The 55774-nt window shown below is 44.4% G+C and overlaps 1 protein-coding gene across 1 annotated transcript; it reads left to right on the forward strand.

Moving 5' to 3' along the window:
• The first annotated feature begins 1935 nt into the window (after window positions 1–1935).
• On the forward strand, window positions 1936–53521 carry KIZ (kizuna centrosomal protein). Its single transcript, XM_086460377.1, has 14 exons — window positions 1936–2018; window positions 7531–7593; window positions 9097–9253; window positions 14336–14428; window positions 18836–19202; window positions 21792–22041; window positions 26371–26505; window positions 27616–27783; window positions 29156–29306; window positions 32903–33062; window positions 34067–34132; window positions 43495–43594; window positions 51431–51474; window positions 53281–53521. Exons 1-14 carry the CDS (start codon window positions 1936–1938, stop codon window positions 53382–53384), a joined length of 1941 nt encoding a protein of 646 aa, XP_086316503.1. The 3' UTR covers window positions 53385–53521.
• Window positions 53522–55774: the final 2253 nt, after the last annotated feature.

Raw genomic sequence — 55774 nt, forward strand, 5'->3', positions numbered from 1 at the left:
TAAAAGGCTCCCAACTCTGCAAATCCTTTGCCTATGCATTTTCTTGAGTAGGTAAGCTCTTTCGTGAGCTAAACCTGTCTGTATCTTACTGAGCCATTTATGAGCAGATATGTGAAGGCTAAGCCAGGCGGCAGCTATGGTTATTCAAGTGACAGAAGCTAATTTGGGGACTGTTAAGTACCACTACATCAATTCAGCAAAGCTTTTTACTTTACATTTAAATTTGGTTTATCCGGGTTTGAGGCTGTGGGTGTTGAAAACCACAAGGAATCATGACACGCAGGATGGGGCCACCCTATGGGAGTCCAAAACCTCATCCTGGTGTTCTCCAGCCTCCCGAACCCCCCAGCACTGGCACGTGGCTGCAGCCATGCCCTCAGCCATGCCGTTACTTCCTCGCAACGACAGCTGGTGCTTTCATGTGGCGGTTGTCGGACAGAAGTTCTAATGAAGGGTAATTACGATGATGATCTCGTACTAATTGTATACTGATTGCTGCTTTAATTACGCTTAAGCATTTCATAGCTATCTGCAATTTTGTCTCTTGATGTAGCATTTCTTCTCCTTAAATTCAAACACTCTCATGGTATTTGAACTTTCTTTATTGGGGCCCTGGAATCTAAGCGCTAATTTGGCAACTTCCCTTTCAAAGGGATCTAAGTTTTTATCTGAAAATGAAAAATAATGTGTGTTTCTTTTCTACTATGTTTAGCAGCTGGAGATGTAAATGCAGGGTTTGTCAGAGATGGTCCAGTGCTCACTCAAAGTGGTGTGGCTTTTTCCACTGACCAATGGATTTCAGTGAGAGGACATCAAGAAGCCCTGCCAGATAGACAAAGTGGCAATTCAGAGGAGGAGGAATCGGGACTTTGATTGGGATATTTGACTTCTATGTAAGTGGAAAGAGGCCATTTGCATTTTCTGGTTAGTTTTTTCCAGATAAACATGCTGAACAATAAACTCAGTAAACCAGACTATTAAAGGGGTGGCCCATTACTCTAACTGTTCAGCAGCTCTCAATTATTTCTGGAATTAATGTCCTAGCACCTCGCAAAGTCACCTTTTGCCCCGCTTTTCCAGAGACACAGAGATTACTGCCTTGCCCCAGGTTACCGAACCGGCTGGGGCGCAGTGCTCCTCAACACCACTCTGGAGACTTGACTGGGTGCCACAGCCATTTTAACTGCCGTAGTCATGCCTAAACTAACACATGTAATAATATTGTATTAACAGATGAAATAGTAGTTTAGGAATAAATGCTTTAAACCCAAACAATTCCCAAATTTACGCCACAGATTCCCAATGCAACAGCGTGCAGCCCTCTCGCAGCTCCTGCCACGCTCGCCTGCGCTGGCAACGCTCTCATTAGCCCCCTGCCGTGGTTTAAACCATTACAGGCTTAAAAATGCTTTAAAGGCTTCAAAACGCCATCAACGCCGCTCCGGGGTGGCCTCCGAGAAGGCCCGAAGCCCTGCCCGGTGCCTGGAGGAGGGGAGCAGGCCCGCACCCACCCCTCCTGCCCAGCCCCTCGCCCGTTTTGGGTCCCCCCGTGCTCGCTGCGTACAGACGGGCCGCCTTCGTCCCGCTACGCCTGCGGAGGGGACTCAAACCCGCCCCGTCACCGCGGGCCCGTGGTCAGGTCAGCGGCCAGGGGCGCGGTCCCCGCCCTGGCCCCGCGGGTGCGCACCTATACGTGCGTGTACGGATCTGTGCGGTCAGGCACCTGCAGAGCCGCCGGGCGAGAGCATGGCCAGCGCCGGCCCCGCCCGCCCCTCAGGGAGGCGAGGGACTGTTCCCGCCCCGCCCCGCCCCGCCCCGCCCCGTCCCGCCCCGTCCCGTGGCAACACGCGCGCGCGGGGCGGTGCTTCCGGGGCGGGGTCGCCCGCGGTGCACGGTGGGAGCCGTCGCTTTGGCCACCGGCGTAAACAGGGCGGCATGAGCCGGCCCGGCCCAGCCGCTGCCGCCGCCGCCTCCCCCCGGCCCGGGCTCGGCAGCCTCCTACGGCGCCTCCATGACAGGTGAGGAGACCGCACGGCCCTCTGCCGAGCTCCGCTCTTCCCGCCGGTGGCGGCCGCGCCGGGCACGGCCCGCTCTGCCCGCCCACCAGGCCCCTGCGGGCCTCCGGTGGGACACCTCCCCGCCCCCCCCCCCCCCGGCCCAGCCCGCGCCCCGGGCAGGCGGCACCCGCGGGCTTCCGTGTCAGCTTCTCCCCGCTTCTGCTGTCGCGGCTGGCTCTCCCTCGGGGGAAACGCCGCCGTCTGCCCTGGGGAGCGGCTCCTGGGTGTCCCCCGGGGGCCGGCAGCCGCGGCGGGGGAGGCGGAGTCTCGCCGTGCCGGGATGCGGCAGGGCTGCACTCCGGGGAAAAGGAACTGGCGTCGGTGGGTGCCTTTGGGGTGTTACAGCCTGGGGCATTCTCCGGCACGGGGAGGCGGGGCGGGAAATAGGCTGGGGGCCCCAGCAGTGCCTCAGGCGGGGCCCTTCTGTCACCTGTTCCTTCTCCATCAGCTCTTCTTGGCAGATAGTGTTGGGGGGAGGACACTGAAAGGGAGCTGATCGTAACACCGGGTTCCGGTGTGTTCACTCGTTGTGCTGTGGAACTTCTGCATTGGCGTGTTGGGTGGTGTCGGTCAGCGCTGTAGACCTGCTGCTGCTTCTCTGGGAACTTTTCCTGAAGCGCTTCGGGCAATATTTACAAAATTACTTGTTACTTTAAGCAAACAAGCGAATAATACAGATGCTGGTATTTCAGAGCTGGCTAGTTGGTGGATGGATGTGTACAGGTGTTTCTCCTACAGACTTCTTCTTAATCTTTAAAGTTATTTTTGGTGTCTTGGTTTGTGGGTGCTTCAGGGGGATCAGACTTCAGGAAAAAAGCTTGTGTACTTGGTGATGGAGTTTTCGGCAGGGGCTTTGGCCTGAGGGATCTCCATCACCGGTCAGTTCCTCTGAAGCTGGGCGCAATTAGTGATGCTCCTGGCCCGTTACTCACTGCAATAACCACAGTAATTGGTGTCAATTAGCACTTTTTGTCTGGCCAGAGGAAGCCTCTTGAGATCACTTATGGTATGTTGTTAGGAGATTGCTTTTTAAGCAGTACCTGTTTTCTGTCTAATACAGAAGCCTTTGATTTCTGGGTCTCGTGCTAGGATCTTGAGCATACAGAATTAGCAGAAATAATAACACCATGGCCGTGACAATCTACACTTGCATTTAGATCCTGCTTTGACAAAAATGCTCTGTAAATCATCACTAATATCCTGCTCTGGTCTGGAAGACTGCTGGCAAACAAAACAGGAGTAATTTGCTGTTTAAAAGACTGGATAAGAATATCTGTGGTATATTTTTATTGTATAGAAATGATTAAAGATGTGAGCCCTAGATAGGGAAGACATTGTATCTAAACTGTGGCATTAGAAAATGAAGGGAGAGGGCAGATGAAAATCTTGAGTGTTTTAGACTGCGTGCTGCTTTAAACTACGTCTTTGTGTGCCAATATCCCTCACGTTAGGAGTAGAGATGTCTTGTGCTTCCTGAGAGCCCATTCTACGTGAAGTCGGATCACCTCTTTTGTAGTTTCGCTGGTGTCTGAGCGAGGGCTGAGCTTGCACTGCACGGGTGGACTACCCCTCTTCAGCTCCTCTGAAACCTCTGGGAGCATAGTACATATCGTACATCAGCTCCTATGTCTAATTCAGTTGCACCGAAAGATTCAGGAGTTAGATGGGGCAGGGGAATTGCAGGTGGGCAGGCAGTGTCGTTGCAAAAGCTGTGCTTCCTTTGGAGACCCAGCTTAATGGGTCTTGTGATGATAAACAGACCTTTTCTGCCTGGCACACTGCTGTAGTGTGCACTTAAAAATATAAAATAAAAGATGTGTTTGTAGTTGGTGGTATTGACAAACAAGGAGTCATCTTTATGCCAGAGTGTGAGTTGTATGCTGCTGTTGCCTCTGGGAGTGGTGCTGCAGAGGCAGTTGCCTCTTCAGAATTTCTCAGAGCAATACCTTTTATGTAAACTTCTTAAAGTGTAAAATATAATCGCTGGAGCATTTCAGCGTTTTAAGTCCCACTTTCAAATTCTGCACTGCTCTGATTTCAAGGTGTCTGTTCTAAGGCCTGAAGTACCTGACAGCTGTTTTGCTCCTGACTGTGGTCCTGCCTTCAGTTCACTGTTGTGCTTGAGCAAACAATGAGCTGCTGCTAAGAAGCCGCATGTGCAGGAGCTTGCATGTGGTGAGGAAACTGCTGCTTGGTTATGGCCCCCATCTGACTCCTGGTGAACTAGAAGGGAGTTCTCATGAAAATTTCTTTTCCACCTGTTCTCATAGATCTCTTTGCTTTCTTTAAATACCAAAGTTTTGAAGTGCTTGAGAAATTAGCCACCAGATACTAAGCTTCTGATAAATTGCCAGCATAGGCTGCCTTGAGACTTGTGCAGAAAACAATAACTGTACCTTAAATTACATGTTAGACTTTATTTCCCATGTTTTATTTCCTAACGCTGGTACTTTGTGTGATCTAAATATAAAAAATTAGCGTGTGCATAGGTCTCTGTACACAGGTCAGTGGTATCTGTGGTGTGCAAAGTTATAGAGAATTAGGTTTCAATTGTCTAAGATAATAAGTGAAATGGGGCAGAGAGTTTGCCTTCTGTGTTTTATACAGAGCTGACCATGTTGTGGTTACTCAGCACTTAATCTTCGGTGGTTGTTGGTGAGAAAGGCAGTGTGGGTGATGAAGTAAATAAATTATATAGTTAAGTGCTGTACTTAACACTGTGACTAATGTTGCAATTAGCTTCGCTTTTCAGGCAGCGAAGCCAGATGTGTCACGCTAAGGGCGATTTGCAGTAAACATGTACAAATACTGAGATGTTCTGAACAGAGAATGTAAACCAGGTAGGGTTTTTACTTTCAGAAATATCCACTGGTATCAGTTGTGTGTAGAAGATGGTGCTAAACAGGCCCCCTCCAGCCCACCCAGGGGACCAGCACAGTTGGCTATGTCTTGAGCAGGCTCTGGCCAGGCTCCTGGCTAGTGAGGTGGATGCAGCTCAGTGCTCATCAGCTGATTTAATGTCAGGTTGGTGTAGAAAAACAGCTGTAAAAATAACATTTCTTACTTTTATGGAAAGATTGCATTGTGCCCAAGTGTTGCACAATTTTCTATGTATTTATCTCAACAGGGCACCCTGACGGGAGTACTGTTACTCCTACATTATGGATGCGAAACTGAAGCACAGAGGGACTAAGGCCTGGTATTTCAAAAAATATTGAGGCATCTTAGTCCTGCTGCTTTAAATGGGAGGTGAAGGATCAAATATCACTACAGATCGATGCCTGGTGAAATGCCAGAGATTAGAGAGAGCTTGCGGCTGACCAAGGAATTTAATTCTGCTCTCAAATCCCAAACTAACACTCTTTCTCTGTAGACAGAAGATTCAGGCTTGTTTGAAAATGAGCCGTGTGGATCCTTAAAAAGTTTTGCCCATTTAAGAAAAAAATTGATAACCATTTTAATCTGATGCAAAACTACATGAACAAATACAGTTTTCAGGCAGAGCGCTTTGTTTTTTCATGTGAAAAAGGAGGTGGTGATGCAAGGGAGCAGCCAGAGTGATCCGTGTACTGCTTTAAGCTCTACTTCTGTCATTGACACAAAGAAACTCTGCTGGAACCTTGCCAGAATCTGGGCACTCAAATGTATGAGTAAAGTCTCAATTGCCTCCGATTCCGGTCTCGGCCAGAGCTGTGTTGCAGACCCCCACGAGCTGTGCAGTAACCTGCCTTAGGCACCCAGAATGAAGATACTCAAATGCTGAGAGGCTCTTACCTGATGTGTTTTGTACTGCTTTGTCTTGCCTTGAAGACCTTACTTCTGTATTCGTGTGCTGTCTAAAGAGCTGTAGGAGAGGCTAATGAATGGGATACTGAAAAACCAGCTGGTAGGAAGGAAACAATCTCTCGGGAGCTAAGGAATGTGATGTGCTATCTGTGGTACTGGAGAATGAGAAACAGGATTGGAGCCAAGGGCTGTTTGCATCCATTGGCTTTTACATCCATCAGGATATCAGTGTTCTTCAATGAGTCATGAAAATTACTTCTAGAAGTGTAAAAACAAGATCTTGAAATCTGCTTTTGCTTAGCTGTCCATCATGTAAAAGGAAATTGAAAGGATGAGATCCCAGATCAAGCGTGGCTTTTAAATTGCATACATGACATGAAAACCTAATCTTGTTTCAGACAGTGGCAGGATCAGATGGATAAAATGGATGCCTTGATCTCGCAGAATAAGGACCAGAAAGGGTTTGGTGGTTTGGTTTTTTTTTTTTTCCTTTCTGTCCTCTGTGCAGGGCACTGGGAGGAGGCAAATGTGCGCGGCTGTGACATGGCCACGTTTGTGAGGGAGTGCACAAATCCATGGGTAAGCATGCCTAGCCAAAAGGGTGCGTGCAGTCTCATGTGTCTGCCCATATCACTCGTGAACATGCAGCCTTCCTGGCTAATAAGGATTTGAGATTACTTTTTAATAAGCAACTTGGGGTACTTGCTTTGGTTTGTAATGTGAGTTTACTGGAAGTCTCCCTCTTACCGATTTTTTCTTTTTTTTTGCTTATGGAGTGGTTGCTCATCTTCATATGCAATTTGTAATTATTAAATAATACCAGCTTTACTCCTCTTCCTGAAAATAGATTCTCTCTGAAATAGACTGTAGGTGAGGGATGGAGTTTGTTCTTAAGCACTCTGACCATCCCCATGGGCCCAGACCCTTGCATTGCTTTTAGTAGATACAGAGGGCCCCATAGCATATTCATAACCATAAATATTTTTCGTGGTTACTAATATCTGTTACCCTTTAGTAAGTTCTGCCAGGCAGTGCTAGCATGTCTCTAGATGTACTTGGCTTTAGTGCTTAAGTGTGAAATATGTACTTGATTTTAAGTTCAAATTGTTAAAGAAAGTACTTGGATAGCACGTTGGGTCTGTAAGCTGGGGAAGAGTTGGGATTCTCCGCAAATCGGTTTTTATGTTGTTGGTTTGCTGTGGGAAGTTCTGGGGAGCTGTCCGTTTGAATGAGTCCAGCTAAGCATTTCCTGTGTTGGAAGTGCTCTGCTGTGCGACTTGGGAGTGGGGAAGAAGGGGAGGGGTGAGCCCATGAGCTGCCAGTCTCAGGGCTTTGAGCCCTTCCTGGGGCTGCTGGAGAAGGGACTGGAAGCAGCAGCTTCAGCTGGGCAGAAGCCTCTGGCTTTTTGGTGGGTTGTGTGTGGCTATATACACCTTCAAGCATCTTTTCCCTTTAAAGCAACCTAGCTCTTGTTCCAATGAGGAACAAAAAGAAGTAAAAGCTTTGAGGTTTTGGGATTTGTTTTTTTTTTGTGATAAACTCGGCTGGCAGATCATCTGTCAGACTACCAATCTAGCAAAAATGCACTCTCTGCTCTGAAAAGTTTATGCTCTGTAAAACGCTTGCTATCTTGCATTTTGAGACTTTAAATTGTGAAATAGTTTTATCTGATGTTGTTTTCTTCCAGTGAAGCCAAAAGACTGGAATTAGAAAGAAAACTGATGGAGTACAGAAAGTCTGATGCATACGTGTAAGCCTACTTAAAAGCTTCTTATGGATTACTTTATTTTACTTATGAAGACTTAATATCATGCAGTGCTTTTAGAATGTTATCTTGAAGCTTTTTGTAATAAATTTATATTCATATGTTAAGTATAATGTAAGATTCATGTCTGTTAGTTATTGATGAAATAACTTCAGCAGTAATGTAACTACCTTCTTCTGTTAATACTGAAATGTTATCTTAGTAATAACTGACATGCAAGTTGGATTTATGCAACTTTTACAAAATCACTGTAGCGTAGTTCATGCCCAAAAGTCCTAGGGTCTCAGAAAGTGTGAAAGTTTTAGGAAGTCCTAGAGGATATTCTAGGTTCTGGTCCTGCTCCTTGGATTGTTTCTGCGTTATCTCTTTAGTGTAAATTGCGTATACAGCCTGGAAAAACAAACAAACAAAAACCCCAAACAACAAACCAAACAAAAAAAAATCCCAAACCAACAACACGAGAGGGCTGAAAAAAACCAAAAGAGGGCTGAAAAGTGTCTTATTCAGTATTCTTTTCCTCAGATGTCTTTTGTAAAACTCATAGAGGTGACTTTTCTGTCTTGGTTCAGGACTAAGTGCAATAATGGCCAATCCCTTAGGAGCCCCTCTTCTAAAAGAGAGCCTTTAGATTAGAACATGAAGATGTAAATTAAAGAAAAGAAATTCCTGAACAGGTGGAGAAACATCACATGTGCTTGGTTTTCTGGTTTTATCTGATTTATTTTAATCTAACCAGTTTTGAACGAAAGTTTCTCTGAATATATTGGCAGCTTGGGGGGATTTAGGTTGCAATTTCACTGCTGATTTAAGCAGACCTCTAGGCAGACTGAGACCGAAAGATGCTCCTGACTGCCTCCAGTTCACACTTTCCCTTTGTTGGCACTAACGCTTGTGTGGCTGCCCTGTAATCAGTTAAGAAAATAGGTCTGCATGAAAAGTGAATATGTTTTTTGGGTGGGTGAGAACTGGTTTAGGTGGCTTTTCAGTTGGGTTACTCTTGGCCTAATTTGACATGTGGCCGTATAGCAGATGATATTGACACGAAAAAGAAAGGCTTGGAGAGGGATGCTCCTTTTGGTGGCAGCATGGGTTTAGGTTGGCTTAAAGCAGCTGTGAAACCACAGCCTTAACATCGAAATTTGTGTGACTTTCGGAGCACGCGCTTCTAAATACAGTTTTTGTTTTGATTTAAGATGATATAAGTGACTGAACCATAATCTATTTAAAACAAATTTACAAGTGTGTTGTAATATCCTTTTGAATACCAAACCCCCTATTTAAGTCTGAAGTTGTATAGCAGACAGCCTGTCAGTTGTATAACGTAGCTTTGGACAGCTATGCAGGAAAATGTGACTATTCCTGTTTGGGGGCTGGGGGGACAACTCCTGCATATGTGTTAGTATGTATGTGTCTGAAGAAAAGTGATTGTAATAGATGTCTTTGTTTTATTTTCATACTCTTTAAGTACAGTTTCTTTTTCCCCCGTAGAGTGAAACTGAAATACATGAAGCTGAAAAAATACTTGAAAGAAATAGATGAACGACAAAAAGGAGCCCTTCTGCGAAACCAGACCTTTTTAAAGGAATTGGACCAATTTGAAGCTCAGATGAAAACTTCAAGTTTAGCGATGATTCAGAAGATGGAAGTAACTTTCTATAAGACTTAATACGTTAGTGTTTACTGTTATTACAGGGTTGCTAAATTGGTTCTGTCTATTATGCACATCAAGACTCCAGATGTTAGTGAAACCTCATCATATGTTTTAGACTGCTTGGTCATCTTTGGGAATTAGAAATGAACCCAAACTCTGCTAATGTATGATGTAATAGACCCTACTGTGGCTGCAGAGGGAGTCAGCAACACTTCACAGAACTCTGTTTGGTCTACAGTCTCCTGAGTTTCTTGAAAGCAAGGGAGAACTGACATCAAAAGAAATGTGGAAATGGATCATGTGTTAGTGACAAGATAATAAACCAGCAGTACACGGGTTAGGACAAAAATAAAAGTTGAGTCGTAACAGTTTCATAAAGACTTTATTATAAAACTATTTCAGTAAGGCTTTTATTACTTAAAAGTATATATTTCATGGAAGTTGTTTCGGGACATTTTAAATTTTGCTGGTGTGAATGTCCTGTATAGCCATGGTTAGTCTTGCTCCTGCTTATTGCTCTGTCTTCATCAGCAGAGGAAGTATAAGGGTAAATAGTTCAAACAGTAATTTGTTGTAACAGAAGTTATCTGGACTAAAGCTGAGCTCAAATGAGGTCACACTTAGTTCTGTTACTAAACAGCCAACTAGCAATACTTGAGCAGTGGTAAGAGAAAAAGCTGTCTTCTCCACTGTCATATTGCATCACTCAGGGCTTTACTTTGGGTAACGTTTTTGCATGTACTCAGAGAGGTTCAATTCATGGGCCTTCAGAGTTGTAAACTTTGAACTTTCCCTCTGGGCTGGTAAAGTAAAGCCCAAGGGGTGTTTTGTCACCTTGTATATTGTTGTGTGTCATAACTGACACGGTAGGAGTGCAGTAGCACCAAATGACCACTTTGAAAAAAGCCCATATGCGAATGTACTACTTGCTGTTGTCTTTGTTACCAAAGATGACTGCAAACGTGCTGCTTTTCCTTTCTCTGCTCATAGCCTTGGCTGCCATCAGCTTGGAGGTCTGCATTAGCAAAAGGGGTCTTACTACTGGCTTCACAGAATGTCATCAGTTTGAGAACTCATGCAGGGGTGAATTATCCTTATGAAAGAGGCTGTCAAACTAACACGTGCATGTTCTGGTTTTAAATGCCTAATTTCTCAAAAATTACCGTAACCGGTAGAAAACATGTACGGTCATTTTAGAAGAAAGAATAAAAGCTCTCGTGAGGACAAATGAACGTGACCACTCAACATCTGCATTAGCCACCCTCTGCTAGTTGTTCTGCCTGTTTCTGTTTTGGTCTAAGAGTTCTGCAGTGAGAACTCAGCAAAAACAGTTGTCAAAAGTCACCTTGACTCTGCAGTGTTTTCTGTTTGGAGAAAAGCATTTGTCTTCTGGCAAGCCCCTACGGGAATCTCTCTGCCCGTGGTGGCTAGAACGGGTAACGAAATGAGAATTTCTGTACCTCCAGTGTGTAGTCAGTCTCCCTTAATATCTTAAAATAGTATGGGAGAAAAAGAAGGTGTGGAAGTAAAAAAAGCATTTGTAGTAGTTTCATTTGTGTTGAGATAAAAAGATTAGTTACCACTGAATTGCTATGACTTTGTTTTCATGCTGAAGTAAAATTTGGTGATTCTTAATTTTCCAGTCCCAAACCCTCATTTGCAAATATGAACAGACTCTTTGCTTTTTCTGTTTAGCCATATGTTTTCTTGCTATTCACTGAAGAACAATTTGGGATGTTGCAAAGTGATATAGTTTGGTAGTATTTTTTTGGATTTAAAAAAATCAAGTTGTGATGTGCTCATGCCACTAATACATGGGGTCAGATTTTTTGCGAGGTACAATCTGGGAAGGAAGTGTGTTTATACCTGCTTTCTAAGAGCAGTAGCGTTCTTCAGAAATACTTGGCAGGGTCTATTTCTGTCCATCTGCCACTCCTCTTTTTTAACTTGCTGAAAGAAAGGAGGGAAGGAAGCAAATTAATTGAGGTGTTTTAAGCCCCTATGATGTGGATCTGACACATAGCACTTTTGTGTGGCTCTCTAGAACTCAGTTGTGATTGGTTTTTTATTTCTCTGAGATGCAGTTTGAATTAAAACAGGAACAGTATTCTCAGTGTACTGTTCTCGTCCCTCACTCTGCTGTTCAGGAGCACACAGAGCTTGATCTGAGCCAGCATAACTTAGACCATGGTCCTCTTAAAAGGTGTCTAAAAAGCCTGGGTCCAGAAAAGGTCAAAGTGCAGCAGCACCCATGGATGACAGTGGTACAGGACTGAAAGAAAACTGTGGGGTGGCTGAGGTCCTAAAGACAGCAAGTATGTGGTGACAAGTCCATAAGCACTCCTGAAAAAAAACTAAGAGGAGGAAAGAATCAGACTGCAATATAAAAACAGGGCAAGGGAAAAGAGTAAAATGGAAGGGGAAAAAGTATAAAATTATGTAGAAGTTAGAAAACAAATGAGCAAGCATTACTTTAAAATATGTTTTTAAACTTTTCTCTTAATATGCTCTGGAAACACTGCACTAGGCAGCTTTGTTAGAGCTTAGCCTGAAGTAGGGGTGTAGAAGCAGCAATGTACTTTGTGTTGTTTTTTTTTTTTCTTATGGTCTGGTTTGGCTTTCACTAGGTGCATTGCCATAAAGGGCAAGAAAACCTTTGTGTCCAGTTCTTATGTTAGAAAAATTCTTTTCTTTCAGTAGATAAATATACAACCCGAAGTGTGACCCTTTGTCCTTTCTAAAAATCTTTAGTCCTTTCAACTATGGATGTTAATGTCCATGCAGTGTCTAGTCCTTTTTGAATCCTCATAAGCTTTTAGTCAAATCAGTATAATATGACAATGAGCCCTATACGGTGATTTTGTACTGTGGCAAACAAAACCAAGCAAACAAAGAAAAAAAACCAACCCAGACTTTATTGCTTTAAAATTAGTTGTCTTCGAGTTCACTGAAAATCTCCTTGCTTTTTTATTAGGAACACCAGCAACTAGCTGGCCCAAGAGAACTCTCCCCCTGCTAGCCATAACTTGCCAGGTATTAACCCTGCCTTCCATTGTTCAGCTGAAAGTAAATAGCCCCAATCTCTGCTTTTCACTGCTTGTGTGGAAGGTTTTTGTGTACGGTATTTATGATGGGGTGATGAGACCCATTCGTGTTGGTTAACGCTCCCCCTGAAACGCTGGTAGGTTTGCAGGTCTGTTCCCTATTTGGAAGGTGCTGTCCTTGAGCTGGGCGCACAGAATGGGTGACTTGGGGGCTGATAACCCATCTCCCTTTGGAAGATGGGAAGTAAGGCCTTTGAAAGTAAGGAAGCTCTCTAGAAAAGATGTAGCGATCTCTCACGGTGGCAGTTGGTTTCTGCTTTAATAAACCAATGGGTTGGCTAATGTCCCCTGGTTGCACACTCATGTTACTAAATGCCTAGCACAACTGTAGTCCAGCCAGTGCCTGGTAATTCTTTTAAGCTCGTTGGGTCTGGTGACATTCACAGAGCATCTTTGCCTTGCTTCACCTTAGTAGCGTACAGTTAGAGACTGTCCCTGAGGGGGAGTGTGATTTTCTTCCCCCTTTTTTTTTTATTTTTTTTTTTTTATTTTGACTTAAAGGAGGGCAGGACCAGGGGGTATGTTGTGATGCTGGGTTTCCTCTGTTGTTTTTAAGGATTTATTTTTTTTTCTGAGCGGCCCTAATGCACACCAGTTTGACTAGTAGTAAGTTGTTGCAACATACTGGTGTGAGTCACAGTTCTGTCATGGGTTGGTCTGCATGCAGGGTTTTCATTCATTGCTTCCATTTTGATGATTGTGCCATCCATTTTATTTTTGCCAGGTTAGACTTATTTTCTGAGCTGTTGAACAAAGCACAGGTTACATATCCTCTATACAACAGTTATGAAAAGCCCCCTTGTTGTAGATTGCATAAGAATTATGGAGCATGTAATCATTTAATCTATCATGGAAGTACATAGAAAGAAATTATTACTAGTTTCTCTTTTTTTTTTTCATAGAGAAGAGAATGCCCTTTAGGAGTGCTTTATCATAACTATGTGCACAGTTTATTATGGGGCTGTAGCTGACAAAACTTCTTTTGTTTCTGAAAGATTCACTTTTTTTTCCCCCTGTGTTTGCAATTTTTTCAGTAATTTTTAGGAGTATAAGTAAATTCACTTAAGCTTTTGGGAAAATCCAGTAGTTAATTTGAGTTTATTTTGAGCACTTTAATTCTCACACGGTTAGTTTTTGTTTCTTAAAACTTAACATTTACAGTTTTATGAACAGCTTCTATTACCTGGGAAACAGCAGACTTGCTGAATGCACCACTGGCGTGAAGTGCAGAGCTGGTTTAAGTGAATTGTTTTAAAGACTTCTTGTCATGCATGTTACCTGATGCAGAATAGGTATTGAAGTGCTTTCATTCAGGGCCGATGTAACTTGTTATTGGGGTTTACAATTACTAACAAACAGGATTAATTATAGGTGCTGCGTGTGCTTGGCTTGTAAGTGGTGGTGCTGCTATGAATGCATTACATTTGGTCAATTAAACAATGTAGTGGAGGTGAAGACGGTTTATGCAGTTGTTTGTTAGTAACACTACAGCACGTTGCCTTTCATGCTGGGTTGCTCTTTATACATCTGCCATAGATTTTTCCTTATAATAGCTCAGTGAGTTGCAAGATAATGTATGCAAAACAAAACCGAACTCTAAAGCTTGTTTCATCCCAAAGCAGCGGAGTCGTTGCCTGGGTACAGCAGAAATAATTTGTCATTACAAATAATGGTTAGGATGAAATAAATTTGAGTCAACAGGTTATTACTGTTTTGTAGGATTCTAAATTATGTGAATGAATAAATGTATATTAAAAACCTGCAGAAGATAGTGTATAGGCCATGTTGTTTGTTCAGGGGAGTGGAAAAACTAGGAGAAAATGGGATATCTGGCTTTTTAAATATAGCCCGAGTTAAAAACGCTGCTGGGACATTACAGTTAAAAGTGCACAATTTGCAAAGTCATATTTATTGATTTGTGGTGCGTTTTTTTGGGCCTTCAATTTTATGTAATGGATTTGTTCACATTTAGGCGTGGTATGGAAGAGAAATTAAAAGCGTCTTACCACTTCAAGAGGGTAACCTGTCGGCAGAAGGTGACAAGGAAGAAGAGTACAGCGAGCAGGTAATGCAAACGAGGTAGGGGGAAATGTGTTCTATTACACTGATGTGCTCTACTCTGAGCTGCTGTGTGAAGAGGCAGGCATTGCGTGGGGATTTTTGCTGTGGCATTTGTAATGTGAAATACTGTTTAGTGCCTGAGTGAAGCAGAATAACCTGGGTAAAACATGCAATTATTTCAACCACAGAACTAGAATTAAAAAGGGGAGAGCTCTAACTGTTTGTATTCATCTTCGTGTTGGTTTTTATAATTCTTATGCCAAGTAGTGTGAAAGTGGTCTTGACTGAGGAGGAAATGTTCTTAATGAACAATATTTTTAAAAATGCAGCGGTCGATTCAAATGGTGCATTTATAATTTTGTGCGTTTTGACCTTTTCTCAGAAGAAGCAAAAAGAGATTGCATATCGAAATAACAGACAAAAAGACTGACAAGGAATACTTAAATATATTCTGCTATATATCTGCAGTAATGCAGGCTTCTAATCCCTCCTCCTATCTCCATATAAATGATACAGTTCAAGACCATAGCTGTTTTCTTCACTAAAAGCGGTAAAGCTCTTTTAGATGAAATGTCTAAAAACATCTTGTAATAACTTGGAGCATGCTGGCAAGAGTAGTCACTTGTGACTATGTGTGAAACCCCCTCAGCTAGTCGATATTGTAATAAGCAAAAATGGTAGCATCACTCCATTATTCAGAAAAGCCAACAGCATGCTTGTCCCTTAGGCTACAGCATTCATTAAGGAAAGCTTACTGGGCTGAAAGCTGGAAACAGATGATAACGGGATATGATTTTCATATTTAATGCATTCCTTGGAAGAGTATGTGTGCTGCAGATTGATAGAAGAATCAACTGCTACTTTACTAAAAGACTTTCTAGTTTGCCCTATAGCTACCGATGGAATCATTCAGCCAAGAAATTAACTTTTTCTCCTTTTACCTGCTTTATATATCTGCTAAGCAGGCTGCCTGGCTGCCAGTAAATGTTATTATGCAGTTAAATGTTTGGTATTTAAGACTCTTATCAGAAAAGAAACAGAGGCCACACTATTTTGTTTTTATAGTAGGAGGAAGGTTTTCGGTTTTCTTTCTTCAGTGCATTAGCAGTCGTTAATCTGAGTTTATAGGAAGTTTTCCCCATAGATTAAAAAGTTAAAAACCTTGAATTTAGAGCATTCTTTAAACTGTAATACACAAAGCAATGAACCCCAGCAACCTTGACCTATATAAGCAGGCCTCCAGCAGTTTGCAAATTACATGTTTAGTTCAGACATATGTGAAAAGGTGAGTTTATTTTTGAATGCTAGATTCTTCAACTAAAAGCAGTTGATATAGGAGACATGGAAAAGTTTACATAAATACTAGAACATCAAAGGCTCACGGTGTGGCTTAGGTTTTTAAAAATGGTTAGCAGGTTTTGGGCAGCACAAGAACTTGGCACGTACCCAAATATGTCACTTTTTGTTGGATTACAGTTAATCACTTGATTATGGACTCTTTCATCCCCTGTCCCCTTCTTTCTCATTCTCATTTCCCTCCTTAAAGGTAACTGCAACTAAATTGTGCATCCTTTTGACCTGTCTGTGTACTGTGTCTCAGATTTTGCTCTGTAGCTCCATTTTTTTCAGACTGATTGTACGCGTTTCTCACCACCTTCACTGCGCTTAAAATCTGCTTGTTCTTATGTCCGAAATACAAGAGTTTGTTCTTGGCCATGTGCACTGAGGCAGTCATAGTGAGCACGTGCAGTTAGCAAGTGGTATATCTAGGATGCAAATCATCACAGCTTGGAACTGGTTTTATTTACCAGCAACTGGTATCGTGATGGTTTCCTTCAGGCTGGTCAGGATGCCAGTGATTGTGTGATAACCTTGTCAGTGATGCATCTTGGAGACCAAGAAGGACGATCACAGAACTGATCTTCTAGAGACAGGCAGTATCCCAATGCCCCTAAAACACCAGTGTGCATACCTAATACTTCTCTGAGCCATGGGATATTCACCTTTTTGGACTCCAAATTTTTACAGGAGTCCTTAAGCTCAGAAATCACGTACCCAAACAGTGTTTGTCTAGAAAAGCATGATTCTCTGTGGAAAGGGCTTGAGCACCAGCCTTTTGAAGCCCAGTGTAATGGCCATCTGGTGTTACATGTTGGAGGAGAGGTCCCATGCTGAAGAGGCCCTTTTCAACTGCCAGAGCTGTATAACTGGGGCTTCTGAAACCTTTGTGCAATGAAATATGGCTTCTTCAACTTTGAAGCACTTTCTTGAAGATTTTTGGACTTGCACATCTTGGCACTACCACGTCTGTCAGATGTTGGGTGTAGGGCATCTCTCAGGCACACCTCTGGGTGGCAGAGCATCCTTCCCTCAGGAGGGGGTGTCACGAGGTGAGGGTTAACGCCTGGTGCCTGGAAGAGACCAGCCTCTGGCTTGACTTCACCTTCCTAGCTTTCATGTGGTCCTCTCCTGCTCAGGGAGACTGGACCCTTTCGCAAGTCCTCATGGAAGGGATTTTTTTTCTTATCTTTGTCATCTTCAAAACACTTTAATGATAATAAGAAAAGATTGTATTTGTTATTGGAGGAAGAACTGGGTAACCTGCACTCCACAACCAAAAAGAGGGTTGTAAGTGTGCTTTGTGTGCAGAGACTTCATTTAACTCACAGCTGGAGTGACATGAAGTTCAGCAATTTTGTTGACTAGTTTATGTAAGTCATCTACACTTTTTTACTGCTTTGTTTTTGGTGGTAAATATAGTACCTAGACCAATGTTATCTGTCATACTTTTGCTTTGAGATTGCAAAGGCGGTGAAGAGATTTTTCTTTCTGGGGTCAAAGAGGGGCTTGTTAGATGTGCATCTGCTATGACTCTGGCAAGCACTGGTACCTGTTTGAATCGCATTTGTTTTGGAACGCTAAATCCGTAAAGTACTTGCTAGATGCATTTTAAAGCAGCAAATCCGAGACCAGAAAAGTAATTAGGAGGAACCCGAGTGCAGTGGTGATGGAATAAGGTGTGAACTTAATCTGAGTAGAAAAACTTTACTCCTTAAAATAACTTCATGGCTTTTTGTTCCGCTTCTTGTTATGCGGAATTTGAGCTTTTTTAATGAAACTTGGTCACAGACTAGACAAGATGCCTTTCTTTCCTTTAAGCTGGGCTTGGCATCTGACTTTGTATGGTAGGAAGAGGTCAGGCAATGAAAGAGAGGAGAGAGGTGTGGAGGTGACTGTAAATTGTCCTGCTGTGATTTGTGGCTGAAGAGTAAGCCCTGCTTAGTATGAGCAATGGTATTACGATGGCTAATTTTGGTTTTGCATAAACTGGTGATGACCTTTTAGTAGTAGTGTTGGCAGTAGCCACTCCTCCTAAATTGTTCTGATTGAATAGGTTTACAAAGAAAAAAAGGCAAATATTAAAACACAAGGATTTAGCAGCAGATTAGTTATACTGTTGGAACTATTTTTATGTGAGTTTAACGGTTCTTGGAGGAAAGTGCCATTTAAAATGTTTCTGCTCAGTGCCTAAAGTTGCCTTGTGGAAAATGCGGTTTCATCTTCGTGGTGTTAGCTGAGGAGTAGTTCTTTCTCTTTGTGATTTAACAAACAGGAAAGAGCACATGGAAGACAATAAATACGGTGATTTTTGCCTCATTCTTACTTGCTTTGTTGACGTGCTGTGAGCAAAGCTGTATATATAGACCAGTAAGTGATGCCAGATATGTTTTAGACTCTCTGGAGACCCTTCTTCATCCCGTTGCCTTCTAGAGAAGACCATGAGAGGAGTGGCAGGAGGAGGTTGCTCAGAGCACCTGCTGCAGGTGGCTGTTGTGTCATGTTGTGGCCATGTTGTGTCATGGACACTGCAACGGGGTCCTGATGATCATGTCTTGGCTTCAGGATGCTGCGGTACTTAAACCACAGGCTACCAGCAGCTGTACAGTGTCACATACCAGTAGAGCACAGTGGCTCCTCTACAGTCAGTAACTTCAAGGCGTTTTCAGTGACATCGGTGGGTAGCTCTAAATGTCGTGCTTTGATCCAGGGTCTTAAAAGCCTTTGCAGGAATCTAAAGGTTTGCCTGTTTGTTACAGTTGCCTGTCAGCTACCCTTTAGATTAGTTTGAGTCCTTCATGTATTTCAGTCCCTTTTAGTCAGGTTGGGGGTACAGTGTGCTTTTGGCAGCAGTTGTTTTGGCTCACGGAACTTCAGCTGAGGTTCAGACCCTCATTTTCACACTAAGATGCAAGAAATGTGTGCCAAATGTCTATGTAATAATACTATAAAAATACTTAAATTCTGTGACACTTTTTTCTCCCCAGAAACCAACATGCCATCCTGTAGAAGCTCCATGTGCAATGCGTTGCTTGTTTGTTTCCTTAAGCCACCTCCCACCTGTGTTTTTCAGATACCGCAGGTTGGAAGACAAGCAGGAATTGGCACCAAGACAGCCATGCCAAGAGGACTGTATCATCCAGCAATAGTCTTTATGGGCCACTGCACATCAGCCACCTCTGCTGCCGGAGGTTCAGGCGTGGAGCAGAAGCCCCCCCAGCCCACAGAGTCACCGGACCCACCTTCATGCTCCCTGTCACTGGAAGGACTTGGTCCAGAGAGCAGAAGCACTGATTTAGAGAGTGATGCATCAGTGGAGGAAGCAGCAAGACGTGGGGACCTGGCTGCCAGTGAGGAAGAATCTGAGCAGCTCAACTCTTCAGCATCTGAGCCCAAACCAGCCACCCCTGAGGAGGAAAAGCTGCAAGGAAGTGTCCCAGGTATGGTGGGATGTGTGCCTGTCTGCCTCTGCCTGGTGCTGGAGCACATTCATCCTAACCAGAGCGATGCCCGCGGCTGCTGGCTTCTCCTATGCCTGTTGCACTGTGCTTGAAACATGGTGGCATTCTTTGGTTTTTATTTTTTTTTTGACTCTGTTTTCTCCCAGGCCACTCATCTGGACAGGCAAGGGCTTTCTGGAGGCTGATCCTGTTCAGGTTCTCTATTAGAAAGTGAAGATTTCCTCACTGATGTTCCCACAGTTGTCTTGAAGTAGCCTGAGCCTCATATTAAGAGGTTTAATGTGAACCTACTTCACTGGAAGAGTGTGTCATTTCTGCTTCGGGTTGATTTCCTTCTCCCTCAGATGCTTGTGCACAGTAGTTCATCCATTTCCAAAAGCATTGGACTACATTGGCAACATAGCCTGAGAATCAGTGTGTCCTCTGTGTGGCACGATTAACTCCTACTTGGTGGTGGGTCTCTGCCTTGTTCTGGACTTTCCTGAGAAAGGCAGTGCAGACCGTCCCAGCTGAGATGCTCTTGCTCTGGGATGATATGTGCTGCCCTCAAAGGCTGTGTTCCAACTTCTTGTTCCTTTTTGGTTTTTGGTTTTTTTTTTCTTTTTTCCCCATCTTGGCAAAATATGTTCTCTCCCATTTTACTGGCTTGCTCAGTTACTTTGAAGTAAGCTAATGGACTTGTTTTTGAGTCTCAGTGACAAAGATTTGTTGCTAAGTAACAGTTTATTCCTTTTTTAAGACCTTGCAGAAATACTCTCCCCTGCCTTGCCAGTTAACATGGCAATTTTCAACTTAAACTAGTTTTCCAAGCCCCATAACAATTGCTATTATGGAGCTATTTATAATGGAAACTGGTGGCAACCCTAATGATGAGGGACTCTTGCTCTCCTGTAACGGTTGTGTGTTTCTTTATAGAGGAAAGCTGGCATCCCCATCAGATGCATTTCTGTACTCCTGGGGGGGTTTCTGGCATCCTCTTTCTTGAGGTTTTTCTTTCCATTTCTTTTTCTTTCTGTAAGGAATTTGTTTGCCTCTCATTTTCTTTCATCTGATGCATTTGCCACTTCTCTGTTTTAATGAAAGCCTGTCCTTTCTGGTGTTGGAAGGAGACTAGTCCAGCCTGGCTTATGTTAGCCCTGGGCTCTGCCTGCAGAGCACCAGTTCCTCCCCACGGGGAAGGCTGAGGTGGCCAGCATCGTGTCTGGGAAAGAAATACCCATTTAATTTCTGGAATGCAGTATCTCTGCCTTCAGAGAAACTGTACAGTTGGGTTCAAAATCAAAATGAGCTTTTTGTCAAACGGCACAGTAATCACCTCAGACCGCCTGGGGGGCTTTTTATGTCTGTCTGCTGCCAAATGCGTGTTGCGAAGTGAACAGGCTAATGCAGTCCAGGTTTGAATGTGTGGAGGGGACTGCCTTGTTCCAGCTCTCCTAAGCTTGACCTTCCACGCTACAAATGATGGGAGCTGATGAAGACGCTTGGCTGTGCTGTATGAGGAGTGAGCATGCACCGGGCTCTGCTGCCAGCTTGGTGCAAGGTGATGCTCGCCAGCCTCTCCTGATGCTCACCGGCTGCCGCTCAGCAGCGACAGCACAAAATATAGGAAAGAACAAATCCCATTTCCCCCAGGTTAACAAAGAAAGAAAATGGGCTTTTTCTCCCCCCTGCTCCAAAACTGGAGGGGGAAAAAACCCTCTGTTCCTCTCCGTCCTCACCAGGTGAAGGAGTGGCACTTTCGTTGCACATACTTGCTTCACAAATTTGGAAACAAGGCTATGAGAGCCCATCCTGGCACCAGCTACTGTTTGGCATAAACCTTAAGTGATTCAGTTCCAGTGAAACTCTGTGACCAAGCCAGGCAGAAATGCTGGGTGCCATAGTGTTAGCAGGTGTGCAGATGCTGGTTATTTTAAACCCATGGTGAGTTCTATGGGAAACTGGGAATTTCTGTAGCAATACTAATTTGTTACAGCACGAGCTGGTCCATTAACTTTTGGCATTCTATAAACAGATAAGTAGCATGTATCTGTTGTCTTAGAATCATGATTCAGCCCTGTACTCTCCTCTGTTAGAGAAGGCAATTAACATGCAGAGTTTAAAAGCCTCCAGGCATGTATTTCTCCTGCAAGTTTTAAAAAATGTGTATGATAGTCACTTCTTCAGGTGTGCTTTTTTCCCCTAAGAAAAACTTTTTCCAGCTTTTCTGTTTCATCGTTCCTCCAGAGATAATTTAGTCAAGTGGCTGGTCTTCATGTGGGTAGTGATTTTTGAGGAGTGCCAGGTTTGGGTCCCACCCGCCGGGAGCTGCAGACCCAGAAGGCGTGATGAGCGTGGAGGCTGGAGCCTCCCCGGACTCCCCCTTGCGAGAGGAGCGCGGAAGGACACTGGGCCGTGGGCAGGGAAACCCAAAGCAAAGGAGAGCAGAAAGATGCTTGTCCATGCATGTTAAGTGGAAGAGGTGAACAAAGAGCATGTGTAATCTTAGTTTAATTCCCTACGTTGCAATATACTCCTTGATCCTGCTCCTGTTGGTTGCTATTTTTTTTATTATGATTATTTTTACAGGACCAAAGCCTCACCTGAATAAGGGGTGGACTTGTAAGGAGGCAAGCTGGGAGAGCAGCGATGAGCTCCCAGTCCCCGCAAGTGCCGAGGAGGTGATGCTGAGCACTCCTGGCATAGTGCAAGGAGCAGCCTCGCCAGCGGCTGGCGGGGAGCAGCACAGGGATGCCTGCCCTGCGGAGGGCTTCCCGCTGCAACCACCAAACCTCCCAGTGGTGCAGGAGGAGCCCTCAGTCAGCACCGCACCAGACGGGTATGTCCTTAGATATCTTCTCTCTGCTGGTACTCATTCATTAGTGTATACCCTGGAGGCTGTTTTCACAGCTTGGCTGATATGTGGCACTAAAGCTCACATATAGGTGGGCAAACTTCTTATTTAGTGTCTCACTACATCTGTGCTAGTAGTTAAATGGCTTCAGGTAATTCATTCAGGTCAGACTTGGAGAAGATAAGTATTTTTGTAGTTAAAATGCAATAGACATTCTTTAAATGTAAGTGAATCTTATTTCAACAAGTTTAACAGTACCTATAACTTTCTAAACAGCATATTTTGTGTGGATTAAAATTTCCAGTCAGATAAATTTCTTCAGTGTTTGTTTGGAAATAGCGAAGAGGGGATGAAGAAAGTGCAACAGAGATGCAGGGCTTGTCCTTTGCAACTGTGCAAAAGTGGTGGGGTCTTATTGCCAACAGCTGCAGTCCCAGAGCATCAGCTGTGGTACCAATCACAGCTGGATTTTTGACCTCACGATGCCCTTGTAAGACAGGGAAGCGCATCCCCAACACGGTGGGGTAATACCCACTGTGACCTGGTCCTTGGGGTTTGCCCAGGTCGCACAGATGGTCTGGCTTTGCTCCCTCGCTGTGTTCGAATAACCCCATGCCAACCTCTGTCATCCCTTCCTGGGTCCCCACCTTGTTGTGCCCCATCCCTCCCACCTTTACCTCCTGTCTCTTAGTTCTGAGAGTCTGTTTGCCACTGGTTCTCTCTGTCGTGCTTCCATGTCCACATCCCCCTTCACCCTGGCTGTCCTACCGCTGCCTGGCTGCACAGTTTTGTGACCTACAACTGCTGCTTTTCTCCTGCCTGCGCTCCCTTAGCAGCATGCTTTTAGTTCCTTGTCCTCTACACCCTCGGCACCCATCTCCCTCCTCACCACTGTTTTCCTGCCCCCAGTCACAGCAGAAATATTGAAGAAAGCCTTTTCTGCAGGCACATGCCGCATTCCAGCGGGTGCTGCTCCTCTTGGCTCTCCCTGCCCTGTGCGGGCACTATTCACGTGCAAGATGCCCCTAGCTGGAGTGCTTAACTAGATACAGGGTGGTTAGATGGTGGCTGTACGTTGGGGAGAGACCACACGTGATAGAAACCAGCTGTTTTACCCCTGGAGAACGAGGAGTACTCTTTTGCCAGTTGGGTTTTGGTGTGTGGGGTTTTTTTCCTTTTTTTGTTGTTTGCAGCTTTTTAATCTGCTTAACGCATCTGTTCTTGCTGCATTCATGGTCACGTTGTCTTGGGTACTGATTTCAATATTAGTTTGTATTTTAATAGATGACAGGTGAGCAGAAACTAGTGGCCATCAATATACACTTCTGTAACTTTATCATTTCATGTTTGCATCAGGCTGTTGCTTGCTATGGAAACATCATCTAATTTACATGTAAATAGCTTTTACCCAGTTTTTCCTTTGTATAACACCTGTTAATCATAGCACTTTGCAGGGGAGTCTCATAGAGTGCTTGCCTTTGCTAGAGAAGTCATAGCTGCACGGTGGTGATTTAACCTTTTGTTCTCTCCCTGTTGGTGCTAGCGATGCCTCGCTGTTCATAAACGGATGAAAATATTGTGCAATGCTCTTGAAGCCCAGCTAAATTATATGAAAGGTTTCACTGCTCGCATTATCTCTGGAGCACGACTGAAACCAGAACGTGGAGGTTTCCTCCTGCATTATACCAAGCTGAATACCTCTGTTTCTCAAGGCCATGGAAGTGGGATCGCCACTGTCAGCTGTTTCTGCAGAAAAGATAGAAATTTTAATTTGTTTTACCTGAATGTTAAAACACAGATTGAAATTTTAAAAATGGCAGGCATGAAAGATCTCGTGGAGGGATAAGCAGCCTTTCCATTGTTGTGCTTGTAACAGGTGGGCTTTCCAAGTCCATCTTTCTAATGCACGTGGAATTCGGCATGCACGCTGGAGTCTTGCAAAATAATTCTTGAGCTGAAAATCTTAGGGAAAAGTTTCCAAGTTATTGGTACAAGAATTTCAATTATATAAATTACAAAAAGTATGAGAATGCAACTTTTCTTTTCGGTCTGAATGTATCATGCCACAGATTGACAAAATGAATAATATCACGAGTCCTGCAATGTCCCTTCAGTCCGCGTGGTTTCCCTTATGAAATTCCTATGCCGGCTGAAGAAATATGTTGATGTTATGCAAAACTATGCATCTTTGTCACCTTAAATTGAAATATCTGTACCTTGGACTTTCCCAATGCAGCAGTGTCACTGCTGTGGCATCTGAACGAAGTACCACATTCCCTTGCCTGTTGTCTTCGGGCTGTCTGTACACTTTTGGTGTATTATTTGAAATTAGTACAAGTGATAGTGTTGAAAGGAATTCTGTCATGCAGAGATCACAGCTTAAGAGTGAAAGAAAATTGTTGTTGCATGTCAGGAAGTCACAAGTTTACATTTTTGGAGAAAATGCCTTTCCTACCATACTGCAGAGATTTTTTTTTTTTAAAGAATTCCCCCCCCCTCCCCCCGTAAGTGTTTGCCGGTCATATTTACCCCTGGGTGAGTTCAGCCTAGTTTCAAACTGCTTTCTCTAGCTGGAAGAATGGTTATCACGATAACATCATCGAGTTGTTAACCGAATATAGGTGATGTTGCTATGAAAGGTTATTTAGCATAAGGCTTGTGCCTTGGTTGCAGTTCACAGTAGGCTGCTGCAATTTTGCTAACTTAGTTATTAAAAATTACAATTTTTGGCAAGTAGCTTCTGTGTTTATGAGCACTGCTGGGTGGGTGTGTCGATCTGAGGCTGTACACAAGCATTTTCAGACTCATCCTGCTGGCTCAAACCATGTGAGAGCCTGGGCTGTGTCTTTTCTGTTCAGGTCTGCAGCCCTGGAGCCTGCAGGTGAGCAAGGGGATGTTCAAGCAGCACCGTAAAGGCACCTGATCTCCCCACCTGCCAGGTGAAGCCACCCGATAGCTCCGGTCCTTGGCTGCTTGTTGCTGGTCTGAGCTACTAAACCAGAGGTGAAAGGCTGCGTATCCTCTTACCATTCCTTGCAGCACCCGGTCCTTTCTTTAAGGGCTTAAACCCAGGGAGTGGGAGGTGGGGGGGAGAGGGTCTCTGAGAATTAGCACAGGGAAAGATGATGACTATTTTAAGGCCTATGCTGAGGGGGTGAAAAAAGGCAGAGCTTATGCCTGTGCTGCTTCAGCTGCATTGAAGAGGACTTAGCACAGATGGATTGTGCATTACAAAATGTAACACATAATTCAAGCTGTCAGCTTAATCAGACTGTTTCCAGGAAGCAACCTGTAAAAGAGAAGGACCTCTTGTTTGCTGACCTCTGATCCGTAGCCTGCTGCAGATTGTCATACATTTTGTTTTTCTTTATGTTGGTGTCCCTTCCTTCCCCTTCCCTTTTTATTATTGTATCCCTCTCGAGTGGCACCCTGGAAGGACCACCCAGTGGGAGGAAAACAATGGGAAATGAGCTGGCCGCTAAAATACAGGGTTTGTGAGACTGGGGGAAAAGAAAAAGCACTGTTTAACTGCATATGTGATCTCCCTGGTATTGTTTTGCTTATTAAATGTCTAGGAGACTCGACTAAATGCACGGCAGCTCCCACTTAATTGTTCACTGTTGCCCAACAGTCCAATGGAAAACACAACTTTTGGTACAGCTTAACACGACTGCAAAAATGATGCAAGTATTTGTGCACAGAGCTTTTCACTTGAGGGTGCGTAAAGCAAGGTTCACTGTATAAATATGTCGGCTTCTACGTATGGAAAAAAAAAAAAAAAAAATCTTTATTTGGCCTGTGGAGCTCTGTGGGTGCAGGCCCAGCTGGGGCATTGCTGGTGGAGACCTGGCCTGGCAAGTCCCCAACAAAGCAGGCAGCCGGCCTGGACCTGAATAGCCATTTACACCTCTGTTCGAGGATTAGCCTGCTGTATTGTTTCAATGTTTAAGTCCTCATTTGCATCATTATAGAGGTGCAGCTTCATCAAAACCCCTCTGAGGTCCCCGTTATGTCCCCATACCTGTAGGTGGTCACCAGATTTGTTTCGATTGTGGAGGTGAAGGAATTAAACTACTTGGGGCGGGGGTAATATCAATGCAGCGTCTCAGGCCCTGGCCGATTTTTGGATGGTTTGGTTGCCCATGTGGTTTTTTCTTCCTACAGAGCTCAAGCAACGTGGTTTTTTGCTGCTATTTCCTTTGAAAAGCTAAAATGAGGGTGTTTATTTTTCCAGCTGGTGCGATGGGAATGCATTTATTAAAAAACCTGTCACAACCCAGGTCACTTCAAGCCCCATTTGCTGTCTGTCCACAGGCACTGTGAGATGCTGGTGGGACTTTCCCCTGCACTGCACTTGATAGAAGACGTGGTGGTGAGGATGAGCCCCCGGCACCGGGCGCTGTACCAGGGCGAGCATGTGGGGATGATGGGAACGGCGGAGCTGCTCAGGTTGATACCCCTTCCCTGTGAGCTGCCTGCACCTCAGCCCCGTCCCCTGTACTCTTGTTTGCTTGCTGCCGTACATCTGGCGTAAGGCTTGTAATAATTTTGATGTTGATCGCTTACACGCTTCTAATTGAATTCAGGTGAGCCATGGCAAGAGACTGTTACCGAGCAGCTTTGCAGGAGCCTTTTGAGATTTCAGCTGGGGGTCCTCGCTCTTGCGGTGACAAATGGCCGGCGCATACAGCAAGCGGGCTCCTGCAAACAAACGTTGCTAGTTGCTAAGAGGCCTCCCTCCCCGCACACCATTTTAATGTCATCGGAGAGCTGAAATATGGCACTTAGAAGCACATGTGCAAATTACTCCAACAAATACTCTTCCCTAAATGTAGCACTTCTTGCAGCCTCGCTCCACAGATCCCTTAGGTGAAGTAAATGCTTATTCCAAGAACAAGAGCGTCTCCTTAGCTAGTAATGCTGATATGGTTTACTGAGGTAGACAACAATAACCAGAAAAATAATATCTTCAAGCTAAAAGAGCAAAGAGAATCACCAAAACCCATGTGTTAACAAAACTGGGGTCAGAGTACCCTTGCTGTCCATCTGCACCACAGGCTCTTCATTACAAGAACTGTAATTCTGAATGGCTTTGTAGTTTTATTTAAAATTATATGTCAGCCTCCCCAAACTAGGGTTCTGGTAAGTGCTTGATGGTTAGAGGATTTCTAGGGAATTGGGAGGAAGGGTTCCCAAACTGAACTGGCTCCTCCAGCCTACCACTGGAGGTGGGTTCCTGCAACGTAACCGCTTTGGACATGGCGTGGCCGGGGCTGCCTCGCCAAGGAGCAGTTTCACTGAGTGAACGTGCACAGGTTCCTTTCTGCCTGTCAAAAAGCAAAGGTGTGAGATTCAACCTGGCATTTTCTAAGCACTGGGTTTGACCTCCCCGTCCTGTTCTGCATCTTTTGCAGAGAGCATCATGGCTGTTGTCCCTCTGGACTGTCCCACCAGTTATCCCATTAGCCAGGAGAAGTGTTACAGATTCTGCCTCCAAACCGATGCTGGCTGACTGGGCTTTAAATAAGTGTGGCATGTAATACCTGCTTTATTTTGTAGCTTTTGTAAGCGGGCCGACAGTCTGAAAGATGATGACGACCTTGAAGCATGTGAAGCCCTCGTCCTTCATCAGCTTCGGGCTTTATTACAGAGCACTCTGAATGGATGCCTTCCACCTGAGAAAACACTCCATGCTAAAGGTAGAGCAGTGGATGAAAACCAAACCAGGTATCACAGGCACAAAACTTGCACGTGGGTGTGATTAACATTCCTTTCCTTTCTTCCCCAAGTCTGCTCTGCCTCTCCAGTGCAGAGAAATCAGACCTGGGGCCAGACCTCCAATTGCACTGGAAAATAAAGACGTGTGAGTGCTGATCTTTACGCATCCTGGCAGCAGCCCTGCGACTCAGAACGAGAACGCTAAGCAAATTCATTTATTTTCCTTTTCATTCACTGATGGTGAATCTTATTCCGCTGGGCAGCACTCGGGCTGGTTCGCCCCCCCATCCCACCCAGTCCATAGCATCTCCTGCCCCTGGCTGTTCCAGCAGAGAGGGGAAACTTATTAACTTCAGAGAACTCTTAGCCAGTAATTTCTGTGATCTTCAACATGAGTCTTGGGCACATATAAGGATGAGGAATGTAATTTTAAGAAGCAAATTATTTTTCTGTGAAGCAGAAGATGCATATAGCCTTTAAAAACAATAAACTGCAGTTATTCAAAATGTTTTTTTTTCCTGTGAGTATGCCACAAGGACAAGCAAGAATGGATTTTTTTTTTTTTAAGGTCTCTCTAATACAGTAATGAAAACAATTTCCATTCTTTCTTACTTAGCTTCTGTCTAGACCTTCTTCCCTGTTACAGGCTTAGCAATGCTCAAGTGTTAGCAGGATCGGGGCACTTGTGAGCGCTGAAGAATGGTCTATTTAACTGTACCTGGTTCTCCTTTCGAGACTGATACGCCTGCGAGCACTAATACGTTGTTGTATTTCCTGAATGGTTTCTTAGGGACAAACACTTGTGGAGTTAATTGGAATTCACTCCTCTGTTTGTGAAACTTCATTGGCGCAACTGGAAAAACAAACATCTTTGGCAAACAAGATTGCAGTATTTATATTTTCTGCATTAAAAGAAAAGGCACTTTTGCTTGAAAATAGTAAAAAGAATTCTAAGAGGAGGGGAAAAAAAAACCTAACAAAAAAAACAAAACAACAAAACCCAAAACAAGACAACCCTGGGGAAGTAAGTGCCCAGCAGAGTGCCTGCTGGGGCAAGTGGGGTCTGCCCAAGGCTGAGACTAGGGGCTGCAGAAAAGGTTTGATGTCTCTCGATCCTGAGTCTCAGGACAGAACTGGGGGACAGACATGATAATAATCACCCCTGCCCATCCTTCCCGCGTTTGCGGAAGTCACAAGTGACTACTTAGGTTTTCCACTTTGGAAGTTTTTAAAAGAAAAAGTGGGAATTAAGGACAAAATGTGAAATGGCTTTTCCCACTGTGCATTGACCCACTTGTCCATATCAATGAGCAGTGTGGCACCTGTGTGAGTCTCGTGTACGTGGGGTGTCCCACTGACGGTGCTTGGGTTTGTTTCTCAGGCCAGACCAGCCGCAGGACGTGGACATGCTGTGGACTTACTTGAGCAACCATGCCTTGTTCTTGAAAAAGCACCAGGTTCAGCTCACGGAAGAAGTGGCGAGGATGTTTGAAAGCCTGCTGGTTTCCAGCAAGAAGGCGCTGGACGGCCAGGTTGGCACTTGTGTCTAATAATACCTAAACCAGGGACACTTAGAGACTAGTTTGCACTGTTAAGGCAAGATGGGCCCTGTGCCACTAATGCGATCAGGTGTGTGGGCTTTAAGGGGAATGACAAGCAGTCTGTGTTCACTGATCGGCCTTGGGGACAGGAAGGAGGTAGGTAAGGAGAGAATATGAGTTCTCCAGTTGTCTCGGGGCAAACATGTACAGCACTTCATCCCATGAAGAAAATGGCCTCTCTAAGGTCTCCAGGAGGGTGTCTGTTTTCCACCCTTCAAAGCAGTTATTTATTTAAACAAACTCACACACTTGCTGTGGTGTGGATTTATCACAAGGCTTATATCATCTGTCTTTCTCTGTGGCTTAGTAGCTTTTTATCATGAATGATGTATTTGAATCTATTTTAAAACAGAGTTATGTTTAGTACACTGAATACGCAGAGCATTTTACAAATAGTAGCATGGTCCTTTTTTTAAAAAAAAAAGTTAACACAAAAGGTTATAAACTAACTCTTAAAAAATAAATTCAGCATTTGATAGATACACGAGTGCCCCGACCTCTTGTGCTGCAGCCCCAGAGCAGCCAGCTGCACAGGGAGGGCAGGGCCCCAATCCCCACTGCCTCTGGCTGCAGCCGTGCCAGGGGAGCTGGGGCTCTGGCACTGAGGTGATGTCCCCGCTGGCTCTGCGCTGCCCCTGCGGTGGGAACTGGGAGATCTGCCAGGCAGCCTGCCGGTAACAAGTTGGCCCAGTGCTGTGCTCCAAAAAATATTTGGAAAAAAAAAAAAAATGAAAAAAATTTTTCCTCTCATCTTTAGTGGGAAATTAAAGTGGTTTGAACTGCTTTGCTATATTCTGGTTTTAATAGCATTTGAAACAAGTAATGAAGATGCAATATTTTAGTCCATTGTACACTTTTGATTACAGCCAGGGTAACTTCTTTTTCTCTATGTGGATAAGTAATTTGTATTCTGGCCTTAAAACATTCAGTCAAGTGGAAGAGATGAGCAAGGGATAGATCACTGCACTGGTGACAGATAAACAAATAGCATACATAAATTTTAATTGCATGTAAAAACTTTGTCACAAAGTCAAAGCTCAATAACACACGGTTCATGGGTGAATATACGCAGTAATAATCTGTTCATTGCTACGTGTTTCTGTGGCCCACGCAGATGCATTTATCGCCTATTAAGTGGATCCAGCTAGTTAACTGTAATGCCAGGATGCAGCCTCTACTTTGAAACACCTTATTTCCAAGCAGGTTGCACAGAACAGGATCAGTGTAAATTACACAGTGTGCATGTACAGACAGGATCGGTTGCTTTACCATAAAGATATATATAATATAGTATCAAACTCTTAAGCTATCTGCACCTAAAGATCTTGAATATTTATGACTCCAGAGTTTGAATTTTTGGCCCATGTTGATGACCACTTTCTCTGAGGGCTTAAAGATCTGTCAGAACCCCATTGGGTGCTGGTACTGCACAGCCAGGCAGCAGAGTGGAGGTGCAGGAGGGAGCTTTGAGCTCCTGACCGTACAAATAGAGCTGTCAAGTCTGCCAGCTCCATCCCTGTCAGCACTTGTGGTCCACAGAGGTTTGGTGATAACCAGCAGCAGGTCCGCCTTCACTGCCAGTGCCTTAAGCATCTCACCCATTCCAGTGGTCCACAGAGTCTGTCTGTCCACCTGCCTCTCTTTTCCTCGTCTCTTACCACTCGGTTATGTCTGCTATTCTCTTATGTCTTACCAGTTTTTCTCTTCTACTAGTTTTTCTCTTCTCTCACAGATCTCTCCCATTACCCCTGTTAAGAAAACTGGGTATAGTTCCTGTGGACATGGGACAGCTGTAGGGAGCTGGCCTGGTAGAACACCTGTTCTGGGCAGTGGGATAGTCTCCTGGCTGTGAAGGCTGGGGCCTGGAGTGCCTTTTTCAACCTAGTCACGCTCTTGTCAGAATGAGACCTGTGTGGCTCCTGGAGCATGTTAGAGGTCTTTATGCCCTGATGGAGATGTCAGCCACCCCGGAGTCACCTTGGTCCCTGTGACTCTGAATGCTAAGCGTTGGTTCTCCTGGTGGGACCCTTCCTTCTGCCTGGACTAATTACAGTGTCAGAGTTTACATCGATTGCTTGTATTTGAGGATGGTGTTTCATGCCTATTTGTGTGTTAAATGGTACTGCAAATAGGTAAACGAAGTACTTCTGGTGTGAGAAACCCACACTGAGATAAACTGCTACATGGAAATCAACTTCTTCCAATAGTAAAGGTTTCCTAATCCTGCCTGTAATTTAAGGGATTCTTTACATTAAGAAAATAAGACTTAAAATCACCGTTTTTTGAATTGAAGGAGCAGCTTGCTCACATTGGGTTTGTATGGAGATTTCTCATATGTAAGTTTAATAGAAAGAAAAAAAAAATCAGTGATCTACTTGCTTAAGACTGAAAAGTTCCTATTCTGGGCTCCTGAATAAATATGGATTAATGAGGAGGGCGCAGATGCAGGAGAATAAAATGTTCTTGTGAGTCCAAAATGTTTTGGTTCAAAGCCATTCCATACTCTCAGGGCAGTACATATAAAATAAGTTACAGAAACCTGGAGTTCTCTCTGAGGTGTTGGTCCTTGTCATTGAAGGCTTTTTTTTTTTTTTTTTAATTCAACTACTGGTTTGTTAAACAATTCGATAATTAGAGAAAAAAAATCTAGTAGATTTTAAAGATTCGAGTCTATATTTTGTCCTAAAAAATAAAACCAAGAGGAACGCCTCACGGGTAAAGAAGAGATAGGAAGGATGCCTACAAAGCCTTTGCTGCTTTTTGTGAAATAATAAATGCCAGGAAGGATGATTTCTCCTGCCCTTGGAAAGAGCGTTATAAAGCCATACGCAGTGCTCTTCTATAGGTGGATGGTAACCAAAGAAGTTCTGGCTTTATTTTAAGCCTGCTTTTAAGTCAGGCATCTTTATGGTACATTCAGCTCCCTGTAAAGGTATTGGCTTCCAACTTAATTTTTTGTGTCAAACATAGGTTTAACTCTGGAGCACTGAACGGTGCTGCTGCGGAGGGCTGCGTGCATGAGCAGGGGGGAACATGCAGGAATAACACAGATTAAAATGGGAACCATGCCTGGCCGAGACTAGTTTGTGCAAGCTGCATTGGGTTCTCTGCCTTCAGGTGCATCAGTCTCGGCATTGTTTTAAGCTGCAGTTAGTGCTAACGCTGTGGGTTAACTTGCCTTGTTGCTGCGTGCCTGAAATGGAGAGATTTCTTTTTGGTCTCTTGCAGTGTATTTGATAGACCCTTCTGTTTTGCTTACCCTGAACGCATGAGGCAGGGAATGCTGAGAATTTCCAGAAAATCTAGTGATTAAAAGAATAACTCAAAGTTTGTGTGACTTCAAGGCAGAATGCAGTTCCTGAGCTGGTGCTGATTTAACTCGGAGGTAATTTAACATCTAGCAAAACAAAAGCACTCTGGGACCAGATTACACCGTGAAGTATAGATTAGCCTAAATGTATGTTGGAAAACGCTCGAGGCGAAGGATAATAGGGCTGCGGCTATTTTTATTTTTTTTAATGCTGCAGGCTCTACCGGTGTTGAGAGAGGTCCTTCCAGAAGAGTGTGGGGGTAGGTCATCTATTCAGAGTAATGAATCGTCTTGCAGCTTGCCAGCGATCCCAAACGACGGCGGGGAAATAAAGCAGGCGAAACACGCTCCCTGGCTCACCGGCACGGGAGAACAAGGTAACAAGTGTTCAAAGGTCCAGCCGTGTGCTCAAAGTTATTGTCTTTCTCTGTATTTTCTATCCAAATCTGAAGGGGACTGTATTTGCAATGGGCAAATTAGTGTGTATTTGTAATGAACTTTGGGGGGATTTTCCTAAATATCTCAGTGTTGTTTGTCAGTCTTGTTCACCTCTCAAAATGAGTGATGCCTGTTGCGACTATGTTTTTCTGCAGGGGTAGCAAAGCAAGCCTTGTGGCCAGTGCTAAAAACAGATCTATAGGTGTGCATGTATTTGAAAAATGTCTGCAGTTTAGAAATTGTGGGCTATATTCGTTGCCTTTTATTATAAAGTCATACAGCAGAATAAATTTTCAAACATAGAAGTGTTCATACTGAGAAAGGTGTGCGATGCCCTTTGAGAGCTTAGAAGGGGAATGCGTTTGTAAAAACCCAGTTAATTTCTTTAGATAAGGAAGCGATATATTAGTCCGGCATAATAACGGTGATGGCAACTTGCTCAGTCTGCTCTCAGAGCATCCCTTACATCAAAGTCCAGAAGAGACAGGCAATTAGGTTGCACTGCTCTTTACACGGCAAATGTAAACAAACTGCTTTAGGCCTCCTAAATTCACGCGACTTTTATCCGTGGAGGAGACGGAGACTTTGATTTAGACTAATTTTCCGCGGTCTGTATGATATACGCTGCTGCTGTCGGGCTGCCGGAGGAGATCGCAGAGTTACTGTGGGTTGTTTGTTTCCTAAATCCCATTGGGTCTTAAATTATTTAAGACATTTGGTTAGCTTGTCCTTTTCTCTGGGAGCTACAGAGAGGCAGGGCAGCCTCGCATGTGAGGAAAGTTCACAGTAGGCGCCTCTTTTAAGAACGGTAATGGATAGTTTAGATCAATAAACAAGAGATAACAAAAGTGAGAAATTAAAGGGAGTAGGGCTTAAAAGCAAACAAACCAGTCTGATCACTGCGACTTTGAAATGTGTTTCATTATGGTGTGTTCACATCCAGAAGTCACAAGCTGGTGTGAAGATGAGAGCAAGGAGGAAAGCACAGTCGAAAAGATTCCTATTACAGGTAAAAGTAATGGCTGCATATTAACCTTGAATCCGGTATTCAACATTATTATATAATCAAAACATGGCATTTTAGTGGTTTGGGTCCAGTAATAGTGAGTAAATTCAGCTACTGCATACTGAGCGCAAAGATTAAATGTAAGATCATAAAGTCCACGCTTACGTTAACATAAACCAAGATGGAAAATAACAGCGCCTATTTAATTCCTTGTAATCATGTTATACATTTAAACCGTGTGAATATCCTGTCATTTAGCCTTTCGGGTCCCTGTATCAGTGTTACAAAGGTCAGTCTCCATGGGGAAGATCCAGTAATTATATGGCAAACTACAGATGTTTCTGATTTGATTCTTTTCTGTTCTCGAGTAATTGAATGTGTATCATTAGAATAAGCACAGGGAAAAACCCTGCCAGCCAGGAAGCTGTGCCTTCGCCTCTGTTACAAAAGCTGCCTGATAACACAAAATTTTTAGCAATAAGGGTTTATCAAGACGTGTTCAGGTCCTCCCGCAGCAGATGTACGAGGCTTGCGAAGGATCCCGGGTGTCGCTGCTTTTTGGTCCTGGGGTGTCAATAACGCATTAGTATTCAGGGCAGGGCTCTCTGCAATGAGTCGCAATTTGCTTCGCCTGATTTTGTAAAGCGGTGGGCTGCTTCCGTATAAATTTTGATGTTTGGGTAAATATTTATTTATGCAGGTGTGTACTCTGACAGAAAGGTGCGAGGGCATCTGCTTATGCAACGCTCGCTGTTGCTTTTCTGCTCTTTTACGGCTGCAAAATAGCCTGTCTTTCAGAGAGCAATTCATTTCTCTATAGAGGTTTTCCTCTGCTGCTTTTTGAGCCTAATTTGCAGCTGAAATATAAAAATGTGCTTCTTGTATTCCTGAATTATACTGCAGCAATAATATTCCCATGTTAGCCCAATAAAATTTAATTATTTTTTTTTTCCTAGAGTAGAAGGCTTTCCTTTTGCCTGCTTCTTAAAATGTCCTTCAGTCACATAAGGCAACACACTTTCATGAATTGCATTGATTTTCAGAGGAATTTAAAGCCACTTAAATCTTTTTCATGAAACAAAATACACTTCTCATTTGAAGATTAATCTAAAATTTTGCAGATCTTGGGATGGGTTCGATTTGGTTTGTAATTTAAGAGGATTCAAATTTAAGGATCGAGGTTTAAGTTCTGTAAACCGCAGAGTGCCAGCAGGAACAATGTCGGGAATGGTGACTCCCTCCAGCTAATGCCATCACTGAGACTATTTTTTTTTTTTTTTAAAGGACAATACCAGCTCTTGAGTTTGGATCTCTGTAGCTGCCAATGCTTTTGGTTTGCTTCTCCCCACCCTGAATTTTATGACTTATCACTACCGGTTTAGCTATGGTTTTCCACACAAATTTGTCAGGAAATTCTCTGTTGCAGTTTTTCCTGGGGGGGACCCCGATGGTCTGTGCGGCTGGCTGCTGTGTTGGGTGTCGGTTACCAAAAGCCAAACCACAGTGGACACCCCCTTCCCCACTTCTTCCGTAGCTTTCTTACTGAACAGGCATGCAAATACCAGTACTTCCTATTTGTAAAAATGCCGAGAAACTCTCCCTGACCTAAACCCCGAAACCAGTAACTCAGTTTAAAATCTGTTCTCTCTGAGTCCGCTTTATTTGCTGGTTTGCTGCAGCGTGTTTCCAGTAGCCAGCAGCCGCATTGTCTCTAGGAGTGAGACTTTTCATATCTCACTTGAAAGCAAAGTCGCTCCTTTTGGATGCGATTCATCTTCAGCCCATGATCTTCTCCGGGCTGCTTGTTCTCTTCTGGCTCCTCGCCCTTCCAGCCTGTCACTTTTTTTCCTTTTTGCTCATCATTATTTGCTGTAGACTGTGGCCCTGGAGCTCTGACATTGTTCTGTGCCTAAAACAGAGGCAGCATTTCTCTGCATTGTCTTTTGGGCTCAAATGACTTGTTTGAGGGCTTGGCTTTTTGTTTTTAGATGAACTGATATTTAATGTCCGTTCTATACATGATCATTTTGTTGTACAACTTTTTCTAAGCTTAAGGGATACAAATTCTGGTTTTTTTTTTTCAGTACTTGCTGCATTCTTTAAGGGCTTTAAGTGGTGGTTTGAAACTCTGGAAGCCTTGGGGGTTTTTGGGTTTTGATGGACTTCATTGTGAGGGCTGGGTGGACGTGTTTCCAAGCAGTCTTCTGTGATGGCGCTTTATGAATGCTTCTGTAGTTCTGGTTTATTTTTCTTCTGTTGCAGAAAAAAAAAAAAAAAAAAAAAATTAATATTTTGTAAATATTCCAGAAATATCTGTGGGTTTTTTCATGCCTGGAGGGAAGGAAGGAGATAGTTGTGTGGCTTTAGGGGAAAGGGCTTTAGAGTCGTAGCTAGACATCTGACGCCATGCCCTTAGAGACAGTGTATGTTGGTACCTGACTCCACCCGGAGCTCTTCTAAACAAGGCTTGGACAAAAACATCTGCTGATTTGTTCCCATCCACGGCAGGACCCGTGAGCTTTTCAAACCCCGAGTCAACTGGGGGCACGGGGGCAGTGTGGCTCATAGCATAGAGATGGTTCCTCTCCTAGAGCCTTGCCCTAAGCTTGTGGAAGGCTGTGCTGTGATAATTGACTTTAAAAGGATTATATTTTGTGTATGGTCTCACCCAGAGAGGAGTTGGCTATTAATAGCAATCTTATTTTATACGAGGTTATATGAGGATAGAGGAGGATATCTGGACTTGTTCTCATTTTCTTCATCGATGCTTTGTTTTTTATTGTGGGAAGACACGTAAAAGAAATTGTTCAGCTTCTTTGCTGTTCCTGAGCTAGGCAAATAATGCAAGATTAAAAAGAAAGAATAAAGTCCATTATTTCTTGTTTTGCTGTATGACTGTTTTAAGAGTCTCATTTACAAGTAGGAAACTGCTGATTTTATTGAAGGGGCAGGTTTCTTAAATCTTTAACAAAACCTGATTTCTCTCCCTACCCTTCATTTATGTCTTTGATTTAAATAGAAGTTAAAGCTATAAAGCATTCGAATTAAAAAGGTGTTACTTCTCCATTCCTCAGGCTTCACTTTCACAGCATCCTGAATGTCACCTTCCAGCTACTCTCCAGGTATAAAATCTAATGTAGAAATAAGGAGGAAAAACCCTCTTAAAAAAAAAAAAAAAAAGCACTTTCTTATGTATATCATATGGGAACATGAAAGAGCACAAATCCAATTCTGCTTTCCTTGTTAGGTCACCTTTAATGAGCCAATAATCCTGCCAACACTTTTCCCACACCCACGTGTCCTTCCTAGTAAGGTCCTCCTTTGAGTTTGAAGTTAAAAGGTTCCCGAGGTTCCACTTGGAGTGCACTAATAAAGGCGTTAATAAGTCCACCCAACTTTTTGCTTCATTTGGTATCAGCCCATTCGCAACTGCTGTTACGAAAAAAAGTTCATCTGGATGCGATTAATCACTGCTGCTGTTGTGGTCTGACAGAACTACCTTGGCACCGCCTAAGGCTGTGTGTTTTGCTTAAATGAGTTTCGATTACCTACTTCAGTAGGTGATGTTCTACAATGCTTGACTTAAGTTCCTGGAAGACCTCGGAGTCTTTTTCTAGTTATGAATTCCTGGGTGAAAAATCTTCTTTGATGTTTAAACGGAGGCAGCAGCTTCTAGAAGTATCCTCACTGGATGGCTTGCTCCACTGGGATTTCCCAAGCCCACTGGTCATCCAAGTGTCCACTCTTGAGCAGGATAGCATCATACATTGGTATGTTATGATAAGAGTATTTATCTGTCTTTATTTTTTTACATTGAAAGGAAGAGGGGAGATATCTGTTGGTATGTGACCTACTTCTGGATGCTAGTTACTGCAGTGTTCTGTCAGGTTTTAATTTGGAGATTTTTTCCATCTCTTTGCTCTCCGAAGAGCACATCCTTCTATCAGATTTGCAGGTAGCCTTTATTTCTCTCTGTATGCAAGTTTTCTGCTTTATCACAAGGGAGATTGGTGCGTAGAAGAGCCTGTATGCAGCCAGCACGCACACCTCCGGTCCCAAGGCAGAGGCGTGCACAGTGGCTGTGGTGTGCTGGCCGCGGCGCAGCTGCTGACAGCCCACCTTTAATCCCATGTATCTGTGCAGATCATCAGCAAGAGCAGTAATTAGTGTTAATGTGGTGGAGGAGCTTGTTCAGATTTAAAATTCCTCTGGGCAGGGACTATTGTTAGTTTTCTATTTTGGTATAGGACCTAGCAGCATGGCAGCCCAGACCTACCAGGACTGCTGAATGCCAGTGCAATAACTATTGCCAAGGCAACTGTAAAACTACACAGCTTGCAGGCTCAGCTGATCCTGATAATATTCCTTTCAAGGCATTATTGACTTTGAAGTCTAGTGGCAGCTGAAATACCCAAGCTGCAAACTATTTTATTGGTGATAAAAGCACACAGGAGCAAAGTTCCTTTTGGTGTAGGCTCTTGCTTGTGTATGGGAAGAAGATGCAGATACGTGTCTGGGTTGAGTCTGTGAAAGCACTGGGTTCTCTTGCCCTCCAACTACCTCTGTTTGCACAGGGGATTATTGATTGTTATTGGCAATAATGGATGATAGCCATTAATAGCTTTTGAGTGGCATACAAAGTGCTCTTGTTCCTCTCCTGGCAGAGCAGCACCTACTGTTCTACTCCTGTGCCTTGCTCACATCCTTTGTCATGTAGGGTGAAGATTCCAGTTTTGCTTATGAACTGTCTGGGGCTACGTGTGAACACAGTGGGATTTCTGTTTTCCCAGTCTGCATTTTAAAACCCAGCAACCTTATGAGTTACCTTTCCCGTTTGCAGACAGGCAGAGTCAAGCACTTGGAGATTGTCCATAGAAAGATGGTTTGCTGTCTGCAGGTGACTTTTCTGTGCTGGGACTCTAGCTGCAACGAAGGGCTTTAAGGCTGGTTTTGTTGTTTAGAAAGTGTGGGCTTCTTCCTCAGAGAGAGGTAATACAATTAGCAAGATACAAATATTGCAAGTACAAGGCCAAGAGCTTTCTTATCTCTTCATTTGTGGAAAACTGCATCACATCACTTTTTTTAGCTGCTGAGGTGTTTGGCTATAAATTGATAGATGCTGCAATCTAGGCCACAGGGGGAACACACAGAAAAATACCTTCTTTTCGGTTCTGTGCTGGTACAGTATGTTCTGGGTTAAAGATCACTAACTGCTCGGCAGAACAAAATAATAGCAGTTCATTATGCAACAACGGTACTTTTTTCCTGGAATTGTTGGCTAATGAAGAAAACTACACCCATTTGGTTCACAACAAAATTGTAAAAGCTGACATGAAAGCGGCTTTGACCTGTGCCGACTGCACGATTAATTCAAAGCTGAAAAGTGTAGAGTGTTTCTAACTAATAGTGGTATCGCAGATCCTTTGCTCGTTGTGAGTGGAAGGTGCGATGCATGGGGAAAAAGGCGTGAGGGGAGCCGCGCTGTCTGGGACATCCCAGCTGCCCTTCTGCTGCAGCATTGCTTGATTAAGAACTTTCCATTAGTAACATCCCAGTTTGAGTTTAAAGACTTGAGTTTTACCAAGCTTGTTCAGCTGTGTCTGGGCAGTATGGGCTGGCCATTCAGGCTGAGTAAATGCTGGAAGGACCCCATCCGGGCAGCTTTGACCCTGCGCGCCTGCATTGCTTCTGGGCTGTCTCGGGAACACGAGAGCTGGTGATGCAGCGAGGCCACTCCTTCCAAACACCGCCTGGGCAGAGAACAGCAAGCAGATGGCACCTGTCTCTTAGCAAGAATTTACTGAATTTGGATGAGAAGGGAGACGTGCTTTTTAGCAAGCCTGTATTACGGCCCTGGAGGTGTTACAAGACGGCTGTCAGGAGCTGCTGCTCTCCAGCAGTGCTGACGCAGCCCACAGCCATCCTCTCACTTCCACTTTTGCTTCCCAGTGCTGCTGCTCCCTGCTGAATGATTTCTATGGCATTGGCAATTCCTTTATTCAAGGGTTTCAGTCTGCGTGCTGCTGATGTGCTCTAAACCCATCTTTTTTTTCCTTTTCTTTTCCTCTTCTCCATTCAGTGCATCTTTCTTGCCAGGGCTATCATGTTCCGCTGTGTGCTCAGGGCAAAACATATATTTGTTTCAGCACCACACACCTCTCGCTGTCCCCAGCCTGCGACAGGGAGGGTATGCCTGGCTGTTACAGCACAGCAAGTCAGATGCTTCCAGCAAACCAAACAACAGAAACGCACACACACCCCAGAATAAAAGTATCTTTTTGAACTAAGTTGCATTTAACCTTAAACACGCTGATTGGTTTTATGAAGGAAATACACTGATCTGCATAAGGGTTTTATGGCACGATGCAGTGCTTAAGGGTTTTCTCTTCTAGCAGCGATTTCTTAGATCTTCTCTGCCCTGTATGTTGCAGCGATTGCTGGTGCTTTCTCACAGTGCTGAAGCAAGTCCTGCCATGTTCCCCTGATTGGGCTGGTTTTGTGGTCAGCGCTGCACGTCTGTAACCGAGACTTCCTTTCTGCCAGCTCACAGTGCGGACACGCTGTTGAAGGCATGGGGAGCGAGTGGCTGAGTGGGGTAAGAGGAGATAAGAGCCAGGTGTCTGCTCGGCACACAAAGCGGCAGTCGCTGCACCCTGGCTGCTCACGCCTTGTCAGGCGCTCCATGGGTGCCACAGCCCGAATGAATCGCCACGGCAGGCTTTGCAGGGAGATGGGCTGGTGGGCTCAGGAGTTCCTAGAAGGATCTCCCATTTCTGTAGGGTGCATAGGATGTAAGTCAGCACAGCGATGCTTGAGGGGAATGACTGGACTGATGAGCAAGGCAGCCTGGTGTAACTAAGGCAGAAGTGGGGACTGATAGCCTGGCATTGTATTATAATTGACAAGTAGAGCAAAGCTGGGCTCTGAAGGGTCTTAAAGGTGAAAAGGTCTTAAAGGTTTGTGCTATGTTTGATGTAGGGGAGGGAAGTGCAGGCATAGAAGGGATGGGGGAATGGGCTTTTCAGGCTGGTACATAGGCAAAAGCTGTAAGGAGAGCTGCACAACAGCAATGGCCTGGTTTGAGTTTTGGTAGAGTGGGCAAAGCCCTGGCCTTTGAAGTGCCAGCTGGAAAGGTGTGGTGGGTACGGCAGACCAAAGATTGGCTCCGTATCACTGCCCTGAGGGACAGGAAGAGCATTCAACAGCAACAGAGAAAGTCACTCGTGCACAGGTAGAAGCACTTCCCGAGTTTGCAGATACGTTCCTGCCGCAGAGGGCCCCATTGACAGCAAGCTAGCTGTTGGGTCCCTGCTCAGGTGTTCCCAGGCTCAGCTTGAGAGGGAAGGCTTTGAGAGGCACATATCAGATGCAGCCCCTTAACTGGTGTGCTAATACTCTGGAGCTACCATCTGCCCTGGACACTCCACCTGTTATAGATGGGGAGGAGGAAAAGTGTTTGGTCCATTAACAGGCTGTAATGAGGCGGATGTGTCCCTCTGCACGTGCAGGGCTGAAATGGGAAGGGTTGTTGGGGCTGACAATTTGTGCAGAGGCTGTTTGCTTCACGCTGTCCTTCATGCCAGGAGCAGGCCTTGGACGCGCCGGAGCCATGTCTGAGGGCACATGTAACTATGGCCTGTGGTGTTCTGCTAGCCAGGCACAACTGGCTCCGTGCAAGGCTCTCCAGAGGCAGAGGGATGCCCCTCTGAAGCAAAGCCGGCTCTGTCCCTAGGCAAGAAGCGAGCACGTAACCTCAGCCACATTGCGTGTTGGAGTTTGAATCTGTGCGTGAGGAGCCCTGAAAAGTACACCACTGTTAAGTGCCTTACTGCTGGAGTGAGCAGCAGTTTCTGGGAGTTCTCACTTGATTAGACTAAATTAGCTTTTTTTTTTGTGCTTTTCCAAAGTAATGTACAAACAGGCGTGAATATTCATCTCTTTGTGGTCAGCAGTTTCTCAGTGCGTGCCCACATTGCTGGGTCTGCAGCCATGAGCTGCCGTCAGCCTTGTGTCCGGATGTCCTCCATGATCTCCGCAGGTCTCTGCTCCTCTACACATGTACATCGCAGGGGGGTGGTGTCCCTTTTCTTTTCCTTTTCTCCCCTCTCATTCATGATTTCTCCATGCATTCTTGGGAAGCAGTCAGACTTTGTTCCGCAAGCAGCATGCTGCTGCCAGGGCAGCTCCTGTGCCCGAACTCTGCCATCTCCTGTGCTGGCCAGGCAGCTGGCATCTTCTGGTTGCAAGCACCCGAGACTGAGCAGGGTTTGTGCAGCCACAATCGAAGTGCAAAGTGGTGCGATCTGCTGGAGCGGACTGGTAATGTGCATGTCCAGTTAGAGAGCAAAGTGTGCAAGATGTGCAGAAATACTAAATGGTCCTGGGTTGGAATGAAGTTGGTAACAATCAGGGCTTGTTTGTAATTTCAGTCCTATATATATATATATATATATATAAGTATGTATGTATGCAAAGTAGCCTTTTAAAGTGGGATTTGTACTTGAGCATCACGTCTTTTGGAAATGAGTACAAAGCTGAGCAATTGTATAACTCCAGTGAATTAATTTGTTTACCTTTTTTAAAAACAAACAAACAAACAAAACCACAAAAAACAAAAAACAAAACAAAAAACCCCCACCAGTCTCTCCAGAATGGAGATGAGATACACAGAGCAGGGAGGGGGAAAGGAAAGAAAGTGTGAATAAAAGATTTTTAAATAGTTGGGTGTTTGGCTATTTAAGTCCCAAGATTTGGGTCTCCCAAATGCAGCTCTATTTCAAGAAAATGGTTGAAAATACTGAGGTATTGAATAATATTAAGAGAACTGTAACTATCCAAAATAATCTACATTTAAGGGGAAGGAGAATAAAAATAACCTTGCTTCCTGATTAACTAAAGGAAATTAGAACTCAGGGATGATAAAAAAAAAAGAGTAAAAAACCCAGAAATCCTTTAAGTTTTGCTTAAAGTTGCCACAATGCAATACAGCTCTCGCTGTATCTCACAGCATCACAGATGCGCTCCTGAGAGCATCTCGGTGTTTGCTCTTTTTTTTCTAAAATGAGGTAAAATGTGCAAAAGTTTCACTGTTTACAGGAAATCATTATCAGATAACTTGATAGTGAGAGTGCCTTGTTTTCTGTGTTTTAAACAAATTTCTACTTACTCATGAGCAAACAATGTCGAGGCAGATACTGTAGCTGGTGCTGCGTGTTCCTCTTTCGACTTTGCCATCAAACAGGGAGAGCGGCAGTTATGTGCATCCATTTGAAAATACGAGCGTGTGGCTGCCGGGGACTGCGGGTTGCTGCAAGATCCAGCCGTTACCATTTGACAATTAATAATTTCATGTTTTTACTTAACAGGCTGGGACAATGGCGAGAATAGTTCCAAAGCAAAAGCAAACCAAGAAACGCAATCAGAAACTAGTTCTTCATCGAATGAGAGAAGTCTTCCCTTGTCGAGGTAAAGTTGTTAATTCCTGTAACATTTGAAATGCTTCTGTAGAACAAGAAACACTGACAGAGAGTGACTGAAGCTGTGATTGTTTTATTCTTTCACTTGATCTAGGGTTAAGGTTTGTATTTATGTTTCTCTAATAACAGGTCTTAAACTTTGGTACACCTTAGAAAATATTTGTGTCAAAGCCAAGTATTGTATTGCAGCTGTTGTTTTCTCGTTTTAAGACTCAATTGACATCTCAGTGAACCACAAATTAGCGTGTACAGCTGCTCTCAGTAGGGCTACTCAGGAGCCAGACAATAGGAGTTGTCAGGAGAGGGGCAGGCGTAAAACATAAAGTCTTCAAGAAATAAAGTGGTGGGTTTCTTCTCTGTGTATCTGAGATATAAACTAGTTGTAATGGGATAACACCTTTCGTGGGCTGGGGGCTTGGGGGTTTTATATTTGATTTTTATTTATAACGTGGGGTATTGCTCACATGCCTTTCTTGCTTTCAAACCAAGTGTGTTTAATTAATGGCCTTACATGTACCTAAAGGGTGCAGTTTGTTTTGGTTTTTTTTTAAAAAAAAAAAGGGAAAAGAAGAAAATGTTAGTTTGTGGGGGTTTTTTAAACTGCAACAGTTCCCTTTGGGTCCCTGAGCTGTTCTGTTGGATGTTCCTTGCACTGGCCCGTAGCAGCAATCCAGCAGCAGCCAGCGTATTGGTGGTCAAGCAGCAGCAGAAAATAGGGTGTAACACGGCCACCTCGTGAAACACTGGCAGGGCTGCAGACCCTCCTCTGCTCGTGCTGGAGCAGCCCCACGAGCGGGTGCGGGTGCTGCTGCCGTGAGAGCGGCCAGCAGCAGCGCCCTGGGGAGAATTCACAGTGTTTTGAGAGATGCGTACCTCCTCCGTTCGCACGGCATCGCTGTCTTTCTGCAGCTGCTTTATGCTGTTGTTGACAAAGTCAGTTTTGATGCGAAAGACGATTCCAATTTTGCAAGTGTTGTTCTGCATTGTGTGTTAAAATCACAGTATTTCTGTAATTCTTCCAGTAAATAAAGACAAGCCGTAACACGGTATTGATGAATGGCATTCATGCCTTTCTTTAGGATTAATTCTTATAGTCTTATGCTCAAGCTCTTTTTTTCTTTTCTTTTTCTTTTTAAATTTTCTGGAACTTCAAGAGCGATGTTCCAAATCTCACTCCAAAATGCAAGGGTGCTCCTAGAGATGAATTTTTAAATGTAAAATTTAGGCACTCAAGCCTGGGACAGCAGGAGGAGAAGGATCAGGCCCTGAAGAACTTGCTGTAGGATCACTGCTAAGCATCTGAAAAAAATACATGTAATTCAAAACAAACTATTTTTTTATGAAAGAAAGTCTCCAAGCTCGTTTTCCCCTTGGGTGTTGCACTGCCTGCTGCTAACACCTTTGGCAACTTTTGCATTTTTCAGATGTTGTTCATATGGCATACTTTTTTTTTTTGCACTCTTTCTTTTTTTTCAAATTCTTATTTGTGATAAATTCTAAATAATTCACTCTGCCCTATAATTTCCTGCCTTTCAGTGCTGAGAAGCAAGTGCACTTCATGCGCTGATACATGACGATGCTGCTTTAAAAAAAAAGTCTTTTACAACAGCTTAAAGGTAGTTTTTTCTAAAGGAGTCAAAACCAACACAGATTTCTAAACATGAAGTTAGCTAACAGCCCTTGCTTTCGGACGCTGAAATCTACCCCGCAGACAGGGAAGAGCAGTGAGGAAGACTGAGAAATGGAGGAGGTGGCCGGCCGCTGGTGTGCGGCCAGGCCGCGGCGCGGGTTCCCGGCCGCTCACGTTTGAGCGCTCCACTTACTGCAGTCACTTCTCGGGCTTTATTGCTTTTACAAGTGGTCTCGAAACCCACTACTTGAGAATAAACATAACTGCGTGGCGCTCCTGTGGTACTTTTTATAAATTCTTCTTTGCTCCGTTTTGTCACTGAGCTGATGAGTGACCTCGCAACAGACCCCGCTGGACCTAAAGGAAAAAAATGGCTTCCTCTGATGTCCTCCAGACAATAATTACGATGTGCCAGTTAAGCCCAAACTACAGCTGAGGGATTTTACTTTAAAGCAGAGGCTCGGGCGCAAAAATGCATTTATAGCTCTTTGTCTGGCACCTCATTATGTGTGGGCCTGATTCATTAAGTAATTGGTTTGCAGTTGTTTACATGAGTATTAAGGCTTTCTATTCAGCGGCCTTTGAGAGATACATTGTGCAAATGTTGCATGTTATGAATGTGGAATGAGGGGCAGGGGACCGGTCCTATTGGCTAAACACTGCGCTCTGTTGAAAAGCGAGAGAAAGAGATTGGGTGCTGCTTTGCATAGCAATGACTTTCTTAATAAGCTTTACAGATTAATACACACAAGCTATAAAAGATGCAAAGAGATACTCTTAGCACATTTATACATGCTCATTTCACTATTATGGTACTGGAGACGGGAAGAATTGAGGGCTTTCATATTCGGTTTTTCAGTGCATGTCTTCAGTGCATGAGACTTAATAGAATCCGATGTTTATTGTATTATAAATCATGGGGAAGTAGGCAGATCTGCAACAGTTTATTATTAAAGATTCTTTCAATGTAAATCTTTTTCTGCCATTGTATTTCCTACAGCAAAATCATTTTGTGGTTGAGTGGGGATGAAAGGCATAATGTACGAAGGAGTGAGTCTTAATAGGAAGCTGCTCTCCGAGTAAAGACCACTTGTTCCCTTTTGTTCGGGGGTGCATGCCAGAGCTTCCTCTTCTCCCGCAAATATCGTCCTGCCCGACGTTTAGCTACAAAACTACTTTGTCCTGGCTTCTTTTGCTTTACTGAAGGAATATTTGCACATGCGGAGATGCAGCTTTCGATCGAGGAGTTAGCGTTTTGCAGCAGCAAAGAGCGTACTGAATTATACAGTTACTTGGGGGAAAAGGTATCAGAAGTCAGGCCTGGATCTCTCGGCGAGAGCGGGCAGCAGGCGATGTGTGTGGCATTTCGTGGGGCTGTAGCGATGGATGCAGCCAGTGGAGGTCACTAGCTTTCTGGGTCATTCTGAATTTTTGAGGCAAGCAGTTTATTTTTTTTTCTTTGACTTGTTTGTGCTGTCTCGTTTCAAAATAATCTGGAGATTAAAAATGCATCATCAACTGGGAGCCAAAGAACAACTTTAATTTGTCAGGACACAAACACGGTCTAAAGTATTTTAAACTTCGATTAATCTGTCTTCTGGAAGTAATCCCATCTGGTCTCCGAAGGCTGTTTCTTAGTCAAAAGCCGCCTTTACGAAACACAGATGTAAGGACGTGCAAATAAAAGTGGGCAGATTATAATTCATCCTCTTAATTATTCTCGGGGGTGATGCTGGACCCTGGCGCCGAGGCAGGCTGGCCATCGGGGGGCACTCCGGCTCCGCACATCCCTGCACCTCCAGCATCCCCCTCCCAAACGAGTCCTGCTGCTGCCGAACTGGCTGGGGGGAACCGCCTGCCTTGGCAGGGGCTCTGAGGAGAGATTTCCAAGGTTTGGGGCTGGGAGTGGTCAGAAAATCCAGACTCCTGAGAGAGGCACCCAGAAACCAGCCTGCATCTGATTGTTTTACCCTCCTGCCGTACCTTCAGTTGTCAAATCGCTTCTGTCGGAAGCCGACTGTCAATTCAAGTGCGCTTTTCTGATGCAACAGATATTTCTGTGAGCTTTCCTAAATCTTAACATTCAGCTGTTGCTGAAATACTAAAGTTGCAGTGGCGATGCTCTACAAATGTCAGTGGGGAATGGTTTGTGGGGAGAGGCAATGTCTGTCTAAATACGCTGCCTTCGTAGTACAGAGGAAAGAGTTTATTTCTGCGGTGATGCCCTATGCTCTTCCAACGCAGCTTCCTCGCTGCGCTGTGATGCAGCCTTTGTGTTAGTAGGTTCTCTAGGCAAGAATGTTTTTCTTTCTTCAGCGTGGTATGTCTAAACAGAGAATGGTCTTAAATGTAGCTCGTTATAGATCTTTGTATCCTAAAATAAAGGTCATCCCATTTGCAGTATAATTACTTAAATTCAGTATTATTGCTCCAATTCTGGTGTGATGAATGGATTCTTTTATTTTATTTTTTTTTTTAGTTTGTGTGACTTTCCAGGGTGGGGAATACTCCTGCGCTGCCCGACTTCTAGTAAAAGACGAGCAGAAAATGGCAGAGCCATCAGCCTTCCACAGGAGCGGCAGCAAAGTGTCCAATCGTGGGGGGTGCCCAGCTGAGACTGTTGCAGTGGAGGCGCTGCCACTAAGCAGCCGGGCTGGCTCGTGACCACGAGGCTTTTAAATGTTTCCAAAAAATGCTTTTTAAAGACAGATCTGCAACTCCGCAACCTCACGTACAGCTGGGGAGAAGCTCCATTGCTTCTCTCGCTGAATGTTAGTAAGCACCACGCTGCGAAAAGAAACGCTCGATGTGTTTTCCGTGTTTAGCTGCCGCAGCGATGCATGCATAGGACAGCGGCACGCAGGCTTCAAGACTCTGACAAGATGAGCTGGAGTGTCTGTGTTCCTGAGGTTGCAGCACTCTGCATTTTGTTTGGTTTTCTGATAAAACCTGGCATTTTGGTGGTGGTTTCTTTCTCTTGGTGCTTGGGTGGTTTTTGTTGGTGGTTTTTTAGGTTTTTTCTTCCTTGGTGTTTGGGTAGTTTGTGTCTGTCTTTTTTCCTTTGTTGCAATTGGGTGTCTTTTTCTCACTTGGCATTTGGGTGTCTTTTTTTACTTGACACTAAAACATAGAGGTTCAACAGGTGCTTTAGCAAAAAGCTACTCAGGCTAAAGTAAACATTTTCTGCTGTTTTTCAGTGAGCCACCTCTAGTAACTTAGCTCTTGTTAGTCTGGTATTTTCCTCTTAGTATTAATTTTCTTTATGGAGGTAAAAATATTTTCTTGGAGCTCTTTCATTTCTTATTGTTGCAGCATCTTCAATACAAAAAGCCTGTTTCATCAGAGTAAGGAGAGATTAAAAGGCCCTTTGAAGTTAAACTGGTTTGGGTTTTTTCTTTGTTAGAGCCTGGGTTCAGTTTGGAATTATTTTAGGGAAGAAGCAAATGTGTAAATGGATATCGAAGGGTCACGACGGGGGATTAGTCGAGGCAGTGAAACTGGCCTTCCTTCATTTATACTCCTAGCATTTCTCTGCGGAGGTCCATGTGGTTATTGTGTGCTCGGTATACCAGATGATAACTTTCGTGATTGAATTTGCCGATTTCTGAATACGAATCTTTTGCAATGTAGAGCTCATCTTGCATCTTATCAGCCTTGACTAACACTTCAGACGTAATTCGAGATTTTTATTCCCTGTTACAAAGCTATCTTGCAGCACTTTCCAGGCTCGGTTTGGTGGAGCTGCGATTTCCCATCTGACCTTTCTGATGTCCTGGCTCCATTTTCCCTGTCTCCCCAGGAGTTTCTCTGTGTGCCAACAGCTTTCACAGCAAGCCTTTGCCGACACCCTCCTCCCCATCTCTCTTTATGCACTGCTGCATCACACTAACACCCAGCTCTCAGGGTGTTGCGCTACAGCTCCCTGCTCCCCTGGGAGTGAATCCCATTCTACACACAGTGGATTAGCCCCGGGAGGCTGAACCCCAGCAAATGGATGGATTTTGATAGAACACAAACATCTGTCTTCCCACCCCCCCCTCCTGCCAGCATTGACCTTTTTCTCCATGGGAAGCTGGTGTGGGAGAGGGAAGGTTTCCAGACCTTCCTACAGTTGCGGTGGTCCTTGTCACTGCAACTTCTCAGTGAGACCACTGGCCTTCAGCCGGACCCAGAGCACCTCGCACTGCTTCAAGTTGTGCAAGAGGACCAGGCCATCCTCTATGGGTGGTCGCACGCTCTGCGGGCCCAAATGACCAGCCCTCTCGTGTTCAATCTGGGCTTGAACTGTGGAGAGATGCGGGGCAAAAAATCGCTTCTAGGGACCTTCTAGCGCGGCTGAATAACAGAACCCCGCAGGCCTCCCTTCCTGACAGCGGGAGGCGAAGCAGCTGGCAGTGGAAACAGGAGCTGCCGGCTGCCTGGTCTTGTTTTAACTACTTAAAGATAAAATGGTTCTTGTGCAGTCTGACGCTGAAGTCACCTCTCAATTTGTGGCTCAGCAACAAGTGGTTTCTCGCTCTATGCCCAGGGGAAAAATGATGCTGCTGCTGGAGTTGCAGCCTCTTGAGCACATTTTTATGGGTTAAGCCTGGGATATGTGGAGCACCTCCTGGGAAACGCTGAGGGTCACGAAATCTCACCAAAGTGAGCAAGAGTTAAGGGTGTTCAGTGTATTGCAGGACTCAACCCAGAGGCTCTGACTTAAAATACTCGCTGGCGATATTGTTGAGTAAATGTATTTGAAGGAGAGGTTGAAGTGTAATGCAGCGTAGGGTCTGAGTCTGAATAAAACAGAAAGGCATCTGCCTGGCATGCCAACAAAATGTCAGATAAACAGTGGAAGGCTAACATTTTAAAGATTTTTACATGAAGAAATAATAGGTTAATAATTAGTTATGTCACTGTTAATACTCAACTAGTAGTGTTACTTGTTACTAGTACTTAAGCCTCACTTAGGTTGAACTTTGGCTACATTTAATATTCCGTTTCTGGGATTTTTTGTGTATCTGCAAAGAGGGAGTGCTAATGGCATTTGCAGCTTGTAGAAAAGGAGTCTGATTTAAACAGTATGAGCTTTCCTTTACTTAAAAGGAGAAGTTTCTATATCGTAGGTAGCTGTAACATAAGGAAACTTCCTCCTGTGTTCAGTTCAGCTTTTCAGCTGCAGCAGTACAAGACAAGCAGTGAGTCGCCTCTGCTTTTTTTTTTTTGATCTCCTTCACAAATGCCTCCGCAATAGCAGTTAAGAGTATTTTTAACTTCCCGCTTTAAGCAATTATGTATTAGCTGCCATGTCTTTAAATGAAATGCAGCAAATTGTATGAAATTCGACAGTTGATTGAGTCCTGTTTTGACCGTGGCAACAGCTTCAGATTGTAGCTTGACATTTGCTTCTATTTTACTAGTTCGCCCAGCAATTTCACAAATATCTCCTATTTGATCTTCCTTATTAAAATCAGCTGAAGCTTTATTTTTAGAGCTTCTTGCAGGACTGTTAATGTAACAGTTAATTCGCATACATCGTTGCCCTGACGTGATTATTTCGCAGCACCAACACAATACACACACTACACACAAAAGATCAAAATGATTCCAGCTTGTTTGAGAGATTCAAAAGGGCCTGTGATGCTCTAGACACAAGAGCAGTCATTTAACAGAACGGAGTCGCAACTGCACATACATCAAGGTAGATCAAAGGCAGGGGGGAGATTGCGCATTTACATAGGGGCAGGACGATGCGATGGGAACCCAGGAGCCGGGCTGGAGGAGCATGCTGGCAGGAAGGGGAACAGGGAAGTTCAGTGAGCATCAGTGGGGGGTGCTATTATTTTTGTTTGGATTTTTGCTTTACTTTCTTTGCATTACCCGAAAGGCTGCAAGAGATAGACGGAGCTCTGATCCTTTGTACCCTGAATTCACTACTGGTGTAAATCGGTGCTGTTACCAAGGAATGATTCCAGTTCACGCTGCCTGAACATCTGGACCAGTGTCCCTGCTGCATGTTAATTTCTCCACCTTTTAAAAGACATAAAGGTGAAGAAACCCTTGATAAAATAGTTGTTTAAAAACAAAAAAAAATAGTTATAGAAGTTACTGATTTTTTTTAAACCACCTCACGGCTTTTTTTAAAAAAGTCGACTTATATTGCTGTAATTTTGTGATGTGCTGAGTATATGAAATCTTCCTCTTTTACAGGACTGAAACCGGGAAGGGAATGGTAACTGTGATAAAATCCAAAGGTAAGAAATCAATGTTACGCTACTTAAATTGATCTCTCTCTAAGTGTAATTTATATTGAGAAAACCTTCAAGAACAATATTATGGAACTATATGAATTACGGGTGTAAGAAGATGGGAAAGTGTGGAATTTCCCTTGCTTAACACAGGAGCCAGCAAATAGCTGACAATGACAAATTCTGGACCAGAGAGGACGTGTTTTGTGGTGCACATAGTGTGGAACAAGTCATGGTCTTTACTTCGGGGCTTAAATCAAACAGGAGCAAATAGCAGGCAGGACAAAACCTAGAGAAGGGAAAACCCGATGTTTTCTTGATCTTCCCTTTGAAATCCAGGTTGCAGAAGTGGGTGGGCAGCAGCACGTGTGTCTGCACAGTTACAGCAGGTCAGCACACAAAGGTGCCTGTGCACCTGGACAAAAAATCTGGAATAACTTTTTTTTTTGCGTGAGCAAGCAGGCTTTTTTCTAAATTGGTGCGGTTTGGGCCCTCTGTGTTTTCATTCTGCCCTGCATTTCATTTTTCTCTTTTAACCACCATAAGGACCACTGGCATCTGAAGCCACACCTCTGAGGGAGCCTCCTGAAAGTGAAGTCAGTGCTGGGAGCAAGGAGCTCTTTGTCTGGAGGTGCAGTGCAGCCCGAGTGGTACAGAACGTGGCATCCGATTTAAGGATGCCATAACCGATGGCTGCTGTGGTCCCCTTCAAAAGGCCTCTCTCGCATCCCCAGCCTCTCTCCTTCTCTACTGGGGAGTCGTGTTTTTTTGTAGCCTTTCAGCGTGTTCAGCCTCTTCCCAGGTGTGGAGCGTGGGAGCGAGCACAGGGTGCAGCCGGCGCCGCTCTGATGCTCTTGGCCAAGCGCAGACCTGCAGTCCGGGGATGTAGGATGAAAGATGCAGCTGCTGCATTTGTAGATAAGAAGTTCATTTAGCTTGTGCCATCGAAAGCACCGAACGTGTTAACGGCGCCCCAGCCAAACTTGAGCAGAAATTTCTGTTCGAGGTGTGACAGCCTTCCTCCAGCCTCTGTTTCAGAGTCTCGTGCCTCGTTCAGGGCACTGTGGCTGCTGCGCTGCCTTGGACAAACAGCGGCCCTGGGGAAGTGGCTGGGAACAGGCAGAGAGCGCAGCTCTGCGAGTGACCGTGGGCTTGACGTACACATCCGCATGTGCCATGCTTTTCACGTCTTTTTTTTTTTTTTTTTTTGTGGGTGAAAGAATTTACATATTGAGGAATCTCTGGGGAACAATTTAAATGTGATCCTGTTTATTTAAGTGAAATTGTTTGCTAATTCCCTAAGCTGTTTGTTAAAGCTGTGCAGTTCTTTGAAGTCAGTCTAGCCTGTATTCCATCCTATCACAAAGTGGTGATTTTTCATTTGTGACATCATTGCCATTTTTATGCCAACTCTGATGTCATGCTGTGATTATGACTTCACTGCAGGGTCAAGTAGAGGGAGAAAGTGTCACATAATAGACAAAGCTGTAATTCAGGCAGCAGCTGGTCAAGTAAATTGCTTGGAGTGGAAATGTTCTCTCAAGATACCTTGAAGAACAATGAAGTGGGACCTCTGAATGAGCCCCCTGTTTGGCCAGAGCTGCGCCGGTGTCAGAGCCCACGGCATGTTGACAGCAGGCTGCATCAGAAATGCACTCCTAGGTCTGTGGTCCTTGAAACGCTGACCTTCTCCATAAGCCATGGTGTCTGGCTGCCTCTGGGGAGCTGTAAAATGTCATGTCTGTGACATAAACCACATAAACATAGAAAAGATTTTACAATTTTTTTTTTTTTTTTTCTCCTCACCATCAGCTTTCTGGGGCGAATCTGACGACAGCAGCTCCGAGATTGAGGCTGCTTTGCGCCCACAAATTTGCAGCCCAGAAGCAGACGAGTTTGATGACTTCTATGATTAAGAGTCTCCCGCTCGCTTTTGGGAAGAAATAAACAATATCATCTTGTTTGTATTGCGAGTGCCACTGTCTAAAGTGCAGCTCATCACTTTATAGTCAAAGAAATTCCAAAGCCAAAATAAATAGTACTTGGTACTACGCACGGTCTCCTTGTGTGTGTGCTTTCTCTTAACTGCTAAGCATTTTCCTGATCTGACAGCAATCCTGCCCCATGAGACTGACCCTTTTTGTGATATATTTGTTTGGGGGGATGAATGAAGGTATGCCCCGAGATGCCCGCTTGCTCCGAGATGCTTGCGCAGCGCTCGCCTCTGAGCACGATCACCTCAGAGGGCGGGGACTGTCTATAAAACAACCCCCTCCTCAGGGCAGGAGCAGGGTCTCTCCGTACAGCATCCCGTGTGTGACTGGGGCTGGCAGCTGCTTGTCCGCGGTCCCCTGCTCGCCATGAGCAGCTCCTGCCCGCTGCCGGCTGGAGAGCTGCGGGGCACAGCACTGCGAACGCAAGACTGTCCTCTCCTGACGCTCGTGTGTGTTCCCGTATCAGAGCTAGATGGGGTTTTGAAAAAAGCAAGCAGGCATTCTGGGTATGCATACATATGCTGCTCGGGACGGGCTGGCATGTTTGATCTTTATCTTCTTCTGCAACAGATCAAGAAGAAGAAATGCATAAAATGTACATTTCTAATTTGGCACATTTTGGAATAGAGCAGCATTTACATGTGGTGAGCCCCAGTGATTTTCTGCTTTTACTTGCTTTGTAAAATCCATGCTGGCATTGCTGTATGGACATCACAGTAATTGGATGACTCTAGGAGCTTCATGCATTTTTAATTTTCTTCTTTTAATTCCTTTTATCTAAAATTAAGTTCATTAAACATGAGATTTTCTTTCGAAGGGAGAAACCAGAGGACATATTAAAAAAAAAAATCTGTTCATAATTACGATGAGTTCAAAAGCACAAAACAGCACCCCAATTAAACTCTGCTGCAAAGCACTACTGCAGCTTTGAATACAGGCACCAGTCTGTGGGCTCGGTCCATCAAAACCAATTTTTAAATGCTAACAATATTCAATTTAATAAAAAGAGCATGTAGTCAGAGACAAGCTCAAGAATACGAAATACAGGCTCCACAGAAGGCCTGGAAATGAGAAGAGCCCTTGGTACAGAAGCTTGCTGGCTTGCTTCATCTCGTGGTTTTCAGGCTGACGTTGGCAATGGCGTGGCGTTGAACTTCCAAATGGAAAATCAGCTGCGCTGAAGGACGGAGCTGGGTGAGTGTAAGGCCAGGGCTGATGTCACATGAGACAGCTGGACTTGGCCAAAGGTTTAAAGCTGAGCTTTACTGAAGGCTTTAATGTCCTCCCGCACTGTGCTAGGGTTTCCATTCAATCACAGGCTGTTTTGGACCAAGGCTCCTGCGTTCCCTCTCTTCAGAGGCTACCGAGTTGATACAGCCTTGGCCAGAAAACCAGCGCAGATCCCTTCGCCCTTCCCACTTGGTACCACGTCGACTCCCCATGTCCTGTGGGACCACTGCCCCGCAGAGAAGCCCCCATGCTGTGTGATGGCTAAGTTGCTCAAGGGAAGGCAAGTGTGCAGAGAGGGAGAGCAGAGGAGAAGGCAGCCCGTGGGCACCACCAGGTAGGTTTAGGGGCTTCTCCATAGTCTTCTCCTGGCAGCATGTCGGAGGCTTTATTGTCCTTTGTGTACTGCAGGTTCAATGTCACCCAGGAGACCTGTATCGGAACCAAGGTCTGAACTTGCCATCCAAGGGCTGGTGCCTGGGTCACCGCTCCTTGCTGCTTTTTTTTTGATCATCCCCAGGCCATGGTAATTCACTCCTGATGGTCCTAGGCATCTACTAAATGTAAGCTTACCAGCATGTTACACCACAGACTATTGCTACGTGATTCTTCTGTGAATGTCAGACCAAGGTTCATCTGGAAAAAGTCTCTCTAGCAGCCCATGCTGCTCAGCAACACTCATCAAATCTGCGGCGCCTTTGTTGTTTTAAGCTCTTCCTGAGTGACTCTGGGTTCTTGATGTCAGCCCTCTTCATATCTCCTCTCCTGATACAAGGCACCCATCACCAGTCTTCGGTGCTTTCCACTCCCTCAGTCCAGCTCAGCCACAGACATGCAGCTTGTGACAGATGACAGCTGGCTTTCGGAGCTTCTGCTAAGGCAATCTCTGTCTTTCGGTGTTAAAGCGATAGCCGAGTTCCTCCAGAGCATTATTTATTATGCTCTTATTCTGCACAGACTCATTAGATGCAAAACATTCTGCCAGTCAACTTTACTCTGCTCCTTCACAGCTGTCATGCCGGCAGCCCGAAGATGATGACAGATGATGGTGATGGACAAGGGGACTGTAATCAATACAGCCTTAA

The sequence above is a fragment of the Leptosomus discolor genome, chromosome 2 (genome assembly GCF_034619465.1).
Source record: "Leptosomus discolor isolate bLepDis1 chromosome 2, bLepDis1.hap2, whole genome shotgun sequence".
In the NCBI taxonomy this organism is placed as follows: Eukaryota; Metazoa; Chordata; class Aves; order Leptosomiformes; family Leptosomidae; genus Leptosomus; species Leptosomus discolor.

Coding starts and splice junctions, on each gene's coding strand:
- KIZ (XM_086460377.1), top strand. CDS start 1,936: ATGAGCCGGCCCGGCCCAGCCGCTGCCGCCGCCGCCTCCCCCCGGCCC. Junction 7,594..9,096: donor AGAAAGTCTGATGCATACGT/GTAAGCCTACTT, acceptor TTTCCCCCGTAG/AGTGAAACTGAAATACATGA. Junction 34,133..43,494: donor CGAAAAGATTCCTATTACAG/GTAAAAGTAATG, acceptor TTTACTTAACAG/GCTGGGACAATGGCGAGAAT.